The sequence below is a fragment of the Lampetra planeri genome, chromosome 7 (genome assembly GCF_965212315.1).
Source record: "Lampetra planeri chromosome 7, kcLamPlan1.2.h2, whole genome shotgun sequence".
Taxonomy (NCBI): Eukaryota; Metazoa; Chordata; class Hyperoartia; order Petromyzontiformes; family Petromyzontidae; genus Lampetra; species Lampetra planeri.
Window position 1 is genome coordinate 2,962,851 of NC_136113.1, and position 57,864 is coordinate 3,020,714.

Here is a 57,864-nt window from a genome sequence, read left to right on the forward strand (position 1 = left end):
AAGCGTTCGATGGCCTCCAGCACGATGGTAAAGCAAAGCGCCGTGAGGAAGACCGCATTTACCAGGGCGCCCATCACCTCGGCGCGGATCCATCCGAACGTGTTCTTGCTCGTGGACTCGGTTCGCTCGGCGAACTTGACGGCCACCAGGGCCACGCAGAGTGCGATCACGTCCGACAGCATGTGGAACGAGTCGGACAGCATGGCGAGCGACTCGGTGATGCGGCTCACCACCAGCTCCACGAAGAAGAAGGCGATGGTGAGCGCCAGCATGCACATCAGGCGAGCTCGGTTCGGATTCATGGTTGCCCCCTCCTTGGTCTTCGTGCTTCACCGATGGAACGGACGACGATCGGATCGGTTGGAGGAGCACACGAGAGACGATGGAGACGATGGAGAGGAATGAAGGCGGTGGAGGAAGAGGACGAAGGTTGCGTTCGTTGTTGCCGCCGCCGCCGCCGCTTCCTGTTCTTCGCTAATCGAGCGGTTCGTGCCGACGGACAACTCCGCCGTGCTGAGCCAAGTCACCCAGATGAAGAGGGACGGACGGACGACGATGAATAACGATCGAGGAAACTTGCTCCAGGCGTTCCTTTGTTGCCGACCTCGCCGGGGCTCGACCGAAACGACGGGCGGGTGACGCCGCCGCCTCCAAAACGAGGCTCAAGCAAGACACAAACAAAGATGACGACGAACACGTAACCGGGTCACGGCGTCCTTTGTTTGCTTTAATTCTTCTTCTTATGCTTCTTGTGTCGCTGCTGCTGCTGTTGTTGCCGCTGCCGCCGCTGCTACTGCCAATGAGGTTCCGGGCGGGGCGGCGATCGCGTTGGGGCCGTGCGCACCGATTTTGCACTCAGCCCGGCCCCGGTGCGCACGGTCCCACGCCGCCGCCGCTGGCTCCTCCTCCTCCTCCTACTCCTCCTCCTCCTCCTCGACGCCGGCCTCGAGGACTCTCCTCCTCCTCCTCCGCGTGATCCTTCAGTCACCTCGTTGTTGTTGTTCTTCTTCTTCTCTCACTCTGGTCGTGGTGGTGGTCGCGTCTTCTTGGAACGGTTATCGCCGGTCGAGCGGTCGCCCGTCCGCGCGTGACCCGCACACCCCCGGAAGTCCATATAAGGGCGTGGTGCGTCACGTCCGCCGCACACGTGGTAGACCGTGCCCGGTTAATGTTTTGTGTGTGTGTGTTGGGTCAGGCGGCATTGGCACGAGGTCACTCCGGTGGGGGGGGGGGTCAAATCCAGTCTACCACGCGGTATCAGCACGGTGAAGCGATTTAGGATCACGCCATGGGGTCTGTCACCACAGTCCGCCACGGGTCACACCGTGGGGTCACCACCGTGAACCCCAGTCTATTGCTCACGCCATGGGGTCACCACCGTGAACCTACTGTATTGGTCACGCCATGGGGTCACCACCGTGAACCCACTCAATTCATCATGCCATGGGGTCACCACCGTGAACCTACTGTATTGGTCACGCCATGGGGTCACCACCGTGAACCTACTAAATTGCTCACGCCATGGGGTCACAGCACAGTGAACCCACTCAATTCATCATGCCATGGGGTCACCACCGTGAACCCACTGTATTGCTCACGCCATGATGTCACCACCGTGAACCCCAGTCTATTGCTCACGCCATGGGGTCAGCACAGTGAACCCACTCAATTCATCACGCCATGGGGTCAGCACAGTAAACCCACTCTATTCGTCACGCCATGGGGTCACCACCGTGAACCCACTCTACCCCCTACCTCGTGTTTAACCACGCGCCGCGCCCTGCAAGTGCAGAGTTTCCCTGAGTGAATGACCACGTCAGCATTCACTCCCGAGACCCCTAAAAGCCACAACGTCTCCTTATTGCTTGTTGCGAGGTGACGCAGTTGTCTTAACACTGTTTAATACAGCATGGGGGGGGGGGGGGGTATTTCCTTCTGCTACTATAATATCGACTGCATGTTGAGATTCGATTCAAGGTCATATTATTTGTCCGATGTATAATGTATTGGAGTTATATTATCTTCATGTAAGTTTTTATTAAACATAACATTGGCATATAGTTGGCTTAAATCGTAAATAGTACCTTCCAGAGTTATTTTCAGCTGTGTTGTGTAAGTGCAACAATAAACAACCTCAGGTGTTTCTCTTTTAGCACCAATTACGACATTCTGAGCTATTCAACTTCTACCTGGAAACCCAGAATATGGTTTTGTCCCGAGGCAAGGAAAGGTGCGTGCTTTGCTTAAAAATAAATGTAATAAATAACCAAGCACCGAGGGACAGAAAGAGAAGCCCATGCTAATCATTGATTTCCAATTTCAAACTACTGAACTGTGTTAAAAAAAACTAAGTGGGTAGGACGCGTCATGGTTAGAAGGGATGATGGCAAATGGTCAGGAATAATGACATCTCGTGGCAGCCAAGGTATGGAATGCGTCGAAGTGGACGTCCATCGGGGAAATGGAGTGATCAAATTAGTTTGTATGCAGGTGGGAGGAGAATTATCACAGAGGATGATCGTCAGAGGACGAGACGACTTGGAGATGCCTTCATCCAGCAGTGGATTAACGAAGTCTGATAATTAAATAATTGCAGTTTACGTGGATTTAAACTATCATGATTGAGCAGTAATGTACATCAGGCAGCAACGTAATCCATATTGCTAGCTTCCAGAACTTTAAATTGCAATCTGTAGAAGAACATCTAGTAAATTGCGTAACCGCTCCTTTCAGGAGTAGCAATTCGAATAGTATTGTATTACAATTATAATCAGTAGTAGGTCATATATACGATGTGGTGCTGTGTTGTGATAATTATTTCAATCGTTACCACGAGTAAACTGCAATTGGGGGCCTATTGCATAGTCATTGTGCGTTCTCAACCCGCAATGACCAGCGTGATTTTAGTCGAAATTCCTCGTGATTGCGGTACATAAACCACAGTTCCCTTGGCCCCGAGTAGCTTCTGATTCTACTTGCCTCCGCGTCAGCTGGATAAGTGTAAGGGCATGCCATGCGAAAAATAACTGATACACGAAGAATCGTGAAGAGATGAATGCCGGGAATTACAATGAAAGACAGAAAGATAAATGTTGATCAAATAACTTACGCTAATCGGATACCTCATATTGACTGTTAAGAAAATTAAGTGGGCTTGGGCAGGATATAGAAAGAAAGATGGCTGATAGAGGATGTGACAGAATGGCAATCAAAAGAGAGAACTTGCCCGAGAATGCGACCACAATCGAGATGGAGGGATCAGATTAGCTCATGTGCAGTAGCGAGATGGATTACGGTGCCCCAAGACCGTGAAGGATGGCGATTATGTGGGAAGACCATCTCTTCATCGCCGTTATCCTAGCTGATTATAATTGTACTACAGTTCATATTACAGCGTGTTTAAAATGTTTTATTATATACATGTACTTTAGCACAGCTTCCAGAACTGTGGTTGAACTTGACTGTTGATGATAATGATCTCCATGGCACTCCCTCTCTTTCAACATCATAATACATATATGGCATACCTCCGTGCTATTACGCCCTTTGTCCGTTTTCACACTAAACGTTATGGAGAGTATTAATTCACTTGTGCCTTCACCTACACAGCACTATAAAATGCAAAGAGATCGCCAGTCATTTACATTTCTTCTTTTGCACTCTTTTCCGGGTTAGATCTGTGTGTGTCCTTCTGGCATCTATAAAATGACTTAATGTGGCAGTATATCTTGCTATGCTCGTGGTGACGTGGCTGAGCAGTAGCGCGTCCTTCCGCTTGTTGCAGACGTTCACAGTTCCAATCCAGCAGCCTCCCTGGTTAATACTGTGGTGTGTATTAACCATTATGATACTACTCGCCATCTGCTTCACTCACAGTGGACGCTAAAGATCCCCAAACGTAATTCGCAAAAGTTGGCCATTGTGTGCTGGCATCAGGGTTTAAATATTTGGAATTAAACACAATAATCATCGCCCCCTACTGGTCACTTGCAAATTTTACTATCCTGGTCTCTTTATTTCTCACCTGGTTAAAGAAAATAAACTTGACTTAAACTTGATGCTTAGGAACCATTTTCATGTCTCCTAAATAAACTCTTTGAGTATCTTACCACTCTGCTGTTTATCTACAACACTGCGCAATTGAATGATTGGTTACTCAAATGAGCATTGCGACCTTCCTCGTTTCCTGTTTACAGCCCTGAGCCAGTGGTGAGAATTCTACATTCCCATCAACCGGGGTGGGTCTTTACAAATGTAATGACAGGGTGCCATCTGTTGACCAGGTGGGGCGTAACTGGGTTAAAGGTAAGAGGCGGGGTCGGTCGGGAAGCTCCGGGAACCTGCTCGAAGGTTCTAGAAGTGGGCGTGGCCAGAGGCGGGGCCAGAGGCGGGGCCATGTCACGCCGGGAAGTATATAAGAGGGACGTGACCGAGGGTTTGGGGGTGTCGTGGGGTTCCGGGTCTTGGCTGCCGTCGCTGTCTCGCCATCATCTCTCTTCATCGTCCAGCCTCGTGGCCGATCTTCTGCACGGCTCCCATCGTCGTCGCTGTATTAGTCAGCCAGCTATATAGTTAGACGCCGACGATGGGGCTGTGTAGATGGATCAGCTATGCGTAGCCGTGTATGTACATTGTCGCCCAGTGATTGTGCCTGTAGAGTGAGAAGTCGCTCACTACACAAAGGACGTCCCCCTCACAGAGTGCTGCTCATTTCATCACACCTGGAGAGATTATGGGCTGCCAACCTTACTCTTGCAAAACGCTCACTCTGAAGCTGTGCCACTGCTCAATTAATCTGCAACATCTACAAGTGACGATTACAGTTTCGATTTCGAGAGCTCCGTACCCCCCTAAGTCATCGTGGTACGCGACGTTGATGGCATCGTCAAACCTTTCCATGAACTTCATTTACTATGGCAGATACCACAGCTGTTGTCACGGTTGCTCTTGAGGGTGCTTATATGTGTGCCCCCCATCCCACCAATCGTATAGCGGGGCCCCCTCTTATTGTGCCAGAATCGTTACTTGTTGGTCGGAAATATTTTTTTTTACGAAAAGATGCACTCCCAAAATAAAGTCGAACACATTTTCACCACTGCAAGTCATCTTTAAGTACTCAACGTGCAAGCGTTGTTTGATGCACTGAAGTGGACTGAATTCAGAGCGCTGCGTAATGTCGGCAGCCTGTAGTCGTGTGGGGCTGTGGGAGCACTTGACGGTTGCTTAGAGGGCTTAGAGAGCTCATATCCTACTCTGCTGCTAATAACCTCTGGGGCCACCCCCTGCGGTCCCTTGCCACACTGAGAGATTTCCTTTTGGGTGCATGGCAGTTAGTGTGTTAAAGTGTACGCCCTTGATGCAATCACCATTACCCCTACACATTCCCACTGGCTATGTTTGAGAGTGTGTGTGTGTACGGAACGGTAGTGTAGTGGTTAGCGCGCTGTTACGAACCTTGGAAGCTGAGTTCGATTCCCGCTCACGGACACCAGTGACGATTATCTGAACCGGTCCTGGGCCTACCCTAGGTCGACTCAACCTCAAATAAGTGCCCGATGTGTAAACATCGCCATTGGGGAGACAAAGACGGTCGGGCGTGGTGCTGGCCACCCACTCCTCTCGTGTGCCGTGCCAGCCTTCAAAGGTGCTCGCTAACAGGGCATTCTGTTAAGACTATATGTGGGATCTTTGTGTGAGACTGTGTATGCATGTGAGGGAAAAAAGGGTGATCTGATCTCCAACCCCCACGAACAGGTTTGCTGAGCATTACTTTGAGGTCTTGGGGTAGTGAAAAACCCCCTCAGCTTAAACAATATCACGGGACAAGGTGGGGATGACCCTGCTGAGGCTGCATTGCCTCAAATATTCGACTAAGACTGAAGTAGCCACTCCCTGTGAGTGGTTGGCTGATGTGCCATCTGTTTAAGAAGTGCAAAGAGTGATCGATCCATAAACCTCAGACCAGGTAAAGCGTCGGGCAGAGATTACCTTTTCAACGAACTGCTAAGTAGCGTTTGGATGGATTCCAAAGGCTTGGAAGGATGCCCTGGTGGTCTCCATTTTTGTTTTTAAGTGGGACCTTAATAGAAGTGTAATGCCACTTGTTTGACCTGGTAAGAACCCAAGAGACCAGAATCGTCTCATTTGCAAGAGTGAGCTGATCCCGCCACCCCATCGTGCACCGTGCTTGGCATTTCGAGGTGCTCGCTGACAGCACTGACCCCAACATGTCCATACGTCTATAGGGAGATCACACGAGTACGTGTGAATGTGACAGTGCGTGAGTGAGAGTATGGCGTGATCACGTGCCGACGTGTGGGCACGAGCGAGTCTGTTTACATTGCACGGCGAATGAGGGTGTATGTGCACTCTATGTAATATTTAAAAAAAAACTTTTTTTTAAACACGCTTTAATGAAATGTACCGTACTCGTAATGGCAAAACTCCACGACTCCAAGAAGTGGCCCCGAAGCTTGCCATAACGTAAGGGACCATGGCCAATTACAGCCAACGACAGCTGAGCGTGGACAATTAGACCCAAGCCGAAACATAACATATAAAAAAGATGGTTTAAAAATAGTTTATTTTATTTGTTATGATAGCATATAGTATTGTCATCAGTATGACATAAGTATACCACGTTTGCAGTCCATAGCACATTTGGAAGTGGGTTAAAATTGAGTTACAAGATATGAGGATACGACAACAGACAGAGAGTGAGTTAAATAAAAGCGTGTAAAAATACGCGTTCGTTTTTGTGTGTGTACACGAGACGGTGAATATGTGAGCAGGACAAAGTCCTCTCAGTCAGACCAGGTAAAGTGAGTCAACCCATGGCACCAGCCGGGTCTGTCCCGTGACCTCCTGGCAGCGAGCCTTCGACACTTCACGTGGCTCCCTCAAAGTGCACCTGGCCTGGCACAGACGCCGTGGTGACATCACCGTCACTTAGTGGCGAGTGGTGGGTATTGATTGGTATGTGAGAAAGTGTGAGAATCAGCCTTCTCATCGCACCCCATCCCTCTCTTGCTTATCATTAAACAACATCTCCTGAATTTTTTTATTTTATTATGTTTTATTATTTTATTATTTCCCTTCTACGTGACTTTACCGAAAGAACCAAGAATACAACATCTCCTGACTGGACATTGTACGCCAATGCTTTGTAAAGAGCAATGACCAATACACTGCTGGATGAAGGCCTCGCACAGCTGTTGACATTTCTCACGATGCTACGATGTTAGCATTCCACCTAGGACCTGCACACAAGCTTATTTCATCTACTCCGTTATTATTCTTGACCAATGGCCATAATAGCCCTGCAAAGCGGCGTGCCTAGCCTAACTCCATCTAGTGTCGAATCTAATCGCCCGCCACCAACCAACAATACCAATCCCACGCTGTTTGCTTCGGAGTTAAGATATCTGCGAAGGTAATGATTACTGAAGTTACATCAGACGTTCGTGTGAGCAAATCCGATGCAATCCATCAATCGAGAGAGATTGATTCTTCGTTGTGTAAGGCGTTCCCTGGTGAATAATTACACAGCCCTCACAGAAACACAACACCGCATTCCCGACACTGCCATCCCTCAGTACTGCTCTTTGCAGACAGATAAGCGACTTTATCCATGTCAGGTCCAGCTTAACTGCGCGCGGTTAGCATTTCGGGTATGATATGACGTGATTCAGAGTGTGGGGTAGAGGCGTTTAAAACGATTTCACCTATACCCTCGCATGCTTTGTATTCCTCTAGTTGGAGGTGTCAGGACTGTGGTTGAGGGCTTACCAGTTGAGTAATGAAGATACCGGTTTGACACTGACCCTGTTACTTTCTTCCTTGAGCAGTGGGTAGAGTGGGTTGAAACTGCCAATGCTAACAAACCAGGGACATACAGCACAATGTAAACGCATCAATTGTCTCACACGTCACATGATGCATGCGTTGCAAGCTGAATGGTTTTTATATCAACAGCAACAGCAGTGTGGTCCACATGCATGGCTATGAACCCTAGCTGTAACCCCAATTATATTCCTGACCAACCTGAGTTAGGTCCCTGGCCACGGCTAACACCAGTGGCAAGTAAAATATTAATTGAATAAGCACCCACCAACCACAATTCACTGACCAGTATGAAGTACAGTACGGTCAAATAACCCCATGGCCAAGACGAATTGGAGAGGCTTTCATCCAGTAACGTAGAGAATGCTATCTGTGTCCAATCTAAATTAAATGGAAAAAAGTTGTGTTGCTATGAGGAAATTGCCCAATGTAAAACTGACCCTTGATTAAATAATTGCCAAAAATTAGCCAATACAAAACTAGTGCTAAACGAACAAGTCTTTGTCGGCCAAGGCGATGATGATGTTGCACCATGCGTGCGCCTTGCCTCCCCAAGACATCATGACGAGGGACGACATCTCACGACGCCACACATCGGCAAACTCTTGTGCCTCAAAGCAAGAAGGGCCTGCATTATATACCCCACTTTCGTACCTTTCTGCGTGGAATATGTATGTTCTCCCCCAGTTCTGCATGTGTTTCTTCTGGGTTCTCTGGTTTCCTCCCATATGTATATACAAAAACATTCCAATGCTGAAAGATTACCTGCAAATGACTCATTTGGCATTATACATAGCAACATCGCCTTTTTAGTTTAACACGTAGGCTATCGCGATCAATATCATGCATGAGAGGTTTTTTTTTGGTGTCAAAACATGGCAGGGTATTTTTGGAAAATAATTTTGATACTTACGAAAGCTTTCCTGGTTTATCAAGCGTAACAAAAACAATAATAATATCATTGTGAATCTCGGAAGGTAACGTTATTATCACAAATGGCATATTTGTGAGGACAAACACATGTTAGAAAGGGTTACAAAATGCACGCAAATTCCTGATTTTACTTCCTCGTTTAACACCGTGGGGTGACGGTCTTCAGCTGCTGCAGGGGACATGTTAACCTGCAAATAAACATACCGTCTTTGAATTTAAAAACATGCATTATTACTCGTGCTATAACTTGTACCGAATAAGCCATCCACAAAGCACTTCGTTGAATCGCCATTATTGCAGGTTGCAATTTGATTCAACAATTATTTTCGTTTTGCCTTTACCGTCTCATATATTTGACGTTTCGTAGTTTTTCACGCATTAGCCCAACAGATACATGAGCGAGCACATCGTGCGCATACGGTAAATGACAAATGTATATTCTCTTTAAACAAAGTAGTCAATGCGTGTATTCTGAGCACGAGGTATCAGCCACGCATTCACCTTCATTGTAGATTACTCCGTATCTGCGTCGGCGTTATGGAGCGAATTGAGCTTTGCAAGTACAGCACTTTCTTATCTGCACGGAGAGGCCATTCCCTCGTATCAGCAAAGGGACGACTGATAACAGTGCCCCCAAAATGCCACGGCAAGCCCGTCAAGCTTTGTCATCAGCATCACACAGCACCACTGTATTTCGGGTTGACAGTGCTCCGTCTTTGCAGTGGCTCCGAGTCTGCAGCGGCTCCGATAGTTCAGCTCCAGATGCGGGCTGGCTCCAGCAGCCCGCTGCTTGCAGCTCCGAAGCAGTTCCCACGCTGCTGCTCCTGCTTCAGCTACTTTAACCTCACTCCGGAGCCACAAAAACAAAACCCACAATCAGTCATGTAGCGCACCTCCGATTAGCAAGGGCTGGCTATGTACGGTGCGAACGAAGTTCAACATAGTATCATCATCACATTAATCGCATCATCTTATTTTTAAAAAATGTTATGTTTATAATACATAGTATGATCAGAATACGCGTAATGTGTTTAAAATCAATAAAATGCAAGAATCTGACATCAGGTTTTAAGATTCAGAAAAAACTGTAAAAGCATGAACTCAGGCACACAGGTCATTTGTGGCCCACATGGGTTGTTGCAGTCGCATACTGATCTCTGGTCCATTGAGAGGTAGGGGTTGTAGTGTGTAGGATAATTTGGCAACAATGTATTGATTATCAATGCGTACAGAAAATGTCACGTGTAAAATGTAAGAGTGCGGTATTTATGAATATAGATTTGTAATGGCCAGGAACGCGATGCGGTCTTGGGAGAAAGTCCCAATGGTGGCCACTGGGTGGCAATGCTAAACTGACAAACTCCATAACGTCATTTCAGAAGGGCATGCTATCAGTAAAATGTGACTTTTACTGCATTTGACATCTTTATTTTTTGGATTACATTATTATATATCCCGACTTCATTCCAATTGTGCTATCGGCATCATGTCCCCAAGACAAAGTATTCATCTGGAACTATTCATGCAACTTGATTCAATGTACACAATAGGGGAACACTTTTCCACATGCAATGCAACTCAGATATGTTCATCGCATAACATTCTAAATATATATTTTTATTCTCACAGCTGGAATATCGTGTTGTCATATTTGAACATGCCATACGTTTTGCGCAGTCATTAGTGACCAGGCTGAAAGCATTTGCGTTTGGAATATTTACCCTTTAAAGTGTGATCGAAATTAAAGACGAAGAGGATTTTACTTAGGACGTGTAGTCAAATACCTTTTATATTTCTATACGTCTTTTTAGATTTTGAAAGGTAGTTGAAGTACCCAGAGACAGCCCATATACTTCAGACGGGACATGCTAAAATGATGCACGGGTGTGGTGTCAGGTGCCTGCGGGTTGTACTGCCCCCTCCTATCGAGTGTGGAGGCGGTGAAGCTGCAGTAGGGCCCACGAGTCACTGGGACCCAGGCACCGGAGTAGGAGGACTGGGTTTGTTGGACAGGGGGAAGGGGGGAGGCTCTACAGGATTCCACTACTTGCACCAGGAGCCCATGTCAACCACGCGACGCTACTGCCCCTACTGGCACTGTTTGCCCCTACTGGTCGATGTTTCATGTGCGACATGGCCAGGCGAAATCGTAATCCACCCACACCTCGACTTTGTCAGTAGATTACAGACACAATCGTGGGCCAACACAAACTTGACTCTTCAGCAATATTCCTGAAGAGAAAGCCCTTTGGTCTTCCGTAGGTTGATGAAAAGACACGCAACAATGCATCGGTGCATTGATTGAAAGTGATTCTCGTGCATCGATTTGTGTGTGAGAATATATTGATTATAATTTATACACATTGTATGCAAATGAAATGGTACTACACAACCAGGCCTGAGAGCCACAGTGCAGTTGCACTGCCTGCACACTCGATAGCAACATCGAATCGTCGCCCAAAGTTGTTACAATTTATCAAACCGTCATATTACAAGTAGTGGAGAATAATAATGTGCCAAGTGAGGAGCAAGTGGCTGCTTAATATTGCATATTGGGCACAATCAACACGGTATACACTTAAACTAAATGTATGCCAAACCAGGTTTACAGGAGAGATGATTGCCACTGAGAATCACCACTTATATTCAGATAATTGTGTTTATATAACAGCATTTGCCTGCCCACTTTATGGATTTGTCATGCAGTTGGGATGGAAATTATTACACTGCAATAACGAAGCTCACGTGCAATCATATGCTTGGGTTGGCTAACATTAATGGGATGTTACAGAGTGCCGCTGCATGATGAACTTGCGTGTGTTAACTGCACGCACATGCAGCTAATCCCCCTCACAGAAAGCCCTGAGGGAAATTGCTGCTGTTGCTAACTCAGTGATTTGCCATTTTGTCTTTTATGCTCGTCCCTAAAGGCAGCAACTCTGACGTCAATGACCAGCCGCATCATAGTCGAGCGTGCCAGAAATAGCCAGTGTTCTAATCCCCGTGCGGGAGGGAACAAATGGCACCTCAAAATAACAAAAGTAAGAGAAATAAAAACAAATAAACGTCTGATTTGCTTATACCATGGTTCCCACATCCAAATTATGCCATTGCTTTTTTTCCGTGAAAGTGGTACCTGTACAATAACGGATAACCTACATCCCTTTGTAATTCACTGCAGGATAATGGCCTTACAATGAGATGTCGGTCATCATAAGGGTTGTTTGACCACAATTTATCATCGCTGGTCAGTGCGGGGTGGTGAAGGGAGAGCAATGCCAGGCTCAGATATCACTCTCCACTTACGTGGTCGGGAATCTGTATTGCCGAGTTCAGAGTGCGATGTGCTAACCACTGCGCCACCACTCCGTGTATAAAAGTGTAGAAAATAACAAACATTGGGGTATTGGTGGCAGTCCAACTTACTGAAAAATCTGCTTCAGTGAGGTGTGATTGGTGATTACATTAGATATGCTTTGTTGGTTAACTTACTTGCAATAAAATATTGGCAAATATAACAGATGTGACCCTTACTCCCAAACTATAAAACGTGTTTATATATCTACTTCGGTCCTGAGCTAAATACTTACATATCCCAATTGTCTAGTAAATCAGCTACAAAGTTGTAATATTATACATTGTGGTTATCTCATTATATGGGTCTTTCGGTAAAAGCCACGTAAATAGAATAAAAACAAATATCAGGACGTTTTAATCGCAACACAAGCAATCGTCTTCAGGTGAGAGGTTATCTTGTTATCATTATAGCTGTAAGGCACGTGTATATTATTTATGTATTATGCATGTTTACCCAGGAAAGACTCGCCGATTCGCACGAGACTTTTCCAGGACGGTTCTGGAAAGTGTTTGCAGTAGGGGGCGATGATTTCTACCTGAATTCGAATTGAGTACAGTAATGGATAGTGGTTTGTTTTGAAATTGTATGTAAATGTTTCGACGTATTTTGCGTTACCTTTATGTGTCCATATTCTATTAGTTATGAAACTGTATATGTTACTGTTGAGAACGTTTCATTAACCTGGTTTATAACTAAATTCCTAGAATGTCAGTCGGTAAAGCATATATTTGAGACTTTTTTTCATTCTCACATATTCATACATAAAACACTGTGTAACTTTACAAATAGATGCATACAATTAATACAAGTATAAATAGTGCCTCCCTCGTCCTTTGCAGCAAAGGCCATATAAATGGTGTCACAAACACGAAATCTCCTTTTCCCATTTTCCAATCATCCTGGCTAGGACCTCCTGTCATTGCGCCGCTTTCAGTGATTAATGAAGGCAGGGCTCCGATTCATGGGAAATATATTTGCAGTTTCGACAGCTGTGGACACGTCGCCTGTATATCCTGCTTTTCCATTGGACACATGTCCACATAATACACACCCATTATAAGCACTGCACTGTACACATTAATTTACTGCATGTCACTCACCCTGCCTCAATGCTTCTGTATCGAGCTATGGGGAATATTTTGAGGCCAAACTTATGAAGACAAATGCATACGATATTATAATGTAAGGTTTTAACACTTTTATTTAATTAAGCATTGCAGATGCATATTAAATTGGATGGACATTCTTACAGAGATAATTTAGTCATTCGTGTCATGTGCAATGCACAGTTATATATTCCCATGATTAATGTGGCCGTATTTTACTGATGTCGACAATGGAGCTCGTTTGTACATTGTGTCCAATTGCACACATTCTTGGCATTTAGTAAGACATCTTAATAGTTCCGAGACATTTTGTAATTAGAATAATTTTACAGGAAATCACTTCGGATAGATATCCAAAAGACTTACACTGAAAGAGTAAAAATAAAAAGGATTGGTAATATTGTAAGTGCGTACAGCCAATACCATGGAGTCAGATGGCACAGTAAAAGCCCACAGTGAAAATTAAGTCAGGCATATGTGTGTAAACTGTCAAACTCGTTTAAATGGAACTGGAGCTATATTTCATGAAAATGTTAATACGTCCAATCTGCTTTTAGATGAAACGAAAAGACGGAGGCTTGTTGGAGTGGTGGAGAGTACACATCGTGTGTCTATGCGAGTCACCCTAAAGTACACAAGATTGTTAATTTGGGGTTCTGTGAGAGGAGCAATAATTCCATTAGCTCAAAAATAAATATATTAGCATCGACAAATCCTTACAGCTGAAAGGTAACCTGAGGTTAGAAAATTGTGACTTCAGCCACTGAGAGCGACAATAAGAATCTCATCCCAAGCCATCCCAGGTTACCATGTATCTTTTACTTGCGTAATTATCAACAACCAACTAGTTTCACCCAATGTCCTGTGCAGATCCAATCGCTGCCACACGGGCCAAGGTTTCATCACCTTGTCTGTTTAGTCCTCACAATAACTATGGCAACATTTAACTTGAGGTGACCAAGCTCTACTAATAATTTCCATCTTCTATCCACTCCTGGAGAAAGACTTCCGAAGTCATCACCATCCCTCATGGGGTTGCGATGCAAGAATCCATCTGAACATCACCCGATCTCTGCAGTGGTCATCCAATTCCCCACACCTCCGATTGGCACGGTTGGCTACATATACGGTGCGAAAGAAGTTCAACATGCATACATCCTCCGCATTGGTGTCTCAGTGTAATTCCAAGTATGAATGTCTTGCCGCCTCTTTTTCACGGTTCAACTTTTGTTCCATTTTTGTCAGTGTCCATGTTTCCAGTCTGTATGTCATAGTGGATAATACTCTGTGCACTTATTTCAAACTTTATTCTTCAAGCACATTGGTACATCTCTTTTTTCACTATCAAAGTCAGTTTTCCAAAAGCACTCCATAATATGAGCTTTCCGATTATATGCACACTTTTGTGACATCAATCATACTTCGTAAATAATGTTACATTTACGAGTGGAGTTGGCAAACTGCTTCGGAGAGACAAGGAGACACTGTTCTAAATGGTAAAAACAGAGGCATATGCCACAAAAACATTCCTGCGGAGGGAGCTGGTAGGAACGTTGGGTTGCTCGGTCAATGGCCAGGGTCAACGGCGGCGTGGTGTATTCCGCAAATATGGCCGACTGTGAGGGCGGGCACAAGCCGGCGTGAGTAGGTTAAACGTTGAGTTTTATAAGGGCACCACGGGGTGACCAGCCCCTCCCCACCCAGCCCCACCCCTCCCAACCCCCACCCAGCCCCACCCTCCCCACCCTCCCCACCCAGCCCCTCCCCACCCCCCCCACCCAGCCCCTCCCCACCCTCCCGTCTCCACCCAGTCCCACCCCTCCCATTTTTGGATGCACGACGGACGGACGGACACAATAATCCCCTGTGGGCTGGTGTCATCAGGAGGTTCCTACCAGTACAAAGGCAGTTATTTGTATATTACAAATTAAAGCGATGCCACAGTGTGACTGTGGTTATACAACCCAAACTGTGGGCCATATCGTAAACTACTGTAGACATCGCTCCTTCAACGGAGGAAAATAAAAACTACACAAACTCTCTCCTCCAGCCCTATTGTGGCTAGCATACCTTCACGTTACCATTTAGCTGCTGAACATATTGCCATATGCAAGGGTAGATTGTAATATAAACAGCAGCTGTAATACAACTTTAAAAATGCCTCTGGGTGTATGTTCTTGCTGCTCGCATCATGTCAGTTTTGGAAAAAAAATTTAAACACGTTCGAAAGTACTTCTCAGTGGCAAGATTCACACCTAACTTTCAATAAAGATAACCCGATGATATGTATTACATACGTCAAAGTGAGTTGGGATAATACAATATATTTTAAAGCATTTAAAACAGTTCACACTCAACAGAATCATTGAGTTTCAATAGTCAAAAATGATGTATGGGTATAAACGTATCTTGAGTCTAAAGAACCTAGCAGAGCTTACAACTGGAGGCAGCCTATCTTAGTATGCATGTATATTGAGCTTCTTTCGCACCCTACGTATCCAACCGTGCAAACCGGAGGTGCGAGGGAAGGACAACAAATTATACACAAAAAATCGATTCTAAAGAAATTCGTTTTCAATCGAAATTTAAAAGTGCATAGCTCCAGTAGCTTCCAAATATATCTGAAAACGTGTGATGCAGTGACCGTCTTTGTTCGATGGCTATCCAAAGGCCACTGCGAGGATGACTGGAGTTGTCGTGAGCCACGGAGTGCACGAGAGACGTTGTGATCTCAATTCTTCCTGACACCTGCAGCGAGAGTTGCTTTGTGGAAGCGGACCCAATGGCTCACTGAAGCACAACGGCTGCGGTTGTGTTTACATTGAGCAAAGCCTAATGCAAGGGTGAGCTGCATTTCCCTTGAGATTGCATATTCTCATTAGCGGCAGTGAGAGCACTATGTAGATTAGAGTCTGAGCAAATAGCGGTGTAGCACTGCACATTCTTATTAAACTAAGGAAATGCATGTATATTTTTGGACATGTGGGAAAGGGAACGAATTAGGTTGCCACATTTCATTTCATCACCTGTAATAATCTTAAGGATGAGGTATTGTTTAATATTTCCCAATCAATTCTGTGAAAATGTATTTTCAATGTAATTGCGTAACTTCAATTGGATGTGATGAGCCACATTAATGCACATAGTTGCCTTTGAAATATGTTACATGGTTTCACTAAATTATGACACAGAGGCAACAATAAATATGCCATCACCTAACTACATATTTCACCTTCCATTTTTCCTCCGAGATTGAGGGATTTTGATCCTAGGGTGAATGAGTTAAAACAATGTTTCCTCTTAAGTTTGAATAGTTCCCCTTCAGCTGTGAGCTTAAGTAAAAAACAAAGATGCCTGCAAAAAAGAAAATAAACAAACCTATATTTACATTTAGTTGGGAACTGTCACACATCCTGCATTTGGCACCTGCAGAACTTTTGAATAACCAAACATTGCCTATAACCAGTGTATCGTGGTGTGGTGTATCATGGTGTGGTATAGTGTGCAGGAAGAGATCGGAGGGGCCAAGGGATCTGGTTAAGAATGCGGTTGGAATTGAATAGGACGGGCCATATAATTCCTCGGACCAGAGCCCATGCCAGCCACATTACTGATTTGATATCCTATGCTGCTAAGAATCCACGATGTGGGTACTGCTTTCTGTAGCTTTAAGACCCCCGACTCCATAGGTAGAAGCGCGACCTTTAACCGTGCAAACGACCCTCTCTGCCTAGGCATCGTCCACATAACTTTCAGCCAGACCGCTCAGTTTACGTAAGCATTCACTTCTTCTCCACTTGGCTGTGACCCATACAGCTGACAACCTACATGTGTGTGTCCCGGGAGTTGTCCTTTCAACTCTTTCCACTGTGCGTGTGTACAGCTCTCCTTCCGCTGTATATGGTAGTCATGTACTGTATCCAACTTTAATTCCCCTGTGCCTGCATGTTTTGCGAGTGTGTATAGTTGATGAGTATTAGGGTTATGGGGTTGTTGATTTAATGGACAACTCCACCCAAGTTTCGCTTAGCAAATAAATAAACGTTTGCAAGGAGATAGCTTTTATTAATAATAAAAAACCAAGTAGACAATTTAACTAATTTCTATATCTGTACTCCACGTATAAAATAAAAGTTTTTTTACACTTTTAATAGGTAAATTCATATAGGTCACAGTGTTAAGGTGTCACTGTTTGTGAACTATGATTAGGTGCTACTTGGATGCTGATTCGAGGTGGTGGTGAATTCTGCTAAACGGGCGCGGCACGGGCTAGAGAAGAGATGGAGTGATGTGGTACAGGAGGACGTGGAGCTGAGTGGACTTGCCGATGACTGGTACCAGCGGTGTCAAGATCGGCCTCTGTGGAGGAGGCTACTGGGCAGTTGGAGGCAGTCGCCCTCCAACAACAACGGAGGGCGGAGGAGCGACGCTCACAACAACGAGCAGAGCGCCGGGTGGCTAAATCACAGCAAGTTGGCACAGTAGGGGGCACAGGTGGTTCATCAGCCAGTCATCTCAGTCAGTCGACCCGTGGCACCTGGGTCTGCCCCGTGACCTCCTGCCAGCTGGCGTTCGACGCTTCACGTGGCCTCAAGGTGCACATAGCCTGGCACAAGCGTCGTGGTAACGTCACCGCCACTTAGTGGCGAATGGCGGTTGTTGGTGAATTCTGCATGCAGCTCTCTCCGAGTCGGCGTACAACAAGTCTGCGATGGCACACAGAATGGTCGTCCTGTGGATGCACTGTCGTAGTAAACGACCATAGAAAAAGGACGAGCAAAATATGATTTTTCATTTCAGTAATGTACACGCACCACTACAGGCATGATTTGATTAACATTCTGATGCAGTATAATTAGAAAGCGACCGAGTGACGAGCTGTGTATATACTACCCAATTAAAGCCATCACCTGAGCTGCTAAAAATATAAATTACATGTCCAGTTCAAAGGCATGCCTACCGTGCTCGAAAAATTATGATATGCCTATCTTAACAAAGTGTCGGTTGTGGAAGTTGAGGTACATTGTGTGTGTGTTATACCAAATGGTTTATTATCTCTCATGCCAGGGAGGGATATAGAAAAAAACGTGAATATGATGGAACACCTAAACTGTCACATATTATTAAAATTATTAATTATGGACATCACCTACATTTGTATTATGTGTTCTTACTGCTTTCCATTCACAGTTATCACATTTTAGATGAGTATTTTAAAAGGTCACCTATATAAGAAACATTTTGACTGAACGTACCTTATTGCAATTAGTATGCACAATTAAATAATCGATTTCAGTTTAATCTAGCTGTGCATTAATAAATACTGCGTGACATTCAAATACTGTAACCTCACACAATAACATTGCACAAGTCAAAAAGGGCAGGCACTTATAAACAATCTACAATCCCGTTTGCTAGATCACGAATTGAAAGATGAAAGAGAAGTTGCTTAATCAGGCGACAAGCTGGGAAGAGTGGGCATCTACTCACATCCGTCACCCTTAAACTGCCAGAGCTACTGCCAGCGTAGGGGGCATTTGTGCCTGACCGGGCACACATTGAGCGCTCTGATTAGTGCCGGCTCGCAGTTGAGGGCAGTTTATCTGAGGCCACCTACGGTATGGAAATTTACCCAGGCAATATTGACCGTTGAGAAAAGTGGACTCGGCCAGGACACATTGTTTCTAGATTTGACGCTTTTGTGACTGCAAGGATTCATACTCTTAGATTTTTTCGGTAAAGTCACGTAGGTAATAAATAAATAATAACATATACATAATTGAAGAAATAATAGAAATAAAATAATAAATCACGACGTTTAGGAGGCAACAAGTCTTTACTTGATACAGCAATCGTGCTGTGACGATTCCACCTGAAGATGGAAGCTTGTGTTGCCTCCGAAACGTCGTGATTTATTATTTTATTTCTTCTATTATTTTTAGAATGTATCTTTTATTATTTATTTACCTACGTGACTTTACCGAAAAAACCTAAGAGTAGGACACATTGTTGCAAAAGGATAATGAATGGGGGATAAGAGTGGTGATGGAATGGTAGCCAATTGAGGGCACATGCCAACGACGATGATGATGAAATCAGCCCATGTGCACGAGTGAGATGGATGGCGTCATCGCAGGACCGTGTGGGATGGCAACAGCGTGCCTTCGTACAGCAATAGACACCACCTGACACAAACCGTGTCTCACGCATTTATGGCTTTGTCATTTGTCCCATGCTGAAAACCAAATTTCACACATTTCCTGGATGAGGAAAACGCTGGTGCGACGAGTCGCCAAGCGCAGCCCCGCTACCAGTTGACAGCTCTTCCTCTCTTGAGGCATCCTTAAAAAAAAGAAAATCTGCTCTCACGCAGACATTGCCCAATCGCATGCCCCCTATCGGCCAGACTCACGCACTGGCCGTGTCTTGTCGTGAGAGTGGCGTTCTTTATTCACCGACAGAACGCGCTCAAGCCTGCAGGGTGCATCCCACCCCCAGCGCGCCCATCACTCACACACACACCAGCCCAGCACCGAGCACCTTCTCAATCCAGCTTTGACGACAAAGACTCCCCCGTGTAGCCGTAACAGACTGTTGGGGCAAGTGATATGGGCGAGCACCTATGAAGGCCGTAACGGTACACGAGGGGGTGGGTGGCCAGCACTACGCCCGACCGCCTTTGTCTTCCTATGGCGATGTTTATATATCACATCAGGTACTCATTTGAGACTGAGTCGACCTAGGCGAGGTCCCGGACCAGTTCAGATTGGCCGTGAGTGGGAATTGAACCGCTCCCCCGCTACACCCAGCATACAACACTCCAGTACACACAGAACCTCGCACTGATCCCACTCCCTACATCCTGACCACACACCCCACTCTGACCCCACACCCTGACCACACACCCTACACCCTGAACCGACTACCTGACCCTGCACTCGACCCCCACCCCTACACCTGACCACACACACTGCACCCTACCCCAACCGCATCCTTGACCCCACTGCGCAAGACCCCCCTTGCACTCTGGCCCCACTGCACCCTGACCCCAATGCACCCTGACCCCCCACCCTGACCCCCCCCCCCACCCTGATCCCACCGCACCCTGTTCCCACTGCACCCTGTCCCCACTGCTTCCTGACCCCACTGCGCCCTGACTCCACTGCTCCCTGACCCCCCACCCCACCCTGACCCCACCCCACCATGATCCCCACCGCACCCTGACCCCACCGCACCATGACCCTCACCGCACCCTGAGCCCCCCCCCCACCTGACCCCACCTCACCCTGATCTCACTGAACTCTGACCCCACCTCACCCTGATCCCACTGCACCCTGACTCCACTGCACCCTGACCCCCCACCCCACCATGACCCCCACCGCACCCTGACCCCACCTGACCCAACCTCAACCTGATCTCATTGAACTCTGACCGCACTGCACCCTGACCCCACCGCTCCCTGACCCCCACCGCACCCAGGAGCCGGGTTTTCGCGGCTCCCTTTAACGCGTGACGTCACGCCGCGTGGCGCGGGCCAATGGGCGCGCGGCGTTGGGCGTCACGTGAGAGACGCGGGCCGGCCCGCAGCGGCTCGCGGGAGTCCCGGGCCCGCGAGTGGCGACGCCGCCGCCACCACCGCCACTGCCACCGCTCATTTTATTTTCCCTCCTCGCGTTCTTGTCGAGGTTCTTCGTAGCCTCAGGGGTAGTGGGGCCCGCGTGCGTTAAGTTGGTTGGTGTGTATATACACTGTGTGTGTGTATAAATATTGTTTTGTAATCGTAGCGAGGCGCGATGCGCGTGCGGACGAAGCGGCGATCGGGAGACGCGGGGGAGGAGAAGTGACACGAAATTCGGACTCGAAACGTCAACATCATCACCACCATCATCACCAGCAGCTACACGTTATTACCTACCCCATATCGTAATCAGTAGCAGCAGCAGCAGCATTATCAACACCGGCATCGTTACTGTCAGCAAACATCACCCTCCGTATCGAAACCATTGATAACATTAACACCATCAACCACAGCATCGACAAGAATCCTCCCCCCTTCATTAAACAAACAACCCCCAGCATCACTCGTAACCGCTCTTAATAATCCTATTCGGCACCACCATCAACATTACCGCCACTTGCTCTTCCTCCTCAACATCATCTGTGCATCTTAGCATCCTCGTGGTGTCACCTCGGCTTCTATTCGCGCTCAATTCCCTTTCATTAAGCTCCTCCCTAACCATCTTCACCACCATCACCACCACCTCCCTCGCCATCACACCGACGCTTCATGCAGCGTGGGCCCCCCCCCCACAACCAAACGACGACCCTCACCTTAATCGACGTGACGAGCGGGGGGACGGCCAGTGAAGGAGGCTCTTTGGGCCGGGGAGGTTCGAGGTAGTGGGGGGCTGAGCGTGTGGTGGTGGTAGTCGGCGTGGTGGTATTGGGTGGGTTGGGGTGGTGTGGGTTGGTGTGAATCTTGAGCGGGAAGCACTCTAGAAAGAGAGGGCTGCTTGCAGGGCTCGAGCAGGCGGGAGGCCGGGCCCCCGAAGGCCGCAGAGGGGTGGTTGGAGGAGGGGGGGGGAGAGGAAAATGGCAGCGACGGCGGCCGAGAAGGTGGACGGCTTCAGCAGGAAGTCTCTGCGCCGTGGTGGGCGCCACAAACGCTCGCAGGGATCTTCACAGTTCCGCACCTTCTGTCTCGTCGAGCTCACGCCGTTGCCGCACCTCAAAGGTAACAACCAAACACCATACACCACCACCACACACCACACCGCCACCACAGCAGCTCCCGATGGCGGATGGGAGGGCCCTTCAATTCGGGCTCGCTCTCCTGCGTTTGTGGTCGCTCGCAGCGTTTGATTGAAGATGTCGATCGGTGTTTTAGTTTTTTTTAAACAGGTGGATAATGTGGGTGAATGTGTCACTAGACACACTCGTATGCAGTACTTCCATTTATTGCATTCACAAACCCCCTTATCCCACCATCATCCTATGATACCTTACCCGGCATTTAATCTCACCCCGTCTCTTTTCATTCCATCCTTTCTGTTCATCCCACTGTTGGAGCGATCCTTTATGCCACCTAACCTTCTTGCTTAGCCCGTCTCATCCTGTCCAGCTCCTTAATCCTATCATACCTTCACAGATCCTTAATCTCTCACCCTGTCCGCTATTGTCACCCGATCGTGCTTGGTCATTCGTCCGTGCCACTAACTCGTCACTCGCACCTGAATGCTGCCGTTCTGATCCCTGGCACGAGTGAGTCCGTGGCCCACCGAGATGCGTTTCAGACCCGGCCAGGGTCCAATACTGTGACTACGCACTCGTTCTTCAGCCCGTCATTCACTATATTCTGCACACACACATTAAATAAGACTCGTGTAGAACTTAGAGACGTGCGTGCTTGATTGACGGCGATGTAGTAGTAGTGTACGTTTTGAGAATAAAGCCATGGCCTTCTCACATTGTTGATGTGTAACGTGCATAAACGTGACCAATGTAGAGTGAACCAAAATGGCCATGCTTATCCGTCCTTTGTAATGATATAAGTATACTGAGAATCTTCGAATTCCAAAAGCCCAAAGAATAATGCTTGTAACATTCAAAAGCATCGTGCTGAATGTAAATGATCCTACTGTATACACGAACATTCTGAAAATGTGTTAATCGAAAGAGTAACTGAATATCGTATTAACATAATTGCACATGAATGCATTATCACGAATGAGCATATTAACTGCTGGTGGTTTATATAGTTTAGTGCAGCTATACCGACATAGACTGCAGATTGGAAGAAGAGCTGACCAGATTGCTATTCAGTAGTTCATTACCCATGCCAAGATATCTTTGGTTTCACAATTGTCTGCCATAAGTGTTTTAATTTTCGTGGCATGAGTTTGGAAATATTGATAGGAACTGTTGACTTCTTTTATGGTTATGGTACATTTGGATTTTGTGAAATGAGTTACATTTGACACATCTTTGGAAGAGCATATTCCTCAATTGAATAGTGTTGGAATGTTTATCACCCACAAAGCTTGTAGTCACATTAAATGTACTACTGTATCTGTTTTATGTCAATATTGAAATGGCTAAAATGTTTATCTGTCAGAATTTGTTTGCTTAACAGGTCACAACATTATTTTTAGAACACTGCAGTTGTGCATTCTAACCTGTAAAGCCCCTTGCCCTGGGGCAGCCGTGCCCAAAAAGCGAGTCCAGACCAGCAGCATTGCGATTGTCATGCTCCACTCACGGCGTGTACCATCACCTCCTTTATTATTGTGTTTACAAAGATTATTTTTCATGGTTTTAATGTTTGGTAGTTTTGTTGAACGGGACGGCTCAGCGATGCGTTTTCTTTGGAAACGTATCTTAATTTTAAATGCCCTATGCTTTTTAGCATGCAGTTTTCATAATAACTAATACTGTACCTACATTCAGGTACAGTATTGGGAATGTGCACTGGACTGTAAATATGCAGCTGAAGTCAGTATGCATAAGTTTTGACTCTTTTGTGAAACATGAAACAAGAGAAAAGTTTCTGTTTCAATGGTCTGTTCATGTTGGCTGCCATAGCCGTCTTATCAAAAGTATGTAATACGAAATATTTTATTTTTGTTTCCTGTCCAATGAACGGCATACTTTTAATATGCGCCTCAGTTTTGGGTTAACCGGTGCTGACATATACATTTTGGTATAAATAAAATGCATTCAAGAGGCAGTTGCACGTACTGTATGTGTCATTAGCAGTGTGTAGTCAAAATAGTGAGTTACTGAAAAAGCGTGGGTATTATTTCCATTCCATTGTGTGGAAAAATCTAAAATCTTAGCAGCTATGTTTATTAAACGGAGACCTTGTCATGGAGTCATGCTTTTGACCCATTTGTGACCTTGCTGGTGCCCAAACATACACTGTAATGACAGAGCCCATCCTTAAATGAGCAGCAGTTAAGGTGCTACTGCTTTTTATCAAGTGCTGTTTTTGGTCAGCAGTACACAGTCTAGGCCTGTACACAATGTAATTTCCCACCCTAACATGCCCAGTGTTCCGTAATGCTGGGTCAAGTGTGTCAATGAAACATTTATCCTACTAATGAGCCCATTTTTTATTGAGTGAATTACAGAATTAAACCATTTGAATTTTTCGTGATTTAATTTCTCTCATTCAAAACCCAAGGCTGTCTTGAGACAAAATGCTAATTTTAGTATTCTCTTGAGAGTTAATTTACACTGATACCCACTTTTTGAGCACAGTTTCAGAGATATATATTGTCAGTATAAATAGTAAATTACACCACTTTTGATTATGCTTAACATAGTATTTACTCTAATATTTGAAAGGCGTTAATGTCAAACTGCTGTAAATTAAATAACACCTTGACCTGCCATTGTGAATTTCAGTCATTGGCTAGCCTCAGCGACTCGTACACTAGCTGCCAACATGAATGTGCATTACCGCTGTGGCAACTCGCATGCAATGCGAGTGGTGCAATGTCCGTGGGTTTTTATGTCAGATTCTGGTAAACTAGATAAAGCAGAACATTGTTGCCCGTGCACATTTTTGGAATATTACTTTTATAACTGATGGTTATAGATGATATTTGATTTCATAAAAAAACATGTAGGAAATATTATATGAATTCCAAATAATAAAGAACACTACGAAGAAGATTCAGCTGTTGTAGTTATGGTGTATTTTACCTGTACGTGTTCATGTGATTGAGGTACACTAGTTGGGATTCACAACTAGCATGCAGGAACTTTTGCAGTGTGGTATTGACTGCAGAATATGGTCACTTGTGGCCAAGTGCGTTAGCCATGATAGGCTGTATTTTATAACTGTATTGTGGTAATAGCAAAACAGAAATTCAAGTATTAAACATGCTAATTCAAAATATGGAGTGGTGGCCCAATGGTTAATGCACTATGAATACTGTTTCCTGAGGTTGATTCCCACCCAAGTCAGTGGTGTGATATTTGAACCAGATTACGGCCCCCCTCACGAGCTGGAAATGGCCAACGTGGTTAAGTACGATCAAACGACCCGCAAGACCTACATGGCCTTTATCCATTGGATTGACAAGGACAGTGGATTGACAAGGAATGCATAATTACTTAATTGTCTTTTTTAACACGATCAGTATTGTCCAACTGAATGGGTGTTGTTTGAATGTGGGCTATACTTGACTAATTTCCTGTAGGTTTCAATTGTTCTGAACAAGGGCTCTTAAGATATTGCTATGAAAAAATATTAGTGGTAGGAAATGGTGAAGTGTGCAAGTGGCAGGTTGGGAAGCTTGTGGACAACATGCAAAGAAGAAGGCATGTTTATGCACTTTCCTGGGTCAAAGTGTTTATTTATAATAAAGGTTTTTTTGGGTTCGATCTACGTGTTAAACCAAAGTGTTTAATGTTTGCTCCATAGATATCTAAACAAACACCACTCCATTTTAATATGTAAACCTCCCTTTACAAATTTCTAAAAGTTAAGTAGCTAATCTTGTAAATCAAGAGATGTGTTGTCCAATGGAAACATGTAATGTACCACAAATAATAGATCTGTAATGTGGTGCCAGAAAGATGCGGCACTAATTGAGCATATTGGCACAAGATAGGAAAGTGGAATACATCACGAAATGTGCAGTGGACATCTATGGGCTATCTGCACATGGATTGTGATGGTGGTGATGAATGTGTACATGTAAATATACTGCTGGATAAGAGCTCCTTGCTTTGGGGTGTTTAGACCATACTTCACCACACCGGTCATTGGTGATGACAGCAGGGAGCATATAATTACAGCACAACTACCTGTTCATGCAAAAAGTGTGATAACCAACGTGACAAGTGGATTACTAGTGTGTGCACTGTGATTTGCTTGTGTACAACAATTCATTTATTACTGGCCCTTGAATGTAATTAATAAATGAAAATGTAGTATCTTGGAATGTTTTAGTGTTATTCCATCCTTTTAATAGGTCTCATGGATGTTTGATTTACAAATGAGAGATTTTGTTTCGTGGTTATATTTGTGAATTATGATGTCATTTTTGTTGCTTTGCGAATTATCCTCATAGATTTATGTATTTTACAGTTGTACGCATTGTCAAGGTTAATTGATGGGACTAAAAGGTATTGAGTTAAATAATGCATTTATGTTACTTGGTTTAGAATTGCCCACTAAGTTGAGGGAAAATATTGCGTTGTTTAATGTTTGTTGTGACATTACCATGTGATACCTATTTGAACATGAACAAGTCTTCGTGTGTTGATGGAATGCTTTTATGCAATTTCCTAAATATTGGGGAAATGACTTAGATTTTTTTTACATAATGCTTTAATTGCTGTTCATGCATATTGTTCACATGAGCTATGTTGACATCTACGTAGATCGCGTAAATATGTTTTGGGCTACGTTTTTTGATTAGTAATTACAAGTGTTGCACTCTGTGAGACATGTCTCAATGGTACTCACCTGGGTATAAATAAAATAAGCCGTAAGTGTTTAAACAGGGCAATAACACGAAAATGCACGTATTTTGATTTGTGGTGTAAAATAAAACATTCAAGGCTTGCCAATATTTACACAATAAATAGACAATGTGCTTAAGAACGTTGCAAATTTTACAATTGTGTTTTATAGATTGCATGTGCTGATATGTTTAGTAACCTTACTCATGTTCTTTTCATTGTAATTCTGTCGTTTTCTCATTTGACGCGAGTGTGTACATTTTGATAGTGTAATTACGAGTCTTTGATAACGTGTTCTGATTATGGCTGCAGATGTGGCAGCCTTGGAACAGCCGGAGCTGTTTGTGAAGAAGCTGCAGCAGTGCTGTGTCATCTTTGACTTCATGGACTCAGTGTCAGATCTCAAAGGCAAGGAGATTAAACGGGCGGCTCTCAATGAGCTGGTGGACTACATCACCACAGGCCGGGGTATCCTTACGGAGGCCGTCTACCCAGACATGGTCCGCATGGTAAGGGGCAATTGTATTCTCATTAGTATTATGCAGATATGTGTAGATGTGCACAGTTTTAAGTGCAGCATATAAGTCCATGACATTTTCTGATAAACTATTCACCATACCTACATGTCGATTATTTTTGAGCGAATTATACCTTTTTTGTCTTGGTCATTGATTTCTCTCATGAATTCTATAACATCTTATGCTCGAAAGTACAAAACTCCATTCCATTGACCCCATCATTCACCGGTCTTTTTAAAGACATTGCGTGCAACCTACAGCACATTACAGGACATGTGTAAATATGGAAACCTACTGTGGTGAGGTGAGAAATCCTTCCTTAACCTCTGACATTTTTTATTATAATGTTTGGGTCCTATTCTAATATAATGCATGTATTTATTTATTTCATAAGCATCTAAATTCAAATGCAGCTCACGATGCTGTACAAATAGGGGACATCTTAGCAGCAAGGGAAATATAATCGGCGGTAGGAGGCTGCAAAACAGAAAGGTGACATGTCATAGAGATAGATATCATAGGCAGACAAGAACAGGAAGATCTTGAACCTGGATTTAAATAAGAAGGATTATGATGCAGTGTTAGGCCAGGAGGAGGGAGTTTCAGTCTGAGGGCAGCAGAGCAGACGAAGTGATATCCCATTCTGGGCGTTAACTAGCAGACCAAAGGGCTTCTTAAGAGATTAAAATTATTTGAGAGGGGATACAAGTGAATGATCTTGTAGATTTTGAGGAACATGGGAATTAGAGTGATGTGATGTCATTTACAGGTGTGTGTAAGGAGTTAGCCACTTTCTGGATCAATTGGAGTTTGCAGATTAGGGATTTGGGGAGGCCGTGAATGAGGGGGTTACAATTATCAAGACAACAGGTGATGATGGCATGGATAACTGTCGCATCAGTAGATATGATGAGGAAGTGAGCTGTGCGGGAGATGTTGCATAATTGTAGGTTGTAGTTCGCACAAAGGTGAAATATGTGAGAGGTCAAGGATAATGCCATGGTTTTGCACACTTTGCAACCGCATCCGAGTTAACCAAGAGCATACTATAGCTTCACTCTGAGTGAATGTATTTGAATATTTCTCGAGTATGGATGTATTTACTAATGTGATCATCAGTTTGGTGGAAAATGTTTGAGTCAATCCAAAATGAGACTGTATCTAGGCACAATAAACAAGTAGACGGTGAGTAGAGAAGTGAGTGGGGATGTATAGCTGTGTATTTTCTGCATATAATTACTGGTTAGTGTGAAATTTGGAGATAAGTTGTCCAACAGGAGGTGGTAGATTGATATAGTAGCTTTTGCTAAATCTGTGTCCATCCAGTGCGACAGTTAACTTTTCTCACCATCTTTTCATCATAATTGAATTATTGACCTTTATACAACTGAATTTAGAAAACCACAGGAAACTCTGCGATGTGGCAGTTGCTGCAGTTTCCCAAATCAGTAGTATAGTTTGTTGTGTGCTGGGTGCTATGTGTGACTCGTCACCCAAGGTCTATGGATCGGGTTCTAATGGGGAGCAACATGCAATGGCGGAGCCAGGATTTTCAGGTAGGGGGGCAACCTCTCCAGGAATGAAAAATGATAGGAGTTGTTAGTAAGTAAGGACTTGTCCCTTGCTTTTTATTCGACGCGTGTTCGGCAATGGCGCAGACAGCGTTCGAGGGTAGAATTCGAACCGTGTGTGGTCGGCATCGTGCTCGCTGAAGGTATGCCTTCAGGGAAGTCGTGTACTGTATACGTAACTGCGCAGAATTCTGTGAGTCACTTATAACTGCTGTGCTGTTACTTATTGCAATTATGGACTCGGACTATTGTCTTATCATCTCATAGAGTCCCTGGCACGTAATAATATGCTACACCGTGGCAGTGGGGGTTGCAAAATGCCGATTTATTACTAACTAGCAGGAAGTACCTCGCGTTGCCCGGGCAAAAATATTACAAAACTTCTCTTAAAAACCTTACATTTACATACACGGATACTAAGCTATTGTGAAAGCCTGGTGGCCCGTTTGTCCATTCCTCCTCCAACAAAATTATAAGAGGCTTGCAGAAGTCCAAAAAATAATAGAAAATGGGGGATAAATAGTTGATCTAAAAGGTTTCTAAAAATTATCCCCACCCCCCCCCAAATATATTTACCCCCGCATAGGTAAAAATACCTACACACCCTACATACAACAGAGTAAGTAGTATCTATTGACTCTGTAGTTATATCTACTGACTGCAGTAGCATCTACTGAACCAGTAGTAGCTACTGACTGTATAGTAGTATGTACTGTCTGTAGCAGTATTTATTGACCGTAGTGGTATGTTATGACTGTTTTAGTATCTACTAACTTTATATAGCAGTATCTACCAACTCGATAGCAGTATCTACTATCACTACAGCAGTGCATACCGACTGTGGTGGTTACCTGCTGTCACTACAGTAGTGCATACCGACTGGTGGTACCTGCTATCACTACAGCAGTGCATACCGACTGTGGCTGCTATGTTTACAGCAGTGCATACTGACTGGTGCTAACTGCTATGATAACAGCAGTGCATACTGACTGTGGTGGCACCTGCTATGATTACAGCAGTGCAGACTGTGGTGGGACCTGCTAAGATTACAACAGTGCATACTGTGGTGGTACCTGCTTTCACTACAGCAGGGCATACTGACTGTGGTTGTACCTGCTATCACTACAGTCGTACATGCTGACTCTATAGCACAAACTACTAAGCTGACAGAGTGGCGTCGTGAGGCCTAGTCCCGTGCAGAGCAGGTACAGCCAAAGTCGATATGCACTGCTGTACTCATTGCAGGTACCACCAAAGTCGGTATGCAATGCTGTAGTCATCGCATGTACCACCACAGTTGGTATGCGCTGCTGGAGTGAAAGCAGGTACCACTACAGTCTGTATGCACTGCTGTAGCCAAAGCAGGTACCACCACAGTCGGTATGCGCTGCTGTAGTGATCATAGATACTGCTATCGAGTTGGTAGATACTGCTTTCTAGAGTTAGTAGATACTAAAACAGTTTTTTTCAACGATGGTCAGTATATACTGCTACAATCAGTAGATACTACTGTACAGTCAGTAGATACTGCTATAGAGTTAGTCGTTGCTACTATAGAGTCGGTGGATACTACTGTAGGGCCAGTAGATAGTACTACCGTCAGTAGTTACTACAGTCACTAAATACTACTACACAGTCAGTAGCTACTACTGCCTCAGTAGGTACTACTGTACAGTCAGTAGATACAACTACAGAGTAAATAGATACTACTTACTCTGTTGTATGTAGGGTGTGTAGGTATATATACCTACGTGGGGGTAAAACTATTTTCTGAGGGGGGTTGACAATTTTCGCAAACCTTTTAGATCAACTATTTACCCCCCACTTTCTATAACTTTTTGGACTTCTGCAAGCCTCTTATAATTTTGGATAAATGGACAAACGGCCCACCGGGCTTTCACAATCGCTTGGTATCTGTGTATATATATGTAAGGTTTTTAAGAGTAGTTTTGAAATATTTTTTTTGCCTGGGCAATGCTGGGCAACTTCCCGCTAGTCTGCATATATAGTATTTTAGGTTGACACCCATATCTTAAACAATCAACATGTGTGAGAGTACGATGATATGTATAATTTGTGCAGTGCTTTGTGTGATATATATACCGAAGTGTAAAACCTGTTTGTCCCTTTAAACAGATTGCTGGTAATATATTCAGAACTTTACCACCAAGTGACAATCCAGAGTTTGATCCTGAGGAAGACGAGCCCACACTGGAGGCTTCGTGGCCACATTTGCAGGTTAATACATGTACATTCATTACTACATGAGAATCATATTTCGATTTAAAGCTTTCGTGACTGCAGGGATTCATCTTCTTTGTTCCTTCGGTAAAGTCACGTAGAAGGGACTTTACCGAAAGAACCAAGAAGATGAGAGTCATACTTTTAACTTTTCTGTTGAATGAGCCATTTAAGTTGTATTATTCAGATAAACTTTAAGTACAACATGATCCCGATAAGCACTTGACACATAAGGTATGGCATTTCCTCCCCTATAAAAAATTAAAATATTGTCATGTTCATTGAAAACAATAGTTATATCATATAACTCCAACATAAACTTTATCTTTTGCAGATTGTATATGAGATATTCCTCAGATTCTTGGAAAACCAAGAATTTCAACCAAGTATTGCAAAAAAATATATCGATCAAAAGTTCGTATTGCAGGTAAGAAACATTGAGTTTTACAGTAGCAGGTGTAAGTTGTGTACATCTCATTCATAACAATTGTGGATTTCCATTGAAAACTGAACTCTTCCAACATCTTGTCAATTCCAGATTCATATAACTTGTCCTTTATGTGTCCAATAATAGAAGTATGTTAAATCACTGAAAATATGAAAAGAATACTTTTTTTCAAGAGCTGCATCGCTGTTTGATGAATAAAAATTATTTATCTCCTTCCCATAATTAGATACATTGTTACTTGGATTCATAAATTTATTCTAGAGTTGATTATTTTTTTATCTGATTTTAATTGGTATAAGCTGCCTTTATGTCCTGCCTTGTTCTTTCCAATACCCTAAAGGTATTACTCAGATATTATTTGCATAAAGAGTACATATACTCAATGCTTACAACCATGATTCAATTCACATATTGTGAGCATAAGAATTCCAAAATGTTACAATCTTAATGCTTACAATCGGAGTGTAATTTCCCACTGAATATATGCTGGGTCGTTTGTGATGGGAGTAGGCATGTGACTAGTAGTCACAGCCATAACAGGAGGCATACTAGATGTGATATACCATGTGCAAAACTATGTTGTGGGTCACCAACCCAGGCTGAGCTGAAATTAGGCCCTCTGCATACAATTATTGGTGTGGGTGCTGTTGAGCAGTGTTCACATTGAATGCTGTGTGATCTGGCTGGCAGCTTCTGGACCTGTTTGACAGTGAGGACCCTCGTGAGCGGGACTTCCTCAAGACGGTGCTTCACCGCATCTATGGGAAGTTCCTTGGGCTCAGGGCTTTTATTAGGAAACAAATCAACAACATTTTTATAAGGTGAGGCTACTGCTCAACGGTGTTGTAATCCCTGTGTGCTCAAATTACATTGTGTAATTGTTCAGTTATCTTTCCCTGTATTCAACTCTTACAAAAACCTTTAACAAACAATTACATTGTGTAATATATTTTTGTTATGTTAATTCCCAAAGCCTTCCAACACTATAGTATTGTATTGTTACATTTCCTTTTTCAGGTTTATTTATGAAACTGAACATTTCAATGGTGTTGGAGAGCTCCTAGAAATCTTAGGAAGGTAAGCCTGAATATTAGGGTTTTCCTCTTACAACATCTGATGACAAGTCATTTTTTTTACATTTGGGTATGTCGTAAAGATGGGTCATGTGCTTCCCCAAATATTTTTGGAAGCGGATAATACAGAAATATAGACGTGCGTTTCAGACAATAAAATAGAGACTGGAAAAATGTGACATTTGTTTAGATGAAATAATTTCGTCATTATATTAACACTAAAAGTGCTATTATGGTTTTGTATGATATTTTAGCATAATCAATGGATTTGCCTTGCCACTGAAGGCTGAACACAAGCAGTTCCTCGTCAAAGTCCTTATACCTTTGCACACAGCAAAAGGACTTTCTCTTTTTCATGCACAGGTAAGACAGGATAAATACGCTTTAAAGTTTAAAATGTGTCCTAGCTTTGTTGTGATTACACACTTTGCTCAATTGTTTTACACACCCATATTATTGTAAGTGGAGAAGAATATGATGTATCAATTTGTTAATTGCTGCATAATCCATTGATGTTTTTATTTATTTTCAGTTGGCATACTGTGTTGTGCAATTTTTGGAAAAAGATGCCACACTGACGGAGCCAGTAAGTACTGCACAATACTCTTACAAACCTGCTCGGGTGACCAGGCTTTCACTGTTATGGAATTTGTTGAAAGATCACTACCCCTTTTTGTGTTTTTTTTACAGTGTTGTGAGCCCTTTAGTGCATACTTTTGAGTATAAAGATCCTTTCTGTAAAAGTTTTGGTCTGTATAAATATATATGTATAGTGCTTGTCATACTGTAAACGTTGATGTTGAATACTTTCCTATAGAGTAGATGTTGGTGATAAATATTGCTTTCATACAGATACAACGAATGTTACACATTTAAGGATTGAATCTGCTTGTCAACTTTTACGAATTAAATGCTAACTTACAAATGTGACTAGAGGTCACCTCTACACCCAAACTGTCTCATCCCTTGCATTAACTTTTTGTTATTGATATTTAAGGTAATACGGGGATTGCTCAAGTATTGGCCCAAAACATGCAGTCAGAAGGAGGTGAGATGTGATGCAAACATCCAATTAACAGTTTTAATGTGCACTGCTCATGAAGATGCAGCTATACTAAACCCACGTGCCACTTGGACAACAATTGTATCTGAATCCTGTAAATGGTTATCAAATAGTGCCAAATTGTTATCTCGCTGGGAATAGAATTAGCTATTACTGTACTTCTGTGAATAAAACAAATATGCCTGTAGGCGATCCGAAATACTATTCTTCCCGGCAAAACGTGGTGTATTGATGTTTTCTAAAGCTGCATTCAAGTCGCATTTCGGGTATGAATTGAACGCAGATACGGTGACAGTACGACAAAAGAACTGCTCCATGGAAGCCTCTCTGTTAAAGGGACTGGCTTGATTAAGCACCTTAGCCTTTGCAGCATTTGTGCAGCATTTGGTGCTGTTTTCATCCATCACCCTGCCCTTTCTGCCTCGGTCTACAAATGGCTATCCAATGTCATCTAATTAAAATCTCTGCCTGATGGCGTATGGTCTACTTGACTGTGCCCATGATTTATTTTTGCATACATACGATCTGTACAGTTGTCTTGAGTGCAGGAACTCGTGTCCACAACTATTATCTGTTTGGTGAATTTCTAAATTACCGCTCTATGTATTCCTTAACAGCAAAACAGTTACTTCTAACAAGCAAAATTGCAATAATAATGCTAATATGTATCTGATTACAAATACGGGGCAAAATGTGTACGTTATGAGCAGAGCATCTGTCTGTGGGTTCACATTTGCTGATACAAGTGCTGTTTCCTTCCCAGGTAATGTTCCTGGGTGAGGCTGAAGAGATTCTTGATGTAATAGAACCTTCCCAGTTTGTCAAAGTCCAGGAGGCTTTGTTCAAACAAATAGCCAAATGTGTGGCTAGCCCTCATTTTCAGGTAGGTTACTCTCATAAGCAGTTTATATAACATGGGCATCCAATGTGTGCGTATGCTAGAGATCTTTATATTACAATAATGTGGAGGCATTCACCAATACCATGGCTGATTATGAATAATTTAATGAATGTATGTTGAACTTCTTTCGCGCACCACCTGTCGAAAGCACATGCCTCCCATGGTAGCTGCATTCTATTACCTTGGTTGAAATACACAGGGATATGTGTGCAGAAGTTATGGTACTGCTATGTGTGAAAAGTTCTATAAAAGGTGCTGTTGTAACCACTTAATATGTTGACTGCTAAGTGAATAAAATCACTTTATTTGCTATGGTGCTGCATCCCATGATAAGCACAGTGGCATTAATTGCTGGTGTTATTGACCCCTCGGACATTTAACCTTGATGTTCTGATTCATGTCGCACTTCTAGGTTGCTGAACGAGCCCTGTACTACTGGAACAATGAGTACATAATGAGCCTCATAGAGGAGAATTCCAATGTGATCCTACCCATCATGTTCCCAAATCTCTACAGGATTTCTAAGGAGCATTGGAACCAGTAAGTTAGATTGGAGTATATCACGATCATTTTGTTGCTGGTACATTTACAGAGATGGAATACAATTGATTGTGTGTTTTTGTTCCCAGGACAATTGTTGCGCTAGTTTACAACGTCCTGAAGTCCTTCATGGAAATGAATAGCCAGCTGTTCGATGAGCTGACTGCATCTTTCAAGGCCGACCGGCAGCGGTGAGCATCCGGCGACACCAGGGGGCTTTTTACTGTACAACCTCCGTTACCCCAGATTCAGTACTCTCAGCATACCATTCATTTCTGACACCTAGTGGCCACTTTGAGCATTTAAAGATGACGCTTTAGCCTGCTTCATGAGTTTGAAATGTTAGCATTGCATTTGTTAATATTAATTCACTTCTTCTTGGTTCTTTCGGTAAAGTCACGTAGAAGGGAAATAATAAAATAATAATAAGAACAGTTTTACCATGTTTAGTGGTTGTCTCCCTGTCACAGGTTGATTCACAAACCGTACCTCTCCATAACAAAGGCTCACCCTCTTAAGCCTCACCTTACCATATTAATAGAAAGTATGCGGCCCTTGCCCCACCACCTTCTCCAACCATTATATAAACGGAGTGGTAGCTCCTGCAATCTCTCATTTACTTGATACAGCTGTCGTGGCTGTGACGGTTCCACCTGAAGACGGAAGCTTGTGTTGCCTCCGAAACGTCTTGATTTTTATTTTTTTATTTTATTTTACTTTTTTAATGTTTTACCTACGTGACTTTACCGAAAAAACCTAAGAATATGAATCCTTGCAGTCACGAAAGCTTCAAATCTAGGAATAAAATACAATTCTCACGACGTTTCGGCCACAATGCAAGCAGCCGTCCTCAGGTGAAGAAGAGGGCTGTCAGAAAGACAGCATCCGAGTGACAGCGTCTTTCCAACAGCCCTGTTCTTCACCTGAGGACGGCTGCTTGTGTTGTGGCCGAAACGTCGTGAGAATTGTATTTTATTGTTTTATTTTTATTATTTTATTATTTCTTCTATGTGACTTTACCGAAAGAACCAAGAAGATGAATCCCTGCAGTCACGAAAGCTTTAAATCGAAAATGTATTCACTTGTTTCTTTTATAGTGAAAAGAAGAAGGAGAAGGATCGAGAAGACTTGTGGAAAAAGCTGGAGGAGCTTGAGCTGAGAAATGCTCAAAACAACAAAATACTGTCAAAATGACATTGTGCTTCCCCAACACAGATCGTCGTCGATTTGGTGAAGGTGTAACAGAAGTATTTAATTTGTCCCGAAATAACCAATGTGCTCAATTTCAAAGATAAACTGTACAGAGGATATAGTCGACTTTCATTTGTTTCCTGTGAATATTATGGAGACGAAGTGTTATATGACATTTGGGGAGTGAAGACTGAGGAGGGTCAGCTCATGTTTCACTCATTACGGATGTACTGCTAAGACTAAGGCCGTGGCCATTTGGTGTGAAGAAAAATCAGTATCGTCAATGGGCCTTAAACACCCCTGAATGGATGGTTCCTTAAGAGCATCTGTAATCGGTTGCATAATTCAGTATTGGCAGCTGTTCTGTTGTGCAAGGGACACGACTGAAAGACATTGTATCATTCCATTTTTCTTCTGGCTATGCCAGACTTTATTATCCTCCACCTTCTCGAGGCTGTGTCAGTATTTAGAATCATACTTACAGTTGTCCATTAACTTTAGTACTGCCTTGTAGACAGTAACTTCAGAGTTTGGGTTGGTATCTCCATGTAAAGCAACGATTCTAAATTCTTGTGCACAGCTGCTATTGCTGATACCAGTGTTGTAACTGTACTTTGAACTGTTCATAGTCTAACACTTGGTTTTGTACAGCGTAAAGTAAAAAAATAAATCCTCATGTTTGTAATTAGGGTGGATTATTTTTCAATTTAGAATGTTTTTCAATTGAAGGTTCGTTTGCTTTTAAAATTGAATGTGTATGAATGGATATAATACCTAAATATTATATCCTTTTTTTGCTTTGGGGATATATATATAGATTCAAGTAAACCTGTTTCAGAGCTAACATAATGTGTTTACTTTTGGTTTGGATTTATTTTGGACTGGAAGAAAAATCAAATGGTTTTTTGATATATTTATTTATATTGTGCTGTACTGTAGTGTGTTAGTGGGATGTTCCGGACTGAAGCTTTATATAGACTTGCAACCTGTAGGGAGGGAGAGGGCTCCTGCGCTTTATTTTTGACAAGCAGATTGGTATAAACCAGCATATTCTATAAAAAAAAAACCTGTGTCGTGTTATGCTCTGTATTTTATTTTTAAAAAAAAATTGTAAAATCTTATCTTGTCGTATTCTCTTGACTGTATTTTTACACGAATAAGCACTGCACTTTCAACATTTAAAAATACCTGTGCCATCATTTTGTGAGAAAATGACAAATTAACAGGTTTTGTAAAAAAAGCAAACCCACCTAGACCTGTGTGTTTTGAGGCTGTGCAAAACATACGGTGAGATTCAAGTGTGGTGTCACTCCGCTGAGATGTCAACTTTTGAGGGACATTCAGTACAGTGCAATAATCATGCGTTTACCTTTAAAGGCTTCTAAAATCACAATGACGTCTTCATAACTGTTGGACAACCGTTGCTGCACAAAGCGTAGGTGCGTGTCTTCAATACACGAGATATATTATTTGCGATTTGCAGCGTGAAGAGTACAACGGTATTGTTTCCCACCCTGGTGTACCACTGCATTTACATTTGAAGAGGGGAGAAAGTGAGAGCCCAAGATAAATTATTGTATCCGAGTACTGCTGCTATGAAACAAGAAGAGCATTGTTGACGTTTTCGCCTGACAACACGCAGACATTGGAGGCCGTATGCGTAGATCACGCACACAATTCCAATTGTAACTACGAATCCATTCTCAATGGTATAAATAGCTGACTGCTGTTCCTTCTGTTGACACTAATGAAAAGGGAGCCGTGTCATTGGTACGGCATGTTCATAATCAATAATAGGACGTTTAAATACGGAACGCTTGCAGAATGTTTAGATTCTCGTGAAAACCAGCGTGGGTTTTGTGTTCACGCTAACTGTGATGGATGAGGAGGAACTACCGTACTCTGGCAAGTTGTTTGGCATCACCTTTAGGCGATACACAGGTGCCTCTCATAGCCAGCACATTCTGTAAATGATGGCGCTGGCAATGAGCAAGCAAGTCTCGTCTGCACCGGGCACGTGGTTAGGATACAATGTTTTGGCTGCTCTTTTAATGTACACATTGATGCGTTATAAATATTACATTACATTCAGAAATATATATTTTTTTTATTGCATGTATTTGTAACCGCGGTGTAAAATACATCCATAATTGAGGTTTATTTGGTTAGATCGCGGAAATATATAAATGTGTCGTTAAACCCGCCACCACCCGACAGCCAATTAGTAAGGGTTGTTACGTAAACAAAACATGCCAATTAATTAGTTCAGCACACCGGTGTGTTGTTGGAGAGTAAACCTACAACATTTACAATTCGAGTAAAATACAGTTTGCTACGTGGTTGTATTAGTGCATTTTATATCTTCGTCCTCTGCAAAAATGTATTAAGTATCGCTGCACATGAATGTCAAGTAGCCCTGTACAGCGCTGGTCTTTTGCTTGCCAATTGCACACCGTCAACTAAAGTAAGCTCCGTAAATCGGTGCATTGTCCTGAACAAAACGAAGACTCAATCCTCGCTCTTTGACGTCTGCAGAAATTGTGCAATCGAAATGACTCGCAGAATCACCAACGAGAAAACACTTTCCCTTAATTATTTTCAAAACTAGGTTATCTCCTGGCCATCACTTTCATAGGCATGCTTATTTTTTTTAAGTGTTAGACCAGGAAACAAGCAGACTTGAGTTTGCAGTGCTTGTTCTGACACGACTTTAACTGTAATATGTTAAATATAGTCGCCTTTAAATCTTGACTTACAGCTTTCGTGACTGCAGGAATTCATATTCTTGGGTCTTTCGGTAAAGTCACGTAGATAGGTTCAAAGAAAATAGAAAAAAATTACAAAAAACTACGACGTTTCGATTGCAACACAAGCGTTCGTCATCAGGAAAAAACGTAGTTTTTGTTATTTTATTTGAACCTATCTACGTGACTTTATCGAACGACCCAAGAATTGTACCAATTGAAGACTCGTAATTAATTTACAACTTGATAATTGTTTTTTTACCCTTTTATCTGGCAACAAAACTGACACCTTTTTTTACAAGAAGTCATGTTTGCATAGACCACAATACCTGCAGTCGTAATGCAAACAAAAAACATAACTCTGATAATGTATGCACTGTCCTTGAAGTTGATTGGTCCACACCCGAGACAGCTTTCCTTAGAGCCTTGTCTCACATGGTGTTGGACCAGATGACGCCAAAAGGCGCACTAGGCTCTAAGAAAAGCTGTCTCGGGTGTGGACCAATCAATTTCAAGGACAGGGCATACATTATCAGAGTTATGTTTTTTGTTTGCATTACGACTGCAGGTATTGTGGTCTATGCAAACATGACTCCTTGTAAAAAAAAGTGTCAGTTTTGTTGCCAGATAAAAAGGTAAAAAACCAATTGTCATATTTTTTTACTGGCAAATGAGGTTCCAATGGTGTAATATACAACTTTTCAAGTTATACCTGGGCCATGCAAGGAGGTGAGTCAGGCAGGGTGTTGCACGGTTTGGTTTGCAGAATCACTATAGTACAGCACCTGCCATTTTCATCATCTCATTCTTGTGTTCCATTTTCTGTATAAATCTGACAATTTGTGGGTATGGATAATTGCGGGATGTCCTTTCAAAAAACCTGTGCCGGGTACCTTGATGGTCTCGATGAGAAGGGGGAGGTGCTGCCCTCTCTTGAAGGAAGTACGTGTTCTCGCAACCTCGGTATGCGGGATGATTGATAAATCATTTTACGCAAAGAAACGAATACATCCCAGTTAAATCAACTTTTATTTTAATTCAGAAAATTGAGTCTCGCCAGCCTGGTAACCCAACAGCGTGCTTGCTATTTACGAACATTGCACAATGGTCAGGGTGTGTGAGGATCCTGGGGCACGTTCTGGCCAGCAGTACGCCTCGGAAAAGTAAAACGTAAAAGGTTAAAACAACGAGCCTACCTTTACCCTACCTTTTACCCTACATTTTACCCTTACCCCATACAAATTACCCGATTACAGGGTAATTACTGGGGTACTACACATGAACAAGGTTTATAACAGGTAAATGCTACGTAGAGCGCTTTATTCATTCATATATATAAGCGAAATGTGTGTGTTCAAAATGTTTAGCGTACTTCCCGAGATGCAACAAACTTGAAATATGCCATGTGGGTACTTTCCAGACTGTACACCATGCAAAAATTATAACAATAGACTTTTGTATATTTTTGGGAGGGGGGGGGGGCGCAATAATGCACACGCATCCCCCCCCCACCCTCCGCGTGGGCCGTGCATTAATCCAAGACAAGAATCCAAGTCCCGGGCGAAGCCGGGTAGTAAAGCTCGTATAGAATACTCTCGATGATTCCAATTTTAAATGGAGGCCATGGACTGCGCCACAGAGCTTTTAGCGAGCGGTAATCAAGGTATTTACCGGGTAATACTTCACGCTACCTTTACCCTATCCGGTAATTTTTCCGTGCTACATTTACCCTACCCTTTACCTTACCCTTTGGCATGTCGACACCTTTACCCTTTACTTTTACCCTTTTACCCGGTAAACATGGTAAATACCTTACCTTGCCGAGGTCTACCAGCAGGCAATCCAGCATCACTTTAAAACTTTTACTAAACAATTTTTATTTTATTTTACAAGGTAAGGCCCACTGCACTCCATAGCTCTTTTCCAGAAGCGACATGGCCACAAATGATAGCTCAACGAAGTGGCTAATCACGTGGACATTTATGGCAGCCAGAAACAAAGCAGCCAAATAAACTCGAAAGGTAACAGAGCGAGACACTGAACCCACTCTTTACGTGCTCCTGGCATGCTGCACTGAGTGAGATCTCTGTTAGTCGCCACTAGAGCCATTCTCATGAAAGCGCTGCCTCGTAGTTTGAATGCTACAACGACCGCATCAGTAGCCAAATGCAAATTCCGATTTCTCGTGAGCGAAGGCCTTCAACTTGTATTCACTCGTATTGGTTTCTTTAGCTGAAGTGCAGTGGCTGCTGGTGTGTGTGTGGTCAGGGTTGACGAAGCTGTTTTCTACCCAATGGGAGCCTACACCCCCGCGTCGTGTTTGCGCGTTCATTTAGTGTGACCTTGTTTTTTCGTAGCCTTTAAATGATATCTATGACCATTCAGAAAAAAGCATTACAACAATGAGCAATGTTATTCAGGCTGTGTAAACTGGTTTTGCTAAACAAGGGCATGATGTCTTATACCATTAAGGGCAGAAACACTTCTGTAAATCGAGCAGGGCCACTAAATAATTCAACCAGTATTGTGCAGTAATGCATTCCATTAGCATTGCCTTACCTCCTATAGGGAGTAACGGTGACCTAAATGCTCGAGGATATAGGAAAGACCTTGGCTAGACAGCGGGTGCCGGAATGCACAGGGCATTGTTGATTTTGCTGCTGCACTAGATTGTGGTGACACCTTTGAGTGTCCCTTGAAATCTCTGTCCCCAAAAAGTGATTTTATGTGCGGATGTTGTTCGTAACCTTATTCACCTGTGACTTAATGCTTAGTTACGTTTTATTGTTGGCCCATTGATGAACGTAAACTATATTATTTAACATTTGATTAATAATTGACTGGCAATTACCTCGTGAACTCTAATGAACTTCATGGGAGTTACAGTCATCAGAGGTTATTAGAGTTGGATCCAGTAAAATTAGTCGGCTGTAGTACACATTTGAATGATTTTTATTTTTGTATTTTAAGAATTTTCATTTTAATACTGCACAGTTTCGGAGTAAACTACAACATAGTTCTCAAACCATGACATGCCATATTCATCTTTGGAATCATTATCTTGGCAATTAATTTTTTCAAATATTCAAACAGTTGCTCTTTCATTGCTTGGCTATAACAGTAGGTATTTAGTTAAATGTGATCGGAGGTAAATATCCATGGAGGAAATAAAATTTGCTGCATTATATCGCTCAGGAAACAGTGGCGAGGGTACATATATATGTGTGTATGTGCGATATGCAGCAGTGTCAAATTGCGTAAGCAATAACAAGTCGAGAGAAGAAACTTTGCAATTCATAAGCGTTGGAATTTAGAATTCATTATATAGGTAACAAACTTTTAAGAATTTTTTTTATTGTTTTCAAAACAAGTGCATTTTATTCTGGAGATCAAAAAGCGACTGAACTCCAGTGCCATTTGGAAGAACAGCTTGCGGGCACTGGGGCTGCGCTTTGAAAGAGCTGTGCGCTCCGGAATCCCGTGGCTTTGTAGGTAAAGGGCACACAGGCTGCAGTTTTATGGCTCTGAAATCTCGTCCCTCGGGGCATCCATCAACTGGGACAATCATTTGGAAGGGTTTCTTCTGAAAAATTCCTTCACTTCTGACCAATGTCAGACTTTAAAAAAAAAACAATTGTAAGGTTAGTGGCTACTGTGTATGGAAGTTCAAAGAAATTTACGATTGGCAGCTGTTGAATAACTGTTTGGCATCGTTCACATTGGCTGGTTGTTCTAAATGTGTGGACATGTCTATGGGTCGTAAAAAAATTACTTTGTGTTTGTATATAAACATGTAAAGTACCGTACTGTGTTCGGTAATATAGAAAATAATAAGGTTTTAGGAATGAGATAGTCAACTGATCCTCAAGGGAAGACCCTGCTATTCCAAATGGTCAATAAAACGACATATACGTGGCACCAGTGCACCATAATCACATTATAAAAACATATGCACGGTGCTTAAAAGTATGCCTCTAGTTTAATACAAATAATCGATTTTATAGCATCTACAGTACATACAGAACGATTTCAATACATTTGTTTAATTCAACTTGTTTAATGTATATTTAGTATCTTTACACTCTCCATTCTCCATGCCTATATACTGAAAAGACAGCTTGGAATCTGATGGTTTCACATCTCTGAAGCTGCACACGTTTGTAATTTCCCCTGCTTGTGTTGGGATTCGAAAACACGAGGCCATATGCGACACTGGGTGCACGTGACACAAGATGAGTGGTGCGCCCCTCTCATCTGGAGCTCAGCCACCAACCCAGCACTAGGCCACATTGCCACACCACCACACACTTCAAACTAACGTATTGGCGGTACACTGGTGGCACGGTTTTAAAGAAAATCGCAATAATTAATTTTTTTTAATTTTCCCACGATTCGCAACCCCGATCAGAAAATCTTGCGGGGTGCGTGAAAATCAGTTTACGTGATCTCGAAGCAGTCGGAAGACGAATGTTATGTGCAGCTGAACACAAAGCTTTACAGTCTGTTGCAGTATAGCAGCACCCAGCCTGATGACAATTGGCTGCTCTGTGTTTTGCCTCGTGCCTATACATGAACAATTCTGCCTATATTAGAAAACCTTGTCCTTCAGTAGCATGTGGTTGTTCACGAGAGATTTCTATTTTGACCTCATTGTTGCCATTACAATAATCCGAATCTAACGATCACAATGCTCTACTTGCCATACTATCCATCGGCGGTTCAAGATGATAACGAATACGATGTCACAGTCTCTTAGCGTAGGAAAGCTGCTGCTGTTGCTCCAGGTGCTCGACCTCCTGGTCAGCCCATAAAATCGCGTGCCACGGACCCAAATCTATGGGTCAATATTGACTTTTTGTTTGTTTTAGCAAGTCTCGGTAAACTTAATAAACCTTCGGATCGCGTCAAATTTGCCAACAGATTCAATTAAAGACTGATACACAGATTTTCTGATTCAAATTTAGATTTTAGACTGTTTTATTGGACCAGTATGTTATGCTGCACCGGTGTACCGCCAATAAGTCCACATACACATGGAGTTGCACGACTTATAAACCGTGAAGAGTACGGTACGTGTTGAACCCAGTTGCTTTACAACCTCTGTTAAGACATTGTCTTTGCTACCGTTTAATTGGTAGAGATGCTGTGGTGTGGCTTGTAGTGACGAATTATGAGCTGTTAAATCAGCTGATCTTTCCAGGCAGTGGGCTAGAGCTTCGCAGAGACACCGGAGATAGCCTTTAGCGAGCAGCCCTCGTTGCGTCAATGGGAAACCGACAGAACGGGGAGTTTCTGCGGCAGGAAATTGGCCCCATAGCCGGCAACATTACATACTGCTCATGTTTTCCGTATTGACAGAATCAATGGTGTTGTTTATCGCTTCAGCCTTTGGGGGGGGCGGGGTGGGGAGATGGAAGTGTGCCGATGGTTTATTTTGTTTGACAGCAATTGAAGCGTCTTACTGACTCAGGGAGGTGTAGGATAGAGCTCTTCCTGCCCTCAACATCAGCCCAAATAGCCAATGAAGGTAGCCTGGGCAGTGCAGCCCAGCACATCCCACCCCACGCAGGTCACAAATAAGCCATGACCACTACATTCATCACGCAAAGTGAATCCAATATTTATCGTTCAATATATCAGTACGGTAGGTCAGTGCCGGATTCTCCTAGTAGCAGAAGCAGCAGATGCTACGGGCCCCGCACTTTCAAGGGCCCCGCGTTAAATGCTTTCGAACTATCAATTCCGGTTCAGTGATTCTGCACTTGCTCTATTACTATAGTACTGTACGGCCTTCAACTTTTATGAATGACTGGGTGTTTCAGGTTAGCGATTTGTCGTATTATCTGGCTGTACAGCAAATGAAAAAATACAATTCCTTTACTATGCAAGTTAACAATTAGTGTTGTTATATTTACGTGTTATTTTTTTTGTATAACATGTGCTACAAAGCTTAATCTGGCACTGTGGTCGGTATTAGGTTATATTCACAGCATGGTATGCCACATTTTCCTGACGACAGAAAGTAATGTGTAAATATAGATAAATAGACAATGAGTCAGCCATAGACACATCGAAAATTATATTTTGATTTGTTTTACAGTGTTGCTTAAATGTGTTTGAATACCATACAGTCGTTTCATATTTGGTGCTGTTAACATTCTAACAGAGCAAACATTCCAAATGGATTATTCAGCTGATGAAGGCTGGCAGAAGTGTTTTGGTTTCGTGGTCCTTTTTAAATAAATATTTGTGGTTAAGCACAAGCACTGCCGAGGCATCGGGAGGGTGTTCACTGCATGGGTGATATGTGCACTGTAGGGTCAACACCGTAGCGCCCATCAAGAAACACGTGTGTGTTGGTGTACATAATGCATAGGATGATCCCATTTACTATAGTCAATGGGTATAATCAAGTGAATGTCTCGTAATGTTTAGCAAACGTGGGATTTCTTGAAAGCGATATTTGTAACCGAGTGCTGCAAGTGACCGTATGCTACACTGCATTTAAACATTTACAAGTCGTTTGCACACAATGCCTCGCACGTGGGATTATTTAATTGAGTAAAATATGCTAATTTAGCATTGACAAATATTATTCAAGAAAAGTGTTCCACTGTGTCATAAAAAAAGCATAATTTCTTTGAGAGCATATGTTGTTGTTTTTTTAAGAAAAAACCTGGAGCCATGCCTTGTGGCGGTCACACATGGTGCGCTCTCCACTTCGACTCCCCACAATTAGCCAGAGCGTACCAGGGCTGGGCCTGGCGTCGCTACTTCCTCAGTAGCCAGCGGCAACGACTTTTTGTTTCATCTGCTCGATGTGACTTTAACGAGCTGGGGTGGGGGGGGGGTAGAAAGTCTCATTTGTGCTGAGCACGTGGAGCGGTGGGGCTGCCGTTGTGTCACAATAACGCAGTCGTTCACGGTCGACGGAGAAGGCGCAGCAACGATGATGCGGCGGCAGCGGCGGCAACATCAGGGCTAAGGAGGTGCCACGTCAAGAGTCACCGGTGAACATCCGACGACAAAGAACCCAGGGAACGCGCCCTCAGCGCCGGCAGCAGAGAGCTCTTGACACAAGAAACCTCTCGAGGGCGAAGATCGGCTTCACTCAAGTTGAATGGCACATTGGCAAAGCGACAGGATCATAGACAGAGGCCTGTACGGCAGCACAGCACCGAGTTGTGATATTACAAAGCACCAGAAATAACAACCAACAGCATCGGCAGCATATATGATGACATATACATACACGGCAGCAATCTACACGGCAGAAAGTGGCTCAATTATTGTGTTTTCATTGTGTCTTTATTTGATTTCAACCTGGGGTGCCCTTCATGGGAGTGCGAGACATGCCAGATTGTTTTAGAAGGTAAATCATCGAAACACAAATAAAACACGGGCACGTAAGTCCAACTACTTTGTTTCATCAAACCTTTGTATTTACTAACATATTGTTTTACGATTGAGAACCAAAGGGGTGCACGGCTGCAGTAGAGGTTAAGAACCACTGGTTTAATGGATCCTTAAAACACAAATGCATAAGTGTCACGATACGTATAAAATATCACTTTATTTTCACTTTCACTGGCTTCCAAACTCTTCTTCGAGGAGAAACAGCATCTTACAAAGGTATCGAAGGCACCACGGCACAAAACATTTGAGTCTACAAAAAAATAGAGGATTTATTTTTTTAACATTGCATTGCATAAAATGTGCACAGCATATATGCACTCAGCCCTGGATCGATAATATCGCTTCATGAGGACATCACGTCATTTTCAAACAACAAGGGCGTTTTATTTAAATGATTGCATTGTAACAAACTCTATTGTCAAATACATAGAAAAAAGTTCCAATGGAATTTTCATTTCCTTCAGAAAAAGTCTCAAATAATGTGCTGTTAAAACAATGCCATATGCTAAGTAAAAAGAGCATACAATTTCTCGTAAAATTGAATACTGAATAAAATATCAGATTCCAGAAAACGTTACAATATAACATTTTCAGATGTCAAAGTGAAACCTTGAAACACCAACAGCTCTTCTACATATTTCAATGCAAGTCATGTCGAAGCACAACACATACCACATATTTTAAATATTTAGATTGAAATGTTTCATTTGTCAAAATTAAACTCAACACAGCTATGACCAAGGGTTTAATTAAAATGATATGAGCACTATGCATCGTCTTCTTTTCCCTGTCTAAATCAACCTTTCATGAACTTCTCATCTTTAGAGCTTTTGAAAGCCGAGCATTCACTGCTCACGGTGCAGTCATCGAATCTTGTTAAATACTGTGATCGGCTTGAGAAGCTTCATCTCCAGCTTAGCGCTACTTGGATTGTCAGGAATTGCCACCTTCTACAGCGTCTGCACTTGTCCGTGTGCCGCCGACAATCCTTGGTGCGGACGTGGGCCCACTCACGTGATGGTGCAGCAGCGGCAACGCGTCGAACGCTTGCATTTTTTCCTCTGCAGAATGGTGAGGATGGCCTCGTCAAACACAGCCTTGAGCCCCTTCTGAGTGAGCGCCGAACACTCCAAGTAGCAGTGCGCACCTATCTGAAGGATGAAAATGCAGCAAGAGTTAGGCTGCAATCATCCCCGTTAACTGGCTTAAGGCGGCGGTGGAAAATCCACGTTCTTGTGCCAGGGGGATGAATGTATCCATACGACAACCACTGCTGCCTTCCCATCGAGTGGTGAGATGAACCAAGGGGTGAAAGCAATAATTTTTACATGACCCTTAAAATGGAATCAAACTACATCCGCAATGAGAGCACGCTATCGATCCCTACCGTATCCCCCATATCACTGGGCGGCAGCGTTGCCGCGGTGAAGGGCACGGTAATGCCTCTTGAGATTGTATCATTCCCCAGCACAGAAGCGTCCTCTGTGCGCGTACCTGCTTTGCAAGCTTCACTCCTTGTTGGTGAGTCATAGGCTTCTCCTTCAGCTCTTTGAGTCTCATGAGGGTTTTGGTTGCATCTCGCAGATCAATCTGAAGGCATCGCTTACAAAAAAAACAACGGCCATGTGAAACGCTGCGTAGATATGGATTGTGACAAATTGTAAGGAATGCCTCTGATTTGCACACAAAAATTCAGTTAACCATTAAACATCTTTACAAACAAACGTTAGATAGTCACATACATTTGTATGGTCTTAATTCACTTAAGGCTAATCACTCTTTTCCGGAAACATGCAGTTGTAGCGGTGTATAATTATAGACACAATTCCCATATTTTCTCTGTGTGGCGGGATAGTACGTGAGCAGGCCGGCTTCGTGTGTTCAAGTTCAAGTTCATTTATTAGGTATAGCCCTGTGAGCCTTTCGGCTCTTGAATCGGGTGCAACCGCAACAAACAAAAAACAAAAACATGAACAAAAAACATCTTAAAGTGAATATGTGACTGAGTGCAAACAGAAAATCCAAGAAAAGACAGTAAAATATTGCAGAAAAAGCACCGTACATAAAAATGTGCAAAAATCCCAGTGGGATGCAAGTCAAACAACAACAGCAACCACAAGACAACTTAGATTAAGACCATCAGTCTAACTCTGTACTACAACAAACAAACATGGCCAAACCAAAAAACGTATCGAAAATCACCAAAATAAAGTGGTGAGCTGCACACGCGAGCTTTGTCTCTGCGTCTCGTTGGCTTCGTGCCCAGGACTTGCCTGCGTGCCGACTAGGAGGTAGGGCACGTCGGGACAGCAGGCCCTCAGCTCTGGGACCCACTCCTCCTTGACGTTGTGGTAGGAGGCCGGGTTCACCACTGAGAAGCAGATCATGAACATGTCCGTGTTTGGGTACGAGAGAGGCCGGAGCTGGTGATAGTCCTCCTGCACGCGGACACCACGAAGGAAGTGTGGGTTATGAATTGTCTGGTGCCTTGTGTTTTAGTTTTGTCAGGACGTGTACTCCAGCAAAGGTCAAGGTGTAGCCCTGTAATTGCTTGTTCATGCCACTGCTGGAAAAAGAAAGGACTCGAATAGGGGGAGCTTTAGTTGAGCACCTCCCTCAAGGGTTTGTGGCATACACTTCCATGCTGGGCTGACGTCTTGAAAGAGGTGAGAGTATTCACGACTTACCCTAGCACACGTGCCCTGTTAATTAACTAACTCTGCAACAATCAGTAGCATTCAAATGATTCTCATTGTTAAAAAAAATATATAACATTTACAAATGGAATAAAGAATGTGTTCACCATATGTCTCAGAATTACAGTATGAGTTTGTTAGATTCAAAGCTTTCGTGACTGCAGGAATTACTCTTTGGTTATTTCGGTAAAGTCACGTAGAAAGAAATTTAATTAAAATAATAATAATTATTAGAAAGAAAGGAAATAAATATATAATTATTTACTTTTTCTAATTAAATAATGATTATAATAATTATCTTATTAAATTTCTTTCTACGTGACTTTACCGAAAGAACCAAAAAGTATGAGTTTGTTTGTATTTCATATTTCAATTTTCTAATATGAAATAAAAGTTCAACATTTAAAGTTTTAACAGTGAAAGCAGTAGCAACGTTTTTATGTGTATATATAGCCATTAAGATGTTAAATTATACCTGTCTCTACGGATATTTATTTCAAAAGAATGAATCATGCCTGCACATGTATTAAATCCTGCCAATATTTTTTGTGCGAAAATGCCATTTGGCAATTTTGCAAATGGCATAGCACCATATAACAAATACCTCCGCAGCAAATATTAACGTCCGGGTTTGCAAATATTTTACAGATGAAAACCAAATCTGAGATTTTTTTTTTAACGGGTGGTGGACGACAGTGGGAGGGGGGGGGGCGGGCGGGCGGGCGGTGCGGCACATGGGCATGCGGTCTTGGGGCTGTGCGTAATTGGCCGGGGCCCCCTCTCGTCCGTGCCAAGCTATGAATAGCACACATTGTGTCTGCCACAGCCGCCACGTCACACGCTCTTCTCGGGAAGTCGAGCGAGCAGCGGAGGAATTCCGGCACCCCCACCCCCTCCTCCTCCTCCCTCCCTCTCTCTCTCATCCCCAGTGCAGTTCGTGGCACGGCGTGCTTACGTATTGAGACCGGCAATTCCTCGAGGATCCCGCTACGAGTAATCTGCCGTACCCACCTGTCCCGCCGTGTCATAGAGAGCCAGGAGATAGCAACTTCCACCGACTTTCACATTCACTGCGGGGAGAAACGCGAACTTTACAATCCAGTAGTGAAGGTTTTTTGCATCGATGAGCAGTGACGGATGCCTCTGTGCCCTCGTCTTTCACGCGATCTTATGTGTCTTTGTAAATAACCAAATGAATCCATCAATCCTAATTTCATCGACAGGTCTTCTTGTGAGCATTGCGGTGTGAGAATCATCATTAACGGCCTCCGATAGATGATCGACGGTCGTGTAATTGCTGTTGGTGCATGGAGCAATTTGTGACGGTATAGCAATGACGGCGATAAGGGTGAGGGACAGCTGCCCAGAAATCTCGCACGTCACGATGCCCCAAACGCAAAAAAAATGTTTTTGCCATTTTTATACAAAAATGTGTTATATTCTTGGTTCTTTCGGTAAAGTCACATAGAAGGGAAATAATGAAATAATAGAAATATAAAACAATAAAAAAATATTCTCACGACGTTTCGACTGAAACGCAAGCAATCATCAGGTGTGAAATCCACAGCAAGAAAATTTGAAAAAAGTGCCGGTTTTTCCTAAACGTGAGCATTTTTATTGTTTTATATTTATATTATCTTATTATTTCCCTTCTACGTGACTTTACCGAAAGAACCAAGAATGTGAATCCCTGCAGTCACGAAAGCTTTAAATAAAAAAATGTGTTACTTTATAAGTCCTGTATACAACTGTACTTTCTTCATATTCTGGCAAATCGCCAGATGATGCTGGATGTAATTACCAACGAAACGTCGTACTCACATTGTAAATGTTGTGGATTCACTCTCCAACACACCGGCGTTTTGTTTACGTGACAAATCCATTACTAATTGGCTGTGCCGGGTGGTGGAGGGTTGCGACACATTCATACTTACGCGATCTAACCCAAAACACTTTTCTATGAATAATATTGGTCGCGAAATCCTACGTGTTAAAGCGAATTGTCTTTTCTGTTTTGTTTAACGCTTTCGCAGCCGTGACGGGTTGTCAAGGGCGCGATCATTTGTAAATATATATTCGGTGTAGAAATTGCCATTGGGCTCGAAAGTGGGAGCAGAACGACGTCTGAGCTCCCTGGCGATTCTATGAATCACATCAAAGAGTGGGTGACCATTAGAATATTGCATGGGGGGATTGTTTTACGTAATCCTTTTGTAATCTATTGGAGTCAATTCACGATTATTCGTGTTCAATGTATGTGTACGACACCATTAATCAGGCCAATGTAGAACACAAATACGTTGGAATCCCCTTTGAATTGGAGAGACAGCAAGATTTTTTTTTCATTTCAGCAATTAACATGAAGCTCTCACTGCACATCGGCCGACCGTCTTCCCGTGTCGCCCTCTCGTCTGCATCGAGGGGAGCACACAGCCGTCGTGTGTGCTCCCGTGTCTCGCGTGTACCTTCTTGTGCAATATATTTTATCTCGTCTCTGCTCTATGTGCCGCTTGTTTTGTACAATCTTGTGCACTGTTCTGTCTGCCCTGATTACTTACGGAGCTGTATTATTTGTGCTATCTCGTCTGTCCTCTTTATTTTACTTTGCGTTCATCAATATATTTTTAAAATCTCGTGTTGTACGTCTCGTTCTCTCCATCACCTTGCGAGCCTCCCTGTGCTGTGTCAGGAAGGTCATTAGCGTGTAATTAACATATTCTTAGTGTTGCGAGTAATTATTTTTTACAGTATTTGGTGATGTTACGTGGCGCAGAAGCACAATTAATACAAACAACATTAAGTCGCCACGTTCGTCAATAACACTGCCTTTAAAATTATATATAATAGGTGACGTTTCGGGCAATGGCCCTCCTTTATATACTATGAAGAAGGGGCAGTCACATGACACGTCGCTTATTATATGTATACATATATTTCTTTAAGGCAATGTTGTTAACGAATGTGTTGAGTTTAAAATATATATATTATTATTTACATAATTTGATGACGATTTTACCGGGAGGTGTGGTGCTATTCGAGGAGTGAGACTCAGCAAAACGTTGAGCAACGCTGTGTTAAATGAAACTGTGGCTGACATATGTTTAGCAATTAAGAATATCATTATATACATTGTTTATAATATTTATTTCAGGGATGTATAGTGTGCTAAATAGCTTAAGGTATGTAATTTTCATCTGTGGTAAATCTGATTTGTGAGTTATTTAATGGAATAAAATTTAGAAACGACGTTTAAGCAATATTTTGTTTGTGATTTTGTGTGTGTAGGAAGCATGAGGGAAAACGTTAATTATATCAGTGTGTTCAATATCTACAAATAATCACGGTTAGACTTGAATGACATCATCCATAGAAAAACAGCTCAACACACCCGTTAACAACAATTCCTTAATAGGAAATATATACAATTGGCGACGTTTCAGGCAACGATCCTTCCGTCCTTCTTCATAGCACATCCATAGAATGTTGTTCCAACCAAATCGTTATACACCATTTCCATTTGTAATGCACGTGATCCCATAAATCATGATATACACACAATCACGTTACGCTTTGATGAGCTTTCGCATTATAGGATCCGCAATATCCCGTCGTTGGTAGGGCTCATTTGATGGTAATGATGACATTATTACCATCACATTTACACGTATAATGCTGGGTTTTTTAAAATACCAAGCGTAAGGACGGGATGGACAAGATCGTACAATCCACAATGATGATGATGCAGTCACGTTAACTATGAACATACTGTACATTCGAAGTAAATGCCTGTGATTTTTTAAAAAGGTTTTCCAACAAATACATTTTTGTTTAAAACTCGTGCATCAACAAATCACAATGGGATCACTCGGGCGTCGTGAGGACACCGCGTGTCCGCGAGGAACTTGAGGTGACGACACGTCGTGCTCGGGACTCCCCTTGGGAGAACACGAAAGCCACCAGACCCCAATTAAAGAGACGGCGGCCGATTCAGCGCACGACAACTCGCTCGCCGTGCAGGTCGCGCGTGTCTGCGCGAACGCCACGGCTACGCGGGTGATGACGACGCGGACCAGGCGATTCTACGTGGACGACTGCACAATGGGACAGGTGACTATACAGGGGGTGGTGATTTTGGGGCTTTGGGCGATTCCAAGCGACCAGACGACCATTCTGCACGGGCGAGGAGCTCGTCCAAGTGTCTAGTGGCCGTACCTGCGTAGTGGTCGAACACGGTTGGCACGTACTGTTCCGGGAAGGCGTCGTTGGCGTAGCTCATGATGAGGCACGTCTTGCCCACGGCCCCGTCTCCCACCACCACGCACTTGAGCAGCTCGGGCGAGCGCTGAGCGACCCCCGTGGACCCTGCCTCGACGATTCCCCCGCCCGGGCCCCCCTCGCCCTCGTCCGACTGTCGGAGGCGGATGAGGCTGCGCGCGTCCGCCCTCCTCGCCATTGACCTCCCCCAACCCAGCCCGCAGAGGAGGGGGGGGGCGCTCCGAACCAAGCCGAAGCGAAGTGGATCGGGACGCGATGCACTCGGCGGTCCACCCTTTTCCTGCCCGGCTTCTCCACGGAGGGGACCTCGGGCGAGCGCGGTGGAGTGAGGCGACTTTTTACGCAGAGCGCGGTTTGTCCCCGCACGGGACTCCCCGCTCCCCCTCCAGGCGCATCATCGTGAGAGTTGCGTTCTCGCCGGGTGTCGAGCAGCAGCGCGGAGAGCCCGCGGGGTGAGCAGAGCGAGGGGACCTCTCGCTTGGAGTGCGCCGGTTCGGGGGGGGGGTGACACCGGCTCGGCCAGGAGAGTGCAGAGCCCCTCGCTGTGGATGCCAGACGGCACTCTCGTCGGTAGGATTGGGGAAAGGATCTGACCGCGTGAGAGTAAAGACACTCTCTCTCTCTCGCGCTCGGTGTGGGAGAGAGACGAATCCCTCTCGCTCGCTCCCTCGCCGCAGGAAGCCGAGTTGCCCAGCCCCGAGCGAGGAGGAGCAACAGGGGAGGCCGTGACCCCGCGAGTCGCGGCACGGCGCCACAGCCGCGCCCGGACACAGCTACCCCCCTCTCATGCCCCTCCCTGCTCGCCCCTCATCCTCCTCTCTACTGCTGCTCCTCCCTGCACCCTTTCCTCCCTGCTTCCTCCTACTGCTTCTTGCTCCCTCCTCGCGACTGCCCGTGTAGCCCCCCCCCCCCCCGTGAGGCAAGGCAAGTTCAACGGTGCCAACCGCGCCGGCCAACATATCAGGACGATAACAACGAACAGGGAGAGAAGGAGTGCGTCATCGTGGCTCATCGGTTCGCCTAACCTCTTCAATCATCGAGGTGACAACCCACGGAGGGCGTCATTCTTTTTCCCGAGGGAGACCTGGGACCACAGGGGGGAGGGGGCAGCAAGAGGGGATTTCTGCAGCTTTTCTTTCCCGCTGTGAAACGACGGCGCGACTTCATCGGACAAGGGTGACAACATTGACGTGTGTTGGCGGGAGGGCTCTCGCCCAGTGCTTCATCACCTTCACCGCAGCCTGCACCCCCCTCTGGTTCTCAGAAAGGGCATCTCGCACCCCCAGGGGGGTGCGTGCACCACAGGTTAAGGGCCGTCCATAAATGACGTCACGCGATTTTGGACGATTTTTTACACCCCCCCCCCCCACGTCACACGGCGTCACAAAAAGTCAGACCCCCCTCAAATATGACGTCACAAAGCTCTGCCCCCCCCCCCCCCAAAAAAAAACATATTTCCATTTTGAAAATAAAACATGCTTAAAATCGCTTTAAACTATTGTCATTGTCGTGCGTATTTAATGTGGCGCTGCACTCTGATGCTGTAGGAGTGTTGTTATAACAATTAGTGTTGTTATAACAGTTCAATAATTATTTAAAGTTGCGCATTTTCATGTGACGTCACATTTATCAAACCCCCGCAACATTGATCGAACAGACCATTTATTGCTCCTCCCTGCCGAGATGAGACTCGGAGAAGTTTAAATCGTTCCGGGGGTTTGGCTGCTGAAAACATTCTGCTGAAAAATATTGATACGCAAGGCTCACCGGCGCATGGAAGGTGACTTGACATTTCTACATGGCGAGAGTTAAGGCGAATCAGATGCCTATGTGTGTGTGTGTGTTTAATATTGTATTCCTTCGTATTTATTGGTGGAGAGGTTTAGGAGACTTCAGCTGAGTTGGCTGTGCTGGACCAAATAAAAAAACTTCCGCAAACTCAGCCTCGGGAGTGCCGTTAGAGCAGCGAGAGAAGCTCCCGACATCCTGGTCACACTCACACATACGGGAGGCAATATCCTCTGCCCAAAATGTAAAACCAGTGCAGTATTTAAACTCGTCGATCAAATAAAATGGGAGGGGAAGCTTTAAAGTGCTCGGTTAAGCATTTCGAGACAAATGGTTGAAATTACATAGAAGGAGGGACACGTGGATCAGAGAACAAACGCAAATCAGAGACGTGGTATTGACAGTAAAACTAAAGTAAGTGGGCTTGTGCAGAACACGTCGTGGTTGGAATGCATGATGTTTCATGGACGACACAGGTGACAGAGTGGCAGTCAGAGGAAGCAACGCGCTAGAGAGGAGGACCACGGCGGAGATGGAGCGATGAGCCACGGCGGAGATGGAGCGATGAGCCACGGCGGAGATGGAGCGATGAGCCACGGCGGAGATGGAGCGATGAGCCACGGCGGAGATGGAGCGATGAGCCACGGTGGAGATGGAGCGATGAGCCAGATGGATTGAGGCGTCGTCGCAGGACCATGGCGGATTGCGACGGCGTACGAATGCGTGCCTTCCGTCAGCTGTGGATAGTCCGTGGCTGATGTACGTAGGTATGTTGAAGATATTCTTGGTTCTTTCGGTAAAGTCACGTAGAAGGGAAATAATAAAGTAATAAAAATAAAACATAATATGTTTATTTTATTTTATTATTTCCCTTCTACGTGACTTTACCGAAAGAACCAAGAATATGAATCCCTGCAGTCACGAAAGCTTTAAATCGAAAAATATGTTGAAGATCTTTCGCACCGTATCGGAGGTGCGGGGGAAGAACAACAAACCAAACACAACAAGCGGTTCTAAAGAAATCAGTTTTCAACCTAGTTGATTTAAAAGTGCACAGCTTCAGTGGCTTCCTAATGTCGGAAGAAAAGCGCTCCAGACGGCCGCAGAAGCGCCATGACCGAATTGAAACTCACGTGCCCAGGCTTAGCGTCACTTTAACCTGCGTGCTGTGCGCGTGCATGCTAAGCGAGGCTGCTACATCACTCCACGTACCATTGCGTGTGTTTACAACCCTAAGCCCGCAAGCGCTCCTTGGGTCGTCTCGGGAGACGGAGCGCAGCGTGCACCGACGGCACGGTACCGCCGACCTGACACCGGCTCCGGTAACTCGAACCCTGCAACGCGCCTCTGCACAGGTCAGACGCACGCGTGTGTATCATGTTGTCAGGTATCGCGTTATCACCCATTGCCCTTCAAGCTTCGGCTCTTTGTCTAAACACTGGTGGTCAGGAGGGAGGCAGGAGCTTTCGCGAGCTGCGATTGTGAGTTTGACTCCATTTTCGCTGTGCTGTGCCTAATGTATCAGGAGATGGCTTATTTCTTTCACATTCATCTACGCGACGAGTCCTGGAATTGAACGAGGGCCGTTATTTTCAGACGTTAATTGTCGGATTAAATGTGCCGGTGATCACAGACATACGCCGATGACAAAATTAGCCTAATTGTGCCAGACCTCGGAGGCTAAGCAGGTTTGAGCATGGATAGTTCTGAGAAAGGTGGCCACCAGGGCTTGCCAGGGGTTTCAGACGGTGGCAGCGCTGAACGTCACCCGTTCGTGTGCATGGTGGGGTTTTTTTAGGAATTCTGGTTTTCATCCCACATGAAGCACAACTCTCACGAATGGAAATGGCCAACCAACCCAATGCGGGACACCCCTCAAAACGGCATTGAGACTCAGTGAGGCTTTTATGGGTTAAATAATTGGTATTCCAAGCCACCCTTCTGGTTAGTGCATAAAAAGTCAATCAAGTGTAGAATGGAACATAGTTGCGGACATCAATTCTGCCAATTGTGATATTCAAAAGAAAAATGCAATAACGTGGCTTTAAAATTGGGACTTCGATGGACCCAGTACAGAAGCACAAATTAAAATATAACTCGACATTTTAGTCATTGACACTGCCCAATAACAGAGTGATACATAATGGGCTAAATATTTGGGAAATAGCATTTCTTCTACAGTATAAAGGGGCCACACATGGTGGCCACGACGATCCAGCAACTTGCAAGCGCGGTTGGTGAATCACACAGAACCCAATGAGCCACACGCATCCGCAGTGAAACGAGGTCCCATAAATAGCCAACACAGCAAGGAGGTTTTGCTCACCTATGCGACCAGCTCCGTAGAACCGCGCACAAAGGTGAGTGAGCTCACAACCGGTGTGTGTGTGGGGGGGGGGCACCAGTGTGTCTGTATAGGACGAGGCTCACTATAGTAAGCCTGTAGCACTGAAATACTGGACGCGTAGCACGTGCTGGGCATTAGAAGCACAATGTTTGCCGCCTGCACGATCGTGTGTGGACGCGAGGATCCGATAGCGCGTGGGTGGGCTCCGGCCCTTCCCGACTGAAACATGTGCCCCGTATCATTATAAATAGGGACAAGGGCGCGCGGCTCGGCTCAGTAAACAGTGTCGCGTTGCATCGGGGAACAACAAAGACAAATGTCCCCCGTATAGCCTCCA

General features: G+C 44.0%; 3 protein-coding genes and 1 long non-coding RNA gene across 4 annotated transcripts in view; 1 reads left to right on the forward strand and 3 right to left on the reverse strand.

The window, feature by feature from the left end:
• Positions 1-1,142, reverse strand: part of LOC144719772 (proton-coupled zinc antiporter SLC30A1-like) — a 6,051-nt gene extending 4,909 nt beyond the window's left edge. The window contains exon 1 of the mRNA XM_078595955.1: positions 1-1,142. This exon is cut by the window's left edge and continues 278 nt beyond it. Within this exon, the coding sequence (XP_078452081.1) occupies positions 1-302 (302 nt within the window). The 5' untranslated portion in view covers positions 303-1,142.
• Positions 1,143-7,055: 5,913 nt separating this feature from the next.
• Positions 7,056-14,879, reverse strand: LOC144719773 (uncharacterized). Its single transcript, XR_013585666.1, has 2 exons — positions 9,277-14,879; positions 7,056-8,963 (listed from the first exon to the last, which is right to left on the reverse strand). It is a non-coding gene; the product is annotated as an uncharacterized LOC144719773 (long non-coding RNA).
• A 5,998-nt stretch (positions 14,880-20,877) lies between these two features.
• Positions 20,878-37,382, forward strand: LOC144719774 (serine/threonine-protein phosphatase 2A 56 kDa regulatory subunit epsilon isoform-like). Its single transcript, XM_078595956.1, has 13 exons — positions 20,878-21,973; positions 27,028-27,224; positions 30,941-31,042; positions 31,380-31,472; positions 32,184-32,314; positions 32,511-32,570; positions 32,821-32,929; positions 33,099-33,152; positions 33,564-33,614; positions 34,393-34,512; positions 34,943-35,070; positions 35,160-35,261; positions 36,168-37,382. The coding sequence occupies exons 1-13, from the start codon at positions 21,832-21,834 to the stop codon at positions 36,262-36,264; spliced, it is 1,386 nt and encodes a 461-aa protein (XP_078452082.1). The 5' UTR covers positions 20,878-21,831; the 3' UTR covers positions 36,265-37,382.
• Positions 37,383-46,559: 9,177 nt separating this feature from the next.
• Positions 46,560-53,957, reverse strand: LOC144719775 (rho-related GTP-binding protein RhoQ-like). The gene is made up of 5 exons (XM_078595957.1): positions 53,330-53,957; positions 50,129-50,187; positions 48,695-48,859; positions 47,916-48,011; positions 46,560-47,572 (listed from the first exon to the last, which is right to left on the reverse strand). The coding sequence occupies exons 1-5, from the start codon at positions 53,568-53,570 to the stop codon at positions 47,432-47,434; spliced, it is 702 nt and encodes a 233-aa protein (XP_078452083.1). The 5' UTR covers positions 53,571-53,957; the 3' UTR covers positions 46,560-47,431.
• Between the last annotated feature and the right edge of the window lie 3,907 nt (positions 53,958-57,864).

What these genes read in the sequence shown, in the direction of transcription:
- LOC144719774 (XM_078595956.1), top strand. Translation starts at nt 21,832, where the DNA reads ATGGCAGCGACGGCGGCCGAGAAGGTGGACGGCTTCAGCAGGAAGTCT. An exon ending in AAACATGCAGTCAGAAGGAG is followed by an intron (nt 33,615 to 34,392) that starts GTGAGATGTGAT and finishes TTTCCTTCCCAG; the next exon opens with GTAATGTTCCTGGGTGAGGC. An exon ending in TGGCTAGCCCTCATTTTCAG is followed by an intron (nt 34,513 to 34,942) that starts GTAGGTTACTCT and finishes TCGCACTTCTAG; the next exon opens with GTTGCTGAACGAGCCCTGTA.
- LOC144719775 (XM_078595957.1), bottom strand. Translation starts at nt 53,570, where the DNA reads ATGGCGAGGAGGGCGGACGCGCGCAGCCTCATCCGCCTCCGACAGTCG. An exon ending in CGTGTTCGACCACTACGCAG is followed by an intron (nt 50,188 to 53,329) that starts GTACGGCCACTA and finishes TTCTCCCCGCAG; the next exon opens with TGAATGTGAAAGTCGGTGGA. An exon ending in ACCTCCTAGTCGGCACGCAG is followed by an intron (nt 48,012 to 48,694) that starts GCAAGTCCTGGG and finishes CGATGCCTTCAG; the next exon opens with ATTGATCTGCGAGATGCAAC.